Source organism: Orcinus orca, chromosome 15 (assembly GCF_937001465.1).
Source record: "Orcinus orca chromosome 15, mOrcOrc1.1, whole genome shotgun sequence".
Classification (NCBI taxonomy): Eukaryota; Metazoa; Chordata; class Mammalia; order Artiodactyla; family Delphinidae; genus Orcinus; species Orcinus orca.
Genome location: NC_064573.1, coordinates 66128252 through 66199260, shown reverse-complemented (window position 1 = coordinate 66199260; position 71009 = coordinate 66128252). Strand labels below are relative to the sequence as shown.

The 71009-nt window shown below is 45.0% G+C and overlaps 4 protein-coding genes across 21 annotated transcripts in view; 3 read left to right on the top strand and 1 right to left on the bottom strand.

Moving 5' to 3' along the window:
- OSBP2 (oxysterol binding protein 2) overlaps positions 1-3097 on the top strand; it is a 155641-nt gene extending 152544 nt beyond the window's left edge. For 3 of the 7 annotated variants that reach the window (XM_033412779.2, XM_049698565.1, XM_049698566.1), the window contains 2 exons: positions 1142-1368; positions 1631-3097. In XM_033412779.2, coding sequence (XP_033268670.1) covers positions 1142-1368; positions 1631-1776 — 373 coding nt within the window. In that variant the 3' untranslated portion in view covers positions 1777-3097. Of the gene's footprint in view, positions 1-1141 lie in introns of all 7 variants that reach the window. The other 4 variants (XR_007471889.1, XR_007471890.1, XM_012538216.3 and 1 more) reach the window with 4 other exon arrangements.
- A 14826-nt stretch (positions 3098-17923) lies between these two features.
- On the bottom strand, positions 17924-58326 carry MORC2 (MORC family CW-type zinc finger 2). 12 transcript variants are annotated; one of them, XM_033412769.2, is made up of 28 exons: positions 56777-58326; positions 48102-48155; positions 45855-45889; positions 43220-43390; positions 40108-40176; positions 39506-39596; positions 36230-36338; positions 32486-32645; positions 32270-32381; positions 31696-31821; positions 31077-31156; positions 30382-30464; positions 29753-29838; positions 28474-28614; positions 28225-28379; positions 28003-28131; positions 27395-27500; positions 26968-27100; positions 25762-25836; positions 25296-25676; positions 24612-24743; positions 24131-24185; positions 23585-23726; positions 23255-23482; positions 23070-23163; positions 19474-19662; positions 19289-19381; positions 17924-18194 (listed from the first exon to the last, which is right to left on the bottom strand). In XM_033412769.2, exons 1-28 carry the CDS (start codon positions 56842-56844, stop codon positions 18126-18128), a joined length of 3366 nt encoding a protein of 1121 aa, XP_033268660.1. In that variant the 5' UTR covers positions 56845-58326; the 3' UTR covers positions 17924-18125. The 12 variants fall into 12 exon arrangements, with proteins under 12 accessions (XP_033268660.1, XP_033268661.1, XP_049554520.1 ...); XM_033412770.2 differs by having other exon boundaries at positions 19289-19351; XM_049698563.1 differs by having other exon boundaries at positions 19289-19351; positions 19483-19662.
- On the top strand, positions 55523-55771 carry LOC101276149 (40S ribosomal protein S27-like). Its single transcript, XM_012538207.3, has one exon. It carries the CDS (start codon positions 55523-55525, stop codon positions 55769-55771), a length of 249 nt encoding a protein of 82 aa, XP_012393661.1.
- Positions 57364-68239, top strand: TUG1 (taurine up-regulated 1). The gene is made up of 5 exons (XM_049697694.1): positions 57364-57385; positions 57663-57882; positions 57983-58110; positions 58319-60715; positions 62086-68239. Exons 1-4 carry the CDS (start codon positions 57364-57366, stop codon positions 58777-58779), a joined length of 831 nt encoding a protein of 276 aa, XP_049553651.1. The 3' UTR covers positions 58780-60715; positions 62086-68239.
- The last annotated feature ends 2770 nt before the right edge of the window (positions 68240-71009 follow it).

Genomic DNA, 71009 nt, shown 5'->3' with positions numbered 1-71009 from the left:
CTATAGTAATATCACAAAACAGACATTAAAACAAAAGGTCAAAGAGGGACAAAATGATAAACGTTCAATTTGCCAGGAAGATTTTAAATTTGAATATACCCTGTACCTAATAACAGCCCCAAAATGTATACAGCAAAAGTTGATAGAAATATAAGGAAAAATGGACTAGTTTACAACCAAAGTGGGAGATTTTAACATACTTCTTTTAGTAATGGATAGCAGAAGAAAATGTCTGGAGGACAAGTTTGAACAACAGAACCTTCAGGACAGCTGTAGAACATTGCACTCAACAACTGTGGAAAATGCAATCTCTTTGATTACATGTGGAACGTTTGCAAAAACTGACCATATACTGGGTCATAAAACAAATTTCAAAGAGATGAAATTATACGAAGTATACTGTCTGACTCCAAAGTGAGTGTGCTAGAAACAAAGATGACTAGAAAAATTACCATATATTTATAAACTTAAGAAATGTACTTCCAACTAATCCATAGGACAAAGAAAGTATAATGAAAATTAGAAAGTATAACTGCATGATAATGAAAATAATACATAACAAAAATGGTAGAATGCAGCTAAAGCAGTAATTGGAGTGAAATGTGTAGCCTTGAAATGCACATATTAGAAAAGAAGAGACATGGGAAAATATTGAGCTAAGCATCCATCCCAGGAAGTTAGAAAAGGAGCAGCAAAAGAAATCCCAACAAAGTAGAAGGAAGACTATACAAGCAAAATCAGTAAAGCAGAAAAACCTAAAATAGGATCAACAAAGTTTCATCTTCCACCAATGAAGAAAACGGACAAACCTCTGACATGACTGGGTAGAGAGAAGGTGCACAGCATCAACATTACAGACGCGAAAGAAGACACTGCTGTCACACACATTAAACGAATAATAATGAGGACATTATGAAACACTTCAGGCTGATATATATGAAAAATTGGACAAGGTGGGCAAGTTCCCAGAGAGGTATAATGTGGCAAAACATGCAGGTCGGTGGAGCCTGCAAGGTGCAGGGAGGAAAGGGCGAGGTGGACACAAGGCCAGGTTTGGGGGGTTCAGGGGGTGGACATGCAGGAGGGGAAGCAGAGAGGGGGCCGAGTGTGTCCCGGCAGCTCACCCCATGGGGCCCCGCAGGGACAACGCGGAGAACATGTACTACTTCTCGGAGCTGGCCCTGACCCTCAACGAGCACGAGGAGGGCGTGGCGCCCACCGACAGCCGCTTGCGGCCCGACCAGCGGCTGATGGAGAAGGGACACTGGGATGAGGCCAACACGGAGAAGCAGCGGCTGGAGGAGAAGCAGCGCGTGAATCGGCGCCGGAGGCTGGAGGCCTGCTCGCGGGGCTGCGGTGCAGAGGAAGGTGAGGCCAGTGGGGAGGGGGGCCCCCGGGAGTGAGGCCAGCGGGAGAGGGCATGGGGGTCTCCCAGGAACTGGGAGGAGATGAGGGGACTGGAAGAAGCTGAGGGGGAGAGAGGGGATTCCCTGGGGGCAGGGAGGGGTGCTGGAGAAGGGGGCACCCCAGGAGCAAGGAGGAGGGCCAGCAGGAGAGGGGACAGGGAGTGGTTTTCTGGGGCGCTGGGAGGAGGCAGGCTGCCCGCCCGCCTGCCCACTGTGCCGCCCAGCAGAGAAGGAGGCCGAAGTGTACGTGCCGCTGTGGTTTGAGAAGAGGCTGGACCCGGTGACTGGGGAGACGGCCTGCGTGTACAAGGGTGGCTACTGGGAGGCCAAGGAGAAGCAGGACTGGCACATGTGCCCCAACATCTTCTGAGCACCAACCCCCTCCTGCAAATACAGGCGGCTGCACAGCCTGGTCCACCTTCTATTTAATGCACTCAATTTAGTACTCAACTGACCTCCCCACCTTTTCCTTCTTATGTTTTTTAATAACACTTTTTTGGGGCTCCCACCTTGGAAGGAGGAAGTGCTGACCCGGGTTCTTTCCAGCCCCCAGGTGCCCCGGGTCTCCTGTGACCCTTCATCATGGACTTGAGCCCCATCAGGCCCCCCAGCTCCAGTTTCCACACCTCAGGCAGGCTGGCCCGGGCCCTTGGCTGCTCCAGTCACCAGCCCCCCAGGGAGGAACTGGCCCCCTCCCAGGGAGCCACTTTTGACTTTTTTAGAAAAAAAAAGATCTCCATTTCTTTCCAGCCAAGGTATTTAGTAAATATTTTTAGTACAGCACTTGGTGGACAACTTTCTAAGTGTGCTTTCTTGCCACAGAAGTGTCCTGGCAAGAGCCCCTTCTTTTTAAGACATTGGGAAGCCAGATGGACCCCTTTGAGTCGGGAGCATTTTGTAGCTCAAACAGCAAGGCCATGTGTATGTGAGCTGCCCACCCCCCAGGAGCCCAGGACCCCCCAGAGAAGGGAACCAAGGGCCACCGGGCCCAGGAGAGCACAAGTCAGTTGTCTCTGGAGCCAGAGCCCCACGCATGGTGGGGAAGGGGACACTGAGGGACCGCCATGTGGATTTGAGGGCAACAGCCCCTGCCTAGCCCTGGCCATGCTGGGGCTGCTCCCCAGCCCCACAGAGGCCGGGCCTGCAGGCGCTCCTGCCACAGAACCCAGCCCCAAATCAGCAATAAGAACCAACCCTCGGCTCAGCCTGGGTTGGTATCCTGGGCACCAGAGAACCCAGAGTCCCGTCTCTGGGGTGTCCCATCTCAGCACCCCTGAACTGTTTATTTGCCATATATATATATATATATACATATATATATATATATATATATATATATATATATATATATATGATATATGATATATAAATATATATAAAATAGCTATTTTGCTTAAATTTTTATGATATGTAGAAGTGAAAAAATGATGACGACAGGGTGCTCCTGTCTGAGTTTGGCCCTCCTGTCAGCTGTGCCCTGCCCTCTCCTCAGATTCCCTTCCAGTGGCTTCTGCCAACTGTGGGGGGGGGGGGGGGCCTGGGCCACTGTGGCCACTGTCCCAGCCCCTCAGAACTCCTACTCAACCTTTCACACTTCAATTTGGTCCTGAAAGTTCATCACAGGGTTTTACTTTCTACTCCAGGACTGGTTTTGTTTTTATTAAAAAAAAAAAAAAAAGTGAAAACACCAACGTGTGAAATGCCTTAGGGTGCCCACTGGAGGGCGGGTGGGCAGGCACGCAGGCAGCCCCATGAGGCCTGCGGCAGAGCTGTTCAATGTTCCTTTTCTCAGAACTGTGAGTGAGCACCTTCTGACCAGTAATAAAAAATCTTGGAGTTTTCCACGGCCCCATTCCTGAGTCTGTGACTGGGTGGAGCAGGGCTGACACGGGAGAGCAGGCGACAGCCCGCAGGTGGCATGGGGGAGGGGTGTGGGGCGCTATTCTGCTCAGCGCCAGAAGCAGGCAGTGGGAGGTTGGTCTGGATGGGGAGGGGCGGGGATGGAAGACCTGGTGGGACAGGGTCTGGGCCAGGAAAGCTGCAGAGGGCTGAGGTGGCACCTACTGGAGGGTCACAGTTTGGCCTGAGGCCAGGCCAAGGCCCTCACCACTCTCCACAGGGAACACTGGCCCTGGTGAGGTCTAGGGTTGCTCAGTGACCATGACCTGACCTCAAGCAACTTGGATCACTAGCTCCCGGGACCCGAGCAAGGGTGGCTGGTCTGGCCCAGTGGGTCCTCCTCCCACTGCCAGCACTTCCAGGTGACAGGATGGAGTGGGGCAGGGCACCACAGGGGCATCAGAGCCAGGCTCTAGCCACCTGTCCCAACACCCCAATGCTGTGGGATCCAAGGCTGGTACCGTACAACTCCTTCCAAGGCCTTAACTTTCCCATCTGTGGGGAGGCAGGCACTGGTGAGTCCCTGCCGAGGTGCTGGAGGGACAGCCCTCACTGGAGAGAAGGGTGTGGGGTGAGGCAACCCCAGGATAGCCCTGACCCAGGAGGCAGTGGAGGATCTGCCAGGGGAGGGAATGGAATATAAGAATAGAATTTTCATATATCCAAATATGACAACAGCAAATAGAATCCAGCCACATACAAAAAACTGATACCCCAAATTGGTAAACATATGCCCAAGCTGGTTTTACACAGTAATGCAAGAATGGGTCAAAATCGGGAAGCTTTTAGTTGTAAATCATTCATTGTACCAACTAGTTCAAGAGGGACTTCTTCTGGATGGTAGACTAAATGCCTGGATTATCCTTCTTTGTGGAAAACTAGACATGTTGGATAAAATTTTAAAACACCTTAAATGCATCCATGAGCTGTAATGGATATAAGGAATCCTCAGGCCAAAAATTAAGTGGATGTGGAAACCTGGGGAGATAAGAGCTCTGAAGTCTGCTTCTCACTGGCATTTACTGAGCCCACTGAGCCTAAGTTTTCACTGCCTCAAATGACCTGCCTGATATAGGGCATCCAGTTTGAGATAATCTCCCTCAAGCTGGGCCCCCAAAGGGCTATACCTTCAATATACCTTCAATATAATGGTGAATCAAGAATAATACAAGGAAAATTGCTTGTCTTAAAGGTTAGTCATAAGCAGAGCAGAAAAAAAAAAAAAATCCCCTAAGAATTTGTAATCAGGAGCAGACCCTCACTTGGCTTCACAGACCAAATACATGCTATCAGGATGATCCAATAAAACCTCTAGTAGAGAATACAGCACGGTCCCAAATTGGCAATGTCCCCCGTCACATGAGAGAAACAAATCCTCTCTAGAGGTTCTCCCCTTCATTCCAGACCTTATGGAACCCCAGATGTGAAGATGAAAGGAAAACGAGCAGCTCACAGTATAACATCTCCAAACACACAAGGAAATACAACATACACTGGCATAAGCAATGGCCGACAGAAATAACAGCAGAATCAGACATAACAAAACTACTCAATATAGTAAAATTAACAGACACATATAAAATAAGCATGTTTAATATATTTCTAGGAACAGAAAGGTGGCTTGAAAATGAGTAAAAAGCATTCAAAAATACTAAAGAACTTGCAGAAATTGAAAAAAATCACTAAAAACAATGAATAATTTTATAGCAGATTACACATGAAGAGAGTATTGGTGACATGGAAGTGAGATCTGTGGAAATTATCCAGAAAGCAACACAGACACACAAAGAGGTGAAAAGTGTAAAAATGAAATTAAGAGACATGGAGGATAAAGTGAGAAGATCCCACATGTGTCCAATCAAAATGGAACAGAAGCAATCTTTTAAGAGTTAATGACTAAAAAATTAACTTTTGACAAGAAACACCAATATACAGAGTCAATTCCAACAAATCCGTGTCAGGGTAAATAAAAAGACATCCACAGCTAAATACAACATAGTGAAATTGCAAGACCTTTAAAACAACAAAATTTTAAAAGGAGCCAAACTTGGGTGGGGGATACCTTGAAAGAGCATTGATTAGAGAGTTCACTGTCTTCTGACCACCAAAGAAAGTCAGAAGACAATGAAGTGATATCTCCAAAGTAGAAGAGAAAATGTTAGTATTCCTAGTGAAAATATCTTTCAGGAACCAAAGGAAAATACGACATTAACAAAATGTCTTATTAAAACAATACTGGGACTTCCCTGGTGGTCCAGTGGCTAAGACTCCATGCTCCCAATGCAGTGGGCCTGGGTTTGATCCCTGGGCAGGGAAGTAGATCCCACATGCATGCCGCAACTAAGAGTCCACAGGCTGCAACTAAGAGACCACATGCCGCAACTAAGAGGCCGCCTGCCACAACCAAAAGATCCCACATGCCGCAACGAAGATCCTGCACACAGCAACGAAGATCCCACGTGCCGCAACTAAGACCTGGCACAGCCAAACAAATAAATATTAAAAAAAATTAAATGGCTTATGGAGTTAGACTTTGATAAGTATTGGACTGGTCATTCGGATTTTCCCACATCTTACTGAAAAACCCAAACGAACTTTTTGGCCAACCCAATATTATGTAAAACATATAGAGGAATAGGAATACTAAATTTCAAAAACTGAGGAAAAACACCGTATGTGGGGGAGAAATTTTCAGTCAATCTAAAAGAAAGCAGGAAAGGAGAGGAAAAAGGAATGCAGATAAGCTGGAATAAAAATTTAAAAATAAGAAGATGGAAATAAGTTAACCAATATATCAATAATTACACAAAATTTAAACAAATGCTTTGGGTAAGAACAAAAAATATCAAATAAAAACAAAATCCCACTATATGCTAGTTACAAGAAAACACCTAAAACATAAGTACACAGACAAGACAGACTTTGAGACAAAAAATATTACCAGATGTCAACTTTCAGAAAATAAAAAAAGCAATCACTTCTTGGCCTTTTGGCTATGATCAAGGGTAGAAAATTTAAAAAGCCACTTTATAATGATAAAAAGTAAAATTCATAGAGTTCTAAAACTCACAGGCACCTAGTAATATCTCAAAATAAAGTAAAATGGACACAATCAGAAGGAGAAATAGATAAATCCACAATCATAATGGAAGATTTTAACATCTCTCTCCCAGTAATGAGAGCTCAGACAGACCAAAAGTATCAGCAAGGGTTCAAACAACACAATTAACATCTGGTAACAGGCACATACAGGGAATTACACATAACTGCAAAATACATATTTTTGAAATGCACACAGAACATTTATGAATATTAGCCACATACTTGGGCCAGTTGTCAAGCCTCAGCAAATTTCAAAGGACTGGCATACAGACCACATTCTCAGATCACAATGAAAGTTCAAAATCAATAACGAAAAGATAATTAGAAAAAGCAACCACGTTTGAACATTAAGAAATATGCTTTTAGGGCTTCCCTGGTGGCACAGTGGTTGAGAGTCCGCCTACCAATGCAGGGGACATGGGTTCGTGCCCTGGTGCAGGAGGATCCCACATGCCACGGGGCAGCTGGGCCTCTGAGCCATAGCTGCTGAGCCTGCACGTCCGGAGCCTCTGCTCTGCAGCAGGAGAGGCCACAATGGTGAGAGGCCCGTGTAACGCAAAAAAAAAAAAAGATATATGCTTTTAAAATAACTCATGGATCAAAGAAGAAATCAAAAATCAGAAAATACAATTAAAAATTAAAATATTATATACCTAAACTTATAGGACATAGATAAAGCTGTACTTAGAAGGAAATTTATAGCCTAAAAGCTCATGTTGTAAAAGAATAAAGGCTAAATAATGAGCTAAACATCCAATTTGAGTAGGAAAATGAACATTAGGATAAACCCAAAGGACACATAAGGAAATGAAGATCAGAAATTAATGAAAGAGAAAACAAACATAATAGAAAGGACCAAGAAAGCTGAGGTTGATTCTTGGAAAAACTAAAACTGACAAACTTTAATGATAAGGAAAATGGAAGGAGGAAATGGATGAACCCAAAAAAACAATATTTGGAATGAAAAGAGGACATAGAGATGCTACAGATATTTTAAGGGTATTGTGAATAACTCTGTAACAACATCTTTGAAAACTGAGATAAAATTCTAGAAAAATAAAACTTAAAACTGACTCAAAAATTAGAAAAACCTGAATAGTATTATAACCTTTTAAAAATTCAGTCAGTTAAAAAATCTCCCCACACATATACACACAAAACTCCAGACACAACTGACCAAGGACTAACCAACCTTACAGAAACTATCACAAGAGGGATACTCCCCAACTCATTTCTTGAGGCTAGTATAACCTGGTCACCAAAACCTAACAAGGACAGTATAAGAAAGGAAAATCACAAACTAGTGTCACTCACATGCTGGTACAATTCAAAACAAAATATTAACGAATTAGCAATATAGAAAAATTATAATCACTCCAGAAGTGCAAGGTTTAGCCTATGAAAAACTAACCAATGTAATTCACCATGTTAACAAATTAAAGGAGAACACTGAATGGTCATCTCAATGGATGCAGAAAACACTTGAGAAAAAATTCAACATGCATCAATGATATTTAAAAGGAAAAAAATGCTTAAAAATAGGAATAGAAAGAAACTTCCTTAATCTGATGAATGATATCTACCAAAGGGGAAAAATGCTTTCTCTGTGAGATAGAGAACAAAAGATACCCATTTTTACCCTTTACATTCAACACTGTATTGGCAGTCCTAGCCAATGCAACAAGGCAAGAAAAATATATGAGGTATGAGAACTGGCAAAATTATCATTGCTCCCAGATGATGTATCATAGAAAATCCAAAAGAATCTAAAGATAAAATAGAATCATCAATATATAAAAATCAATTACATTTTTATTTACTAGCAACAAACTGTGAGGAAATAAAGTTTTAAAAACTATTATTTACAGTAGCATCAAAAATCATCAGATACCTAGGATATACCATAGGTACATACATAGTAACAAAGGACATACAAGACTTCTGAAGGGAAAATCACAATACTTTCTTGAAAGACACTAAAGAAAGATCTAAATTAATGGAGAGTTATACCATCTTCATGGTTTGGAAGGCTTATAAAGATATCAATTCTTCTCAAACTGATGACATACAATCAATTCCAATGAAACCCCTATAGCTTTTCTCATGGAGCTTGATAAAATGATTCTAAAATTTATATGGAAATGCAAAGGACAAAGAATAGTCAAGACACTCTTGAAGCAGAAAAAGTGGCAAGACCAGCTCTACTAGATATCAAAACTTATTGTAAAACTATAATAAATAAATCAGTGTGGTATTGGCATAGAGAAACAACAAATGTAACTGAATAAAAATTCAGAAACAGATTCATACATATATGAACATTCGATATACAAGAGAGGTTGCACTGTAGATTAATGAGAAAGGTAAGACTTTTCAATAAGGGGTGTAAGGACAATCAGGAAGGAACTGGAGCTCTACCTCATACCATACACAAACGGCAATTTCAGGTGGATTAAAGGTCTATATGTGAAAGACAAAACTATAAACACTTTAGAAGACAATACAAAACAGTATCGTCATGACCTCAGGATAGGGAAGGATTTCTTAAATAAGTTACAAAAAATGCAAACAGTAAAAGACTGATAAATTAGTCTATATTAAAATTAAGAGGGACTTCCCTGGTGGCACAGTGGATAAGATTCTGTGCTCCGGGGGCCCATGTTTGATCCCTGCTCGGGGAACTAGATCCCACATGCATGCTGAACCTAAGAGTTTGCATGCCACAACTAAGGAGCCAGTGAGCCTCAACTAAGGAGCCCATGTGTCACAACTAAGGAGCCCACATGCTACAGCTAAGGAGCCTACAAGCTGCAACTAATGAACCCACGTGCCACAACTAAGGAGCCCGCCTGCCACAACTAAGGAGCTCACCTGCCACAACTAAGAGACCTCATTCAAGAAGATTTAAAAAAAAAATTAAGAACGTCTCATCAAAAGACTATAAAAAGAGAGTTAAAAAAAAGTATGCCAAAGAGTGGAAGATTTTTGCAACACAGATAACTTACAAGGATCTTGTATCTAGAATATACAAAAATACAAATCAATAAAAAGACAAGAGAGTAGAAAAATGGGAAAAAGTATTGAACAAACACTTTATCAAAGAAGAAATTCAAACAGTCAATAGACATGAAAAGATGCTCAACCACATTAGACATCAGGTTAATGCAAATTAAACCATAATGAGATAACACTACACACCCTTCAGACTGGCAAAAAACAAATCAAGTCTAGAAATATCAAGTGTAGGTGAGGAAGTAGAGGAATGAAGCACTTAGTGCCAATGGGCATGTAAATTGATACAACTGCTTCTGAAAAGAATTTGGCATTATCTAGTAAAGTTGAAATGGGCATGGCCTATGATGCAGCAAGTCTCCAAGGATTATGCATGTAACAGGAGACATAAACATGAATGTCCACAGATGTACTGTAATAGCAAAAAGCTAGAAACAACCCAAATGCCAGTCATAGAGACATGGATTTTTAAAACTGTGGTATGTTCCATTGTAGGTGTAATTTGTTTTTATTACTGTATAATATTCAGCACTACGATACACTAGTGAAGATGAATAAATTACAGCTACACTCAACAACATGAGTAAATTTCTGGAACATAATATTGAAAAGAAAACAAATTGCAGAATAGTAAATAAAATGTTATGTCTGGGACTTCCTGGTGGCAGAGTGGTAACGAATCCGCCTGCCAATGCAGGCGACACGGGTTGGAGCCCTGGTCCGGGAAGATCCCACATGCCACAGAGCAACTAAGCCCGTGCGCCACAACTTCCGAACCTGTGCTCTAGAGCTCGCGAACCACAACTACTGAGCCCCTGCGTGCCACAACTATTGAAGCCTGCGTGCCTAGAGCCTGTGCTCCACAACAAAGACAAGCCATCGCCATGAGAAGCCCACTCACCGCAACTAGAGAAAGCCCGCGTGCAACAACAAAGACGCAACGCAGCCAAAACTAAATAAATAATGTATTTTTTAAAAAAAGTTATGTCCATTTAAGTTCAAAAACAGGGCTTCCCTGGTGGCGCAGTGGTTGAGAGTCCGCCTGCCGATGCAGGGGACACGGGTTCGTGCCCCAGTCCGGAAAGATCCCACATGCCGCGGAGCGGCTGGGCCCGTGAGCCATGGCCACTGAGCCTGCGTGTACGGAGCCTGTGCTCCGCGACGGGAGAGGCCACAGCAGTGAGAGGCCCGTGTGCTGGGGAAAAAAAAAAAACAAGCAAAACAAAGCAATTATTTAGAAATACAAACCAACATGGTAAAAGTATAAGAAGAGCAAAGAAAAGATAAACACAGAATTCAGGTTTGTGGTTACCGCTGAGCAAGGAAGAAAGGGGAAAGGACCCAGGAGGAGCACACAGGGATTATAAAGTAATAATAATGTGTTTTCTTAAACCAGGTGATGGATGTACACTGCATATTTTTCTTACTATATATATATAGTAAGAGGCCTATATATATATATATATATATAAAAGAGGCCTATATATATATACTATATATACTATATACTATATATACTATATAGTATATATATAGTATATATATATAATATATATACTATATATAGTATATAGTATATATACTAGTATATACTATATAGTATAGTATATATATAAGCTATATATATACTATATACTATATATACTATATATATATACTATATATATATAGTAAGAGAGGCCACTGGTGTGGCCTCTCCCGTTGCGGAGCACAGGCTCCGGACGCGCAGGCTCAGCGGCCATGGCTCACGGGCCCAGCCGCTCCAGCTCCGCGGCATGTGGGATCTTCCCGGACCGGGGCACGAACCCGTGTCCCCTGCATCAGCAGGTGGACTCTCAACCACTGCGCCACCAGGGGAGCCCCCTTATAAATATTTTATACAGTATTCTTTTGTAGCTGCTCAATGCCTAATAAGAATAATCGCTAAAACAGTAGCTTAAAGGAGAAAAACCCTATATGATTTTATCAATAGATGCTGAAAGGCATTTGACGATGGGAGATGGGGATGGGGGCCTCACAACCCACATTTCATTCTGTGTAACTGGTGCCCCCTGGTGCTCAACTCAGACAAGACTGGCAGCCACGGCTTCATCCCAGAAGCCCCAAGTTTAAAAAACAAGACAACAGCATCAACAAAAACAGAAAAAACTCTTTCCACACTTTAAAGACCAGTCACCAAAACCAACAGACAATATTCTGCTCAACCCTAACATGTGGATTTCCATCCTCATCAGAAAAAAGACCTGGATAATTAATTACTCAACACTGTTTCAGAGGTTTGGCAATTAAAACTGGCATACTGGCAAATTTGCACATTTTATCTAAAAATACAAGTTTATTTTGAAAACTACCAGAGTTTATAAGATAGAAAATAAATTATATTAAACAATTTGCTTTTCTATATATTAATAATCAGGAATAGAGATGGGGGGAAAATTCCATTCACAATAGTGACAAATAACATAAAACAGGAATAAAATGAGAAAGTTACATAACCCATATGAAGAAATAAAATCTTATTGGAAGATCTAAAAGGAGTCAAACAAATGGAAAACCATTTCGTATCGTCTAGGGAGATTTAAAATCATAAAAATGTCAACTCTCCCATAACTTACATCTAAATTTAATGCAATTATAATTTAAATCCCAATGGAACTTGTTGTGGAGGCGGGCAGGGACGGGAGAGAATTGGATTACGTGATTTTAAATTTCATGAGAGAAGAAATTCTAAGAATAGCCTGGAAAACTATTTTAATAAGAAAAACAGCGAGGGAGATTGATCCATCTAGATGCTAATGACGCCCCCAAAGTAGTTTCAGCTAGGACCTCACCCCTCGCGTCGGAATCGCCTGTCCAGCTGGTAACAGACTGTCTCCCTTGACATATGTAAGGGTCGTCTCAAGCCCAACAGGTCCAAAACCAAATAGAATGAATATAAATAATGACCTAGGTGGTTCGTTTAAGAAACGGAGGTGGCATAAGTGAATTTCCATCTGGAAAAACCAAAACCAAAGTCTGACTCCTGCCTAACCGCAGATACTAAAATATTTCCCACAGGGAGTGGAGGTTGACACAAAAAACTTTAATACAGTGCAACAAAAGGCAAGAGAATGTTTGCAGGTGAGTAGAGGGGGAAGGACTTTCTTAAACATGATAGGAAACCCCAAAACCTTTCAAGAAACACCATAAACCAGGCCAAGGACAGACAAACCAGCAGAAAAGCAAGTTGTGAGCCGAGGTCGTGAAACGCAAGAGGCCTCAGGTCCCGAGAGTCAGCGGGCTGGACCTTCAGGGGAAATTACCTGGAAAGGGTATTTCAAAATGTAAATCATGCAGCTTCGGGCTTCCCTGGTGGCGCAGTGGTTGAGAGTCCGCCTGCCGATGCAGGGGATACGGGTTTGTGCCCCGGTCCGGGAGGATCCTACATGCCGCGGAGCGGCTGGGCCCGTGAGCCATGGCCGCTGAGCCTGCGCTTCTGGAGCCTGTGCTCCGCAACGGGAGACGCCACAGCTGTGAGAGGCCCGCGTACCGCAAAAAAAAACAAAAAACAAAAAAAACCATGCAGCTTCCTTCCCAGGTCCTCTATCTTGCAGACGTAAAAGCACCACACCATCAAGGACATCTATACCAAAAAGTTTTCGGTAGTGACCACAAAAAGTTGGAAAACTACCGGGTAAAAGGTTTCACCTGTGCCCGGGCTTAATACGCAGACTCCAGCGGAAAAAATTCCCCACTTCTCTGCTTGGGGTCTGAGCCGGACACTGGATCCCCTAGGCCTTCCCTCCGCTGGCCCTAGGATGTGGGACCCTCGAGGCCTCCGTCCCCAAGCTGGGCCCCGGGCGGGCCTTGTACAACCGGGTTTGCTCACAACTCCCTACCCTCACGCCGTCTGAGGCTCGGACGCCCGCCCACCCGGGCTCGGGCACGTAGGCAGGCTCGTGACGTTCCCAGGCGCATGCGCTGGGCGCAGAACACGTGCCAGGCCGCTGCACCGCGCAGGCGCCATTGTGCGCCTGCCTTGAGGGTCTGGAGGAGGGTGGGAGGGGTGCTTTCCGCCTCCCGCAACCGTTGGCGACCTGGGAGAAGGCAGGCGCCCGGATGGGACTGAGCGTTGGACACCCCCAGAGCCTCCGGAGAGAGAGGGCCGAGGGCCGGGTCCTGGACGTGTCCTCTGGGCCAGGTGAGAGTTTGCAGCCAGTCCCCGGGCTTGTGCTGTGTTACGGTAGCTGATGATTTAGCGTAAGGAACTCAAAACTCTTCCTTCTGACAATTAGGGGTTCTCGCATCGCAGCGCCCCCAAACCCGGCTAGTGCCAGACTGGCTTAAATGGTGGGGAACTGGGTAGGGGAGTGAGAACCCAGAGCTTAAACAGAGTAAGAAGTGGGGAAGAAAGGACCGTAAATTCAAAGTTGTGGGTTAGAGCTGCCCACAGCTTCCCGAGAACTGCAGTTGCTCGGGCAGGAAGTGGCCCCAGAGAGTCCCGTGGAAGCATCTCAGCAGAGTCCAGAGGGGACAAGAAAGGAGGGATGTGTCTGTCAGACCCTTCCCCTGTCCCTGGTCGAGGTTGGCCTCAGTGGCATGGGCTCCCCTATCTCCAGGCCCTGGCTGGAAGCTGCTGAGAAAGCCCGAGCCCGAAGAAGTCGCAGGGGCAACCTGCTTTGCGGACCGAAGGCGGCTGGGAAGACCCGCCCTCCTCACCTCGGAGGCCAAAAGGCCATAGGGTAACACCCCACGAGGGCCAATGAGTAGGTCGTGGAAGGCCTACAGGCAGCAGGTGGGGCCAGTGAATCTTGTAAGCAAAGATAAGGGGTCAGGGCAGCAAGGGCTTTGGGGCCCTATTCCAACCGTCTATATGGGCCTCTGGATAAATTTCTGGTGGAGAACTACAACTTAGTAAGCCAGAAAACCTCTACTGTCATCCAGCGCTTTTATTTTAGAGGAAGAAAAGGGGACCCAGGATGGGCAGTGATTTGTCTGAAGCCTTGTGAGCTGAAAAAAGGAAATTTATGCAGGATCCACCAGGGGTCCTAGTTGGGCCTGGCACATTCCAAGTTACTGCCATGAAAACTGCCAGACTGAAAAACAGGCTTGGCAACATTTGGGCTCATTCCTGAGTGGGATTGTCCCTCGCCAGGCCCTTCCTCTGTCCAGTCTGTGTCTTGCTCACTATGGAGAGGGTGCCCCCAGCAGTGCTGAGGACAGTTGGAGGCCTCAAACATGGCAGCAGAGAACGCATGTTCTTTTGTAGCTCTGCCTCCCGTGGCCAAGCTGGCTGTCCACCTTCTCAGGAACCAAGAGCAATGTGGCCATTCCAAAGGAAGCCTCAGAGGTTCCATCTCCAGCAAAGGGCAGAATCCTCCAGTGGAATTTTGAGGATGTTTCAGGCATCTAGGCAACTGCCAGCGAGTCCCTTACAGCCTGGCCCAGATGCAGGACAGCCTTACATCGGGGACGAGTAGCCAGTGGAGGCACGGCCCGCTCAGACCAAATCTTGTGTTCTGTGTAAAAGGGAAAGAAGTTTGAGCTCTATCAGTCTTAACACAGATTGGTCTGTAGAGCTGTGGGTACTTGCCCAGTGCTGCTTGAACCACGGGTCTAAAAGACAGTCATGTCTTTCAAGGGCAACTAGACCCAACAAGAGGAACCAAAAAGCAGTGCCACTCACAGGAGGAAGCAGAGAAGTTTCTCTCAGCCTATTAACCTATGCCTTCCTTTGGTAAACAATGTCAAACCCTTGTCCTGACCTAGTAATACAGTATTGATGTGGGGTTTGTAATGCTAAATCCATGGGACACTTAGGGGCTGAGGGGTGATATAAGGTGAACATTTCCCTGAGGACTTGCCCCTTGTTTTTCATCTGATTTACAAAGTCCCTACCCCAAGACTCAGAACTACAGCTGTGTCCCAGAGAGAAACACAACCGGCCAACAAAGATGTTCAATCTCACGTAAATTAATTCAAACCAACTCAAAAATCCATCACTTTTCACCTTTCAGATTAGTAAACAGTTCTGATGGAAGAGACTACAGACGGGCAAGTGGGGGTGGGGGGCAAGGAATATACTGTTGGTGGGAGTTGAAATTGGGAAGTCTTTTCTGGAATGTATCTTAGAATTTTTAATGCATCCACCATCTAACAGCCGTTTCTCTCTTTGGATCTTAACCCTGTATAAACCCAGATCTGAGTTAACGATTAAGTACACATGTATGCCCACACACACTCATCACAGCACTTTTCATAAACATTAAAAACCAAAATCTCTATAAATGGGACCACTAAATGACAGTACATCCAAGACGATGAAATGCTATGTGGTTGTTCAGGAGAATAAAGTAGATCCATGTGAGCGCTTCAGAAACAAGTCCCAAGATATACTAAGTGAGAAACAGGCAGAAACAGACAGTAGATGTGTAGTTGTGTGCTCAGGACGGATACTCCTTCCAGGGAAAGTGAGCATTGGGGGGTGGGGGGGTGGGGAGGAGGGAGCCTTGCTTTTCATGGTCCAGCCTTTCGTACTGTTTGAATTTTTACCATATGCATGTATCACTAGGAGAAAAAAAACAAAACACTAAAGTCCCCATCCCTCCCACTCCTTAAAAACAAGGGTCGCTGCATTCATTCACCTTCTTGCCGCCTTGAACTCAGGACCTTCCTGCCACAGCCCCACCAGACCATCTTCTTCTCCCAAGTTTTAGACAATTTCAAGCAGGTTAGTTATCCAGGACAAGGAAGGGGGAGGAACCCCTGCATCTTATCTTCCCACCCAGAATGGAAGGAGCTCTGCCTGGAAGCAGGCTGCATTCAGCACAGCTGTGGTTGGATTTAAACAGCAAAGTGGGAACGCCCAGAAGTTGAAGCTAAAATGTTTAAGAAATTCAGTATTTCAGTTTCTATGGGTGTCCAGGAGAGTGAAGACATAAGACAAGGTGGTGGAGATGAGGAAGAATCTGAAGACAGTTTAAAGCCACAGTGGTGGAAAGAATGAAGAGGAGGAAGGTGCTGGATTTTACTAAGAGAAGAAAACAGACAGTTCAGGAGTCTCACCAGTGAAAGTTTATAGTATTGCATTTCGATTACAGGTATGTAAATAAAAAACTTGAGTATTACCCTCTAGTAAAAATGCAGAACCAGCTTGCACTTAGATTAAAACAGCAGGTTTGGGGACAAAAATGGACCATATGCTGCCTGTGATGAAAAGAGCGAGCTGGACAGGAGAGGAACCACCAGCTCAAGAAGCCCTAAGACTCTTCGTGAATCTTCAGAGGAAGAGGTCAGGGCCTCTCTGAGTGGTATTTCCCCCAAAGAGCCCTTGCCCAGGGATGTGGTTTGGAGAAGTCCCAAACCCACAAGTCACAGGTGCTTCTGGCCACGTGCACAAGTGGGTAAAGACCTCCGATTCCCATGGGGCCTGCCTCCCTCGCCAGCACTTCCCAGGCTACTGGAGTCTTCACAGGGCAGCACGTGGCCACTGCTGACCAGAGGTGGCTAGATGCTGGAAACACACCGAGAGGTCTGAATTGCAGACCAGTGGCACAAGACCATAGTTCTTGTGCCTTCAGAAAACCCAGTCCCCAAATAAAGGGGGATGAAGAGAGTTGGGAGAAATCAAACCAGAATTTTTCCAATGGCCATTAAAGAGAAAATTCAGCAACTCTTGCCTTTGTCTTTGACCCTGAGAAGTTGAGGGACACAGCTGTATGAGGCTGTGACCAGGCGGGAAGGAAGACATGGTGTGCTTCCTGCAGAGCCACCTCTGGAGTCCCTGTGGCTCAGTGACCCCCTCCTCCCATCTGCCCCAAAGCAGGGACCTTGACTGGGCCTGGTGGGGCCAGACGGGGGACGCAGTAAGAGAAAAAGCAGCGCCAGGCTCTCCAGATGGCCGGGACCATTGAGGAAGGTGTGCTCCCTAGGACCCTGCCACACCCACAGACGAGGCCGCCACCAACCAGCACAGGGGCTCCTTCACACACATCGTCCTTTCGTAAAAGGAATCCTTTGGAATTCAAACATTCAGTGTGTTACCCGGGTCAGCAGTCTGACCAGAGTCGGATCTGTCCACTCAAGTTTTTGAGGCAGGAAACCTCACTGTCCACTGTTAGTTCTCCAGCAGGGAGAATTTAGGTGGTGGATGGGGAAGTTGAACAGGAGGATCTTTCTTCCCCAAGCTGTCTGGACGGTGCCACAGCCAAGACGGACCACTTGGGCCACCACTCACATCCCCAACCTGAAGGAGCAGCCACGAGACAGGGAGCTGCTCAGCGCTGAGCCTCCTCCTGACCATGGCCCTGTGGGGATCCCCTGGATTGGAGATCCTGGGGGAGCACCAGCCTGGGGGGCCCTGCCCCTCCCCCAGTCTTGCCCCTGGAGCCTCCCCAACTTCCAAACAGCACTGGATTCACCACATCTTGAGGAGCCAGGAGCCAAGAGAAGCAGCTCAGACTTGGCATCCTGCTTCTGTTCTCTGCCCAAGAGTCACCAAAAAAAATGTATGGTCTCACAGCAGGCACAGCATCTTGTTTCTTTTAAAAAATAAATATTTATAAACGTAGGGAGGAAGATTCAAAGAATCAGAGTCTCTTTCCCTCCAAAAGCACAAATATCCCATGTGAGTCAAACCAAGGTAAGTCCATCAACCCATAAATGAAACTCCACCCCCAGGAGCTCTGCCTTGAGGGGCAGGGGAGCTGATCTCTGGCTCCAGGCCTCTTAGTCCCCCTTGGTGATCAGGTCCTCGATGTAGGCATCCAGCTCGTCATCTGTGTTAATGTCTATATCCTGGAACAGAGCAGTGCAGGGTCAGCCAGGGGCCACAAGGTGGTGGGGGGCCCGCCTCCCCACCCTTTTTGCAGCCCGTGCCCCTTCCTCTCGCCCCTCCACCCTGGCTGTCAGGCCTTGTCCCTTCTTGATCATCTGCCCACTCCCTCCTCTGTGCACAGATGACGCCCAGATTTCTTGCTCCTACCCTGCCTCTACCCCAAGTTCCCGGCTTGCCTTAGCCATGCTGCAGGCTTCTCAGACTCAAAACATCCAACAGCTCAACGGCACCACCCACCCCGAGTTGCTCCATCTTGGTACAGGCCACCACCGCCTCCCCTCCACCCAGGGGCTCAGACAAACCACAACCATCACCCTTGTTTCCTCCCCTTCCCTCAAGACGTTACAACAAATCTGCCCACTTCTCTCCCTCCTCACTGTCACCATCCAAGGTTCAGGCTGCCAGAATCTCTCACCAAGACAACTGTGGGAACCTCCTCACTGGAGTCCCGGATTCTAACCTCCGCCCCCTCCAGGCCCTCCTACAACCAACCAGAGTAAATGTCTTAGATTGCAAACGTCTTAGTGCCACACCCTCCAGAGACTTCCCACCTGGTACAGGGCCCTGCTTCTTCTATCGCCCACATCTCCCTGCCTTGGGCCTCAGGCCCTGCTCTTCCCTCTCCCCAGAGCTCTCACATCCCACTCCTGTGTGACTGGTTCTGCCCTCAGCTCAAGCACCTCCTCAGAGAGGCTTCCCCTGCACACCCTAGTAAAGCGGCATCCCTGTTTTCTGTCTCTCTCGTATTTACTTCACAGCACTTCCCGCCAACAGTAGTTCTGTCTCCTCCACTTGTTGGGCTATGAGAGCAGGACCCCTATCTTGCCTGTCTGATTCACCAAAGGTCCCCAGGACAGGCACAGAGCAGTTGTCCTCAATGTTTACTGCCTGGATAAAGGGCTGAGACCCTACAGGGCGCTCCCTGCTTCTGGGCTACCTAATCCCATCTGGGCGTCATCTGGAAAATTGAGAATGTTTTTCTGTTTTATGACTTGGAGGGTTCTCAAACCAGGTTGTATATCAGAATGTCTAAACAAGGGCAAAAGTCTGATACCGTGGGTCTGGCTGGGATGAGGCCCAGGCAGCCGCACCACCTCCAGCCCTCCTGGTCAGGATGCTGTGCAGCCAGGGTTGGAACCACAGATTCCTGTGAGTGGGGAGAAGGGAGCAGGAGGTGCCCAAGCCCCCCCGCCCGAGACACCAGGTGGTCCGCTACAATGAGAGGGCTGCCTGGCTCACCTCCTGCACCTTTTGCAGGAGCGCCACGATGTTGGTCCTCAGCTTCTGCAGCTTCTCCTCTGTCTCGCGGAGCTTTCTCTCGGAGGTACGCAGGCTCTCCTCGGAGGCCTTGGCCCGCGAGTCGGCGCGGCTCTGGTAGGAATGGCACAGGTTCTGGAGCCCCACTTCATACTGCTTGAAGTACTCTTTCTGTTGGGAGAGGAGCTGGTGGGTGAGTGCATGAGCTCACGAGGGTCCCCAGTGCCCTTCTAGATGGGCACTGGTGTCCCCAACTGGCTCAGCACAAGGAAGCTCAGTCTGAAGGGATGCCGGACCCAGAAGCAAGTGATCTCTCTAGCTCCAGAGAAGAAAGACCTCGACGTCCACCTCACAGGGCTGCCACGAGGACGAAAACAGGATCACACATGAAGCACGTACCAAAGTGCTCTGGCAGACTGCCAGCCGTGAGTAAATGTGAGGGACGATTCTCACCATTCACCTTTCTAAGTGCACAACAGCACTTTGAGCAAACCACTTCCAAGTCACAACCAACAATGTCAAGATCAAAAGTTCTCTTCCACAAGTATTTTATCAAGCACCTATCAACAACAGATTCCTCCAGGTTTGTGTAGTATGTTTATACAGCATCAGAGCTTTTCACCATCTTCCCTGAGTACCTGAAACTTCCCGGGGGTGGGGCAGTAATGTTAACTAGCACTTTCTCTAGACATGGGGCTTTATCAAACTTTTAGAAAGTAGCAGAACACTTGTTTCAAATGAAAGTTACATGGAATCTCAGTATAAAAAACAATCTGGGTAATAACTCTTTATGTTTAATTTCAAAGTTATAACATTATGATTTACTCATAAATCACCAACGTGAATGATGAGGCCATTCTGATGAACACAAACCCATGACCAGCAGGTCCTGGCTAACAACTGCAGTCTTGCCAACTCTAGCATTTATTTACTTCTGTGAAGATGTATGAACTACCTAGCACTGAACGGCTAAAAACTGCTGTTTTTAAAACGTGTTAGAACTATTTAATTGTTTACAATCTAGAATACTATCCCAGTAAATCAAGATGGCAACAGAAACTTCAAATTCTGCACAAAAAATAATTATCACTTGGCAGCGCAAAAATAAATGTTCAAGCAGGTGCCAAAAGTATTAAAATGTAATACACAATGTCTTAAGCCTAACTATGATTTGTATTCATTTTAATTTTTTTTCCACTTTTAGGCCATTAAAGATTCACAGGCAGTTACGTTACTTTTAAAGTGTGTGTGTATATGTGTGTATATATATATATATATATATATACATTTTTTTTTTAATCTAGTATTTGCAGGACCCCTGACGGTCTGGAACTCCTAGTCCAGCATGATGAGCAAAAGGACGGTCATTTACAAACTGACAAGGATACAATGAACATTAGACTCTTGTTGTGTCCCGAACGTTAAAAAAAATTAAAGTTTGAGTTATTTTAGGCATTTCACTTAGGTGGCTATTAAAATGATGCATTAGTGGTACACCTCCCTTTACAGGCATAAGCCAACAGACTATTTTAGGCTCAGATGCTCCTACTGACTGTGCTTTGGTCTGAGCGGTCAGGGCCACTGCACCCAGGCTTTACTCTGACTTTGGCAACAACTTTAAGCCAAAAGCAACAAACATGCCAGGCCGACCTAGCTGGCCTATCAGCTGTTTGTTCCTGGGATCTGCAGAGGATGCCTGCAGCCTGAACAAGGGTAAGCGCTGAGGTGTAGCAGCTTTCTGTGAAGCCACCATGAGTTCTGCACCTTCTAGCTTCCCCAGGGTGCAGTGCCCCCTCATCTCGCAGGGGAGCAAGACCCTTGTCCTAACAAGTTGTTCTGGGTTCAAATCTGGGCTCTATTAAGACAGACTGTTCACCTCTCTGCCCCTGGGTTTCTTCAGCTCCTAGCCTCATTTCCCTTTTTTAAAGTAGAATGGAGACAAAACTCCATGTTTTCCTCTCTGGCAAACTTTATCAAGCATACAGCTGCCCACGAGGGCCTGCCATCTTAAACATATTAACCCTGCAGTTTCAATTCCAGTTGTCCTCTCCAGAAACTCCTCCCTAGAAAACTTAAGCTATTCCTACAGCAGAAACATCCTATTGATGTGGATGACTCCCAATCCCCATCTCCAGCCCTGCCCTTCCCGCCCCTCCCAAGTGCCAGCCCCAATCTCCAGTGTCCTGTCCACTGGACATCACCAGAAATGAAGTGCTGGTACTTCCAGCCCAAGTCAAATCACAACTCGTCTTCCTCACCCTCACCCTGCTTCTCTCCCAGTTAACAGCTTTGTCATCAACCTCCAATTCCCACAGGCCTGAGAGAGAGGGAAGCACGTGACCTCTGCCTCCTCACCATCACCTGCCTTCAGTCAAAGAAGGACCCCTGACACGGCCCCTTCACCTGTCAGAGCTCCCATCCCCCCTCCCTGACCTATTACCATTAGACCAGCTTCCCTGTCCCTGTGTCTCCCATCCACCCTCCTTCCCAGAACCAGAGTTACCCTCTTAGGGGCAGGGTCAACAGACTACTCACTGCCTGTGACCAAATCAGCCTGCCACCTGTTTTTGTAAACAAAGCATTACTAGACCTCAGCCACATCCATTCCTTTGCATATGGTCTTATGGCAGCTTCCACACTGTAACGGCAGAGCTGAATAGTTGCCACAGAGACCTTACAGCCCATAAAGCTGAAAATATTTGCTAACTGGCCTCTACAGAATAAGCCTCTTGACCCCTGCCCCAGACATGGTTCAAGTCGACAATTCCATCCGCTCAAACCTTTAGCTGGGCCTCCATTTCATACAAAGTTTAAGCCACTGCACCTCAGGGGGGTGCCCCCAATGCCTCCTATCCTGGCTCTGAGGGCCCTTCTCCCTGAGTGCTCACCACAGAGACCACTGCCCTGGCCCCCACCTGCCCTTGCATCCCTGAGCCTTTGTTCACAACAGTCCCTCTGCCTCAAACACTTCCCGTCACTTCTACAAACACTCGCCCAAACCCACATTTTCTTTAGCCCTGGTCACTCTCTCCCCCTCCCAGAGGCTGCCCCAGCCCTCCCACCCACCTTGCAGAGCACTTACTGCTCTCAGCCTCATGTCTAGGTACCTGCTAAAAATTCAGTCTCTACTGACTCTTAAGCCACTTGGAGGCTCCAGCACTGAGGCACTGCATCTGCATTTGCTAAATAAGATCCCACGCTTATCTCCACACACCACGAGCTTCCCTATACCTCGGAGCTTCCCTATACCTCCAAGAGTCACGTTTCCGGCACTTTGAACCTAAGCTCTTTACTGTTTCCTGCCTTGACAGAGGAAAAGGGACATACTCCACACAAGTCACACCGGGCCTGTCCCTAAGCGAGGATTCCACTCCACCCCAGCATCTCACCAGCTGCACACCAGTCTTCCGGCTGAGCAGCTTCTTTTTCCACAATGTAAAGTCCCCTCTTCCCTTCCCTCAGCAGATGAAAGGGAAGCTGGCCAAGCGGGGAAGGGCGCACACAGCTGAGAGCTGACAATCACAACAAGCACCAAGGGGGGCGTGCAGAGTCAAAAACCAAAGGCTGGGCAGACTCACCAGAGGAAACGATATTAGCTCATCTGAATTCATAGCACTCAGCTCCTTCTTAGAGATGGGGAAACTCGGAGGCAGGAAGTACCGTAAACAATTCCTAAGCAAGAAAGAAGGTGGAGACTGGAAATCAGAATGGCACAGAGCTAGTGGAGAACCAGCGCTGACCCCGGAGCAGGACGACAACGCACCGAAGGATCTGGACGAGGAGGTCAATGGTCTCGTGGTTGGTGCTCGGGGCGGTGGTGTCGGGCTCAATGCGAATGCAGTCTGAGGTGGAGGGTTCCGCCATGGCTACAGCCTGCTGAGCCACTGCCGCCTCCTCCTCCTCCTCCCCGCCCTCCTGCTGCGTGTCCGGGCTCTGATACTCCGGGGAAGGGGGCTTCATCAACCGCACATCCTCACTGCCTTTCTCCACCCTAGGGAAGACCCAGTGTTTGTGTCACGTGTCCCAGGCTCCCAGGATGGGCTGCCTGCCCCTGCCCAACTCTGTCAACCCAGCCTCCTAGAAGGGGCATTACCAGCGGTCTCTTGGTGTCGTGTCCGTGGGCACATAGTCAAACTTCACCTTCCACCGCACCACGTTCTTGCCCAACTCCACGGCTGTGACACGGCCTGTGTACCACTCCCTGTTCACACGCACCTCCACGTGCAGCCCTTTATCTGAGAGTGCAGATGGAGTTAGAAAACTAGACTAGAGCCCCCGACCCAGCCAGGGCCACCTTGAGAAAGGTCATCCCAGGTTCACAGGGACAAGAACCCCTAGGAGCTTGACGCCACTATGCCAGGGACATGGAGCCCAGCCACTCTGGTCTCCTTCCCCAACTGTCATGAGAGTGCTGCAGAGCAGCATGGTAACTGCCAGCGGTGAACACCAAGGAACTGATACTAAAAATAAACACGAGGGCGTGCTAGCCTCAGCATTCTTCTCAGAATTAGACTTGAAACCACTGTTGCTTGAGAGCCTGGAGCCAGGAAAGCCTCCATGGGCCTTCGGAATACGGTGCTGCTGGCAAGGGGCCCCCTTCCCACTTCCCCACAGGCTCTGGGCACCTCCCTAAACTCACCTTTCTGAGCGCTCTTGAGGTCAGCTGGGTCCTCTTCCCCAGCACTGTCTGAGAGCTGCAAGAACAGAGTCTGTGAGAGGCACCGCCAGTGCCCCTAAAGAACAGACTGTCCACCCAGGGTCATAAGCCATCACCTCATGTCGTCTTGTGCGGCTGTTTAAATCCCCAGGCCTCACTGAGAGCCACTCTCTCAACCATTATCTCAGTACGTACACACCTGCCTCCAAAAACGTCAGTAAACAAGAGAGCAGGCATAGGGGCAGAATGTCACAGACACGGAAGTACATCTGCGTTGGTGTCACCTCAAGCCTGTGAGTAGAGCCACAAGCCAGTCTCACTCAAGATCCTCCCAGGTACCGTGTTTCTAGTCGTCTGTGTGACTGAGTGTCCTTCAGAGATGGACTAGGCTTCTGAAAGGCTCGTGTCACAGACTGCAGGTGGCGGGTGGAGACCCTGGGGAGGGAGAATGCTGAGAACCTACCTCATTCAAGTCCTTTTTTTCCTCCTTCACGGCAAACTTGCCCCGCTTGGACCTCTCTTTCCTCCTCTCAGCCTCTTCCTCGGCTTCTTCCTCATCAGAGACCCCAAGACTCCGCTTCCGACCAGGAGTGGCCTACAGCAAGAGAAGCGGGAACATGAGGGACCCTGGCAGACCCTCAGGTGCTGGAAGATCCCATCTGGCCTAAAGGAGCCATTCAGAAAGGGGTCTGTGGGTCTCAGTCCCCGCCAGGGCTGGGCTCCCAACAGTACTAGGGACACAGCAACCCCCGGCCTCTACGCCCACGAGGACCTTTGCTCAGAGCTGTCACAGGGGAGCCTCTCAGTTCACTCCCCACTGAACCACACCAACCACTGCTGCAGCCCACCAAGGCTGTCACCAGATTGCAACCTCTGCCCACCGCGTGAGAAGCCAGTGAAGGCGACTCAAGTCTGTGGAGGACCAAACCTTGGAGGGGGCACCAAAGAGCTCCCTGGACAGGGAACCAGCAAGCTCTGTGCCCCCCATGAGTGCCTTCAGCTATCAGACTCCTCCTCTGCAGGGGCAGCACGGAAGGCTGATCTCCACTGAGGCTTCTCCACCCCCCACCGCCCCCCATGCAGTCAACGCTGCCCCCTCCATTCCTATACCACTGTGGGCAGGGCTGGAGAAGGAGGAGCATCTCACCAGGGAGAGTTTACTGGGCGGCTCCGGCTTCTTGACCACTGGAGTCTTGATGGCTCGGGGGGCAGGGACCTCCCGAGGGCTCTTCGAGTTGGGCAGCAGAGATGGTGATGGTGGCTGCACGGGAGGGGCGGGCCGGGATGCAGTCTTGACTGGAGTGTTGGCAGGCTTTCGAGGCACCTCAGGAGGCTGGAGCAGCCTGGAAGTACTGGCCTCCTCCCGTGCTGTCGAGGCAGGAGGCTTTGGGACACTGCTGATAATAGGAGCCTTTCGGGGCTGGCTGGCTGGTCTGGGAGCCTGCAGGGAAGGGGGTCTGCTCGGGGCATTCCTGATCACAGCAGGTAAAGGAGGTGACCGAGGACGCTGAGGTCTACGTGCAGGTTCCTGAAAGAGGCCCAGAGAGAGTGACAACATGGATCCCAGCATGAGACACCTGAGGAAAAGCCCTGCCCCTATCCCTGGGCTTTACCTCAGTGGAAGGTCTGGTGGTCACTTCCAAGGGCAATTTCTTCAGGTCAGCTTGGGAGCGGATGGGTGTGGTTTTCTGCAGGGTAAACATGATGAGGAGGTCGTTTGCGTATCTGGTACATTCAAGTAAACTCTTTTTGGAGCCCCACAGTCTGGGACAGTGGGCAAATAAAAAAGAACCCCTGGGCCACAGTCCTACTATTACAAGCCTCCCATTCTCACTGAGAAGACAAAAATTCACAAACACTAAACTACCAGCAAATTACAGGATTCTATATGATTAATCCAGCAATTGAGAGACTGGGGAAAAGTGTCAGTAGACTAAATTCCTATAAAACAAGCCAAAAAGGTTGGAGATCCCTAAAGGCCAAAGCCGGAAAGGACAGGTGGGAATTGGCAGACAGGGAGGCATGCATACAATGAGAGCATCTGCCTGTGCAGAAGTCAGAAAGGGAAAGGCTTTTGTAATAAATACGATAAACGGTTGATACCACACATATATCTAAAAAAACCTGACTAGTCAATTAAGAAAAAAATTTAAAACAACAGTAATATAAGAGAACAATAAGCAGTTCTAAAAGAAACACGAAAAAGTTGTTCAATTTTAGAAATATGAAATTCAAATTTAAGATGTGTATCTTTGCTTATCAAATTTGCAAAAACATTTAAAAATAAATGTACTGCTAGTAAAAAACAAAACATAATACATCTTCTGGAGAATAATTTGGAAACAGTTATTTAAAGAAAACATAGAATTTTAAAAATCCTTTTACTCTTTCAAATTCACTTCTGGAAAACTAGCCCAAGAAAATAGTTATGCACTAATAAAAAAAAGTATGTGTGTGTGATATGACACAAGTAAGTCATGATCTCTATTTCTAATAAAAAATATATGTATTTATGTGTATGTAGAGGTCATAAAAAGTTGGAAGGATGTGCAGTTAATGGTGGTTACCTCTAAGACAGGATACGTACTTTCTGGAGTTTCAAAACATTCTAAATGAATCGGACCTCTTTGTAATATATAAACAAAATTTGTTTTTTAAAAGAATGATCAAGGCATACTGGAGAACCAGTGTGCCTGGAGGTTGGGGTTGGGAAGCTTGGGCAGCACTCATGGGTGACAGAAGGATGAAACTGAGCCTGAGGGAACAGAGGAGACACTGAGGGGTCCTGCCCATGTGCCCACTGCCCATGACCCACACACCTGCAGGGCCTCCAGCTTCTCTTGCTGCTGGCGAATTTTCTCTGTCAGTTGCTTCTGCTTCTCTTCCTGTGTCTTCAGATCCTTTCTGAACGTCCCCAGGGGAACCTTCTGCTTCTGTTCAGAAGCCTCACACCTGTAGAGAGAAAGTGCTAGGAAGGGTGTGGCAAGATAGCTCCAGGTAGGGCAGGGTCCTTCCTCCTCAGCCAACCCATGCTCTCTCTCACCAGAGCAACCTCAGACTTCCCAAATGCACAGAATTAATACTCATTGCAGGATACACTTCTATTATTTCCAGGCACTTATTATACACAGCAAGACAGAGATGTAAGGATATGAGCACTGACCTCAAGAAGCATAGTGGAAGAGTGGAAAAAGCACGGGGGGAGGTGGGGACGCCCACAAACTCCTTGTTAGAAAAAGTGCTCACCGGTCCTGCTCAGGATCAGGGTTCATGGAGCAAACCCAAGTGTCAGGGTAATCTTTTTCCACAGAACTCAGCTGGAAGGGGAGGGTCCGCCACTTCAGACACAAATCTGTGACACAGAACATACCCCCAACAAAACATCAGCCATGCCCACCAACAATAACCAGGCTCCTCCCAGCCAGGCCCAAGGCAGAGATGCCCCCGACTTTCTATGCAAAGATCCTCAGTCTGGCTCCAACTCTGCCTTCCTTACAGAACAGTCACTCTTCTCAGGGACAGTGATTCCAGCAACGATGGAAACTTTATACCACGGACCCTCAGCGGCCCCAACCCCTCTCCCTCCTCCAGCAAAATCCTGACTCAGTCATCACTCACACTTCTACCGATGTGGTACCAAACCTTGTGAGACCCGGCAGGGTAGATGACCTCCTGCCTCATTTAGAAGGAACAGGTGGGCACAGCACAGCCCCAAGACTGAGCTCCCAGGGCCATCACCAAACAGACTCATATCCCTAGTGGGACATACGTCCCTGAATGTCAGTGCATTCAGGAGGCCAGCACGGTGACTATGATGGAAAGGAGTCAGGAGAAGGTGCCGACCCCCAACTCACCACACTGGATGGTGGTTGGGATTTCCATAGCTCTCCGCCGTTTGTAACGCAGCTCACTGGATGGAGGCTGGTTCCAGTTGGCAGAGAGGTAGCCGAACTCATCCCAGAACTTGATGATTCCCCGCTGGGCTGGAAGACAAGCACCCACACATCGCGTGAGGAGTCAGCCCCCTGAGGCAGCGAGAGGATCTCAAGGCTGGAGGTGAAGCGAAAGGGCATTACCAATGGCGATGTCCTTCCAGTACTGCGCCAGGTGCTCCCCCATCGCCCGCAGCAGGTGCCGGTACTCCTTGGCATCAGCAAAGTCCTGCTTGTTGTGTGTAGGCTCCAGGACCAGGTAGGGCACATCTACAACCCCAACGACCCCGCCACATGCCCTGCAGGAGGAGGTAGACAAGGCTCTGTCACCCCACTGACCAAACCTCTCCCGCCAACCATCCTGGGCTGAAGCTCTCCTCAGGCAGCACTCACATGCCCCCTTCCAGCTGTGGGCCCACTTTCTCATACATCTTGATCAGGCGGCTACAGTTGTAGATGAACATGCCGTCCAGGTCCCGGTGTTCGATGTTGACCCCAAAAACAAAGTTCAGTTCCTTGGGTTCTTTAAGCGCTCTGAGAAGACAAAAGATAAATTCAAACAGATCAACCCATTAACACACAAATACCATGGTGTTTAAGATGTATTAAGCTTAAGCTGAAACTTGAGACACTTAAGTTTTGCCTTTGCATTCAATATGCAACCTGTAGACTTGACAAGGATACTCACTGTGCAGTCACTCTAAGCTCCCTAATTAAAAGCATATGACTGTAGGTTTTGGTATCAAACAGGGATGTATTTAGTATGAATGGGATTCTGTGAAGCTGTTGCAAATCTCTGCTAAGATGCTTATTTAGTAGAATAAACACAAGGTCATCTGCATAACCATTCCACTAATGTGACAGTAATTAATTTTAAAAAGACAAAAATTCACAAGAACAATAAACATGTGAGAGAAGAAATGATCATGGGATAAATGTCAACAAAATCGTGGAAACTGAAAAGCAGATAGATGATCAGTGGACAGACTCACGGGGCAGATACCCGAAACCTAGGCCTGTGGTGAGGAGGCCAAGAAGTAAGCAAGGACTCAGGCCCAGAGCCTGCAGAGGCTCCAGACATGGTGGGGGACATGGAGATCATGTAATGAGCCAGGACAAATGCCCAGTCTAGATTAAAAGGAACAAACTCAATCTATAGCATTATTAAGAGTACATATCACCAGGTGGGAGAAGTATAAGGGAGTTTACAGCTGTATTTCTTAAATAGTCTGTATTTTACAAGTTGTATACTACAAGCATTTTATACATCCTTTAAATGAAAAGAAAAAAAAGGAAAAAGGAAAGGAAGAGGGAAAGGATGGGCAAGGTGAGGAGAGAATGGAGGAGAGAGAAAAGGGGAGAAAGGAAGGGAGGGAGTAGGGAGGGAAGGTGAGAGCGCTGCCAGTGAGGACAGGTTGGTGTTCAACTCAAGGTGCTGGCTCTGCCCACCTTGTCCTGGCTCAGGGGAGAACTGAGCTGGGTAACCTCTCCTGTGGTGGGCATGTGACAAACGTCTGGGAATCACAACATTAATGGCTTTCTCAAAGCAATCTGCATGTGACAGAATAGCAACCTTGTGGGGTGGAGAGGGATTCCTCAAGCTCTTTCTTTGTCAATAATCCATACAAAAGCTACATAATTTTAAAAGACCCAAGGCCAGCCGGGCACTCACCGCTGCTTGGCCTCCTTGATCCGCTTCTTGACATCAGCTTCTCTGCGAAGGGTAATGGCCGTGTTCTGGACCTGTCGCAACATCACCTAGAAACACACGCCAGCACCAAGTAAGGAGAGGAAGTGCTATGGGCCACAGCTGGTAATATCATTAACACATCTGAAACTTCTCACTTTAAATCACATGGACGCAAAAACAGACCTAGAAATTTACTTCCTTTCCACAGAAAAGGGCCCTAGCTAGGGACAAACACAAAAGCTGTGCTTCACTTGACCAGACTTGCTGACACGGAGGAGGAAACACCCCCAACTGAAACAACAGTCTGAAGAGGTGTGTGTGTCGCAGGGGAGGGGTGGAGAACTGCTGACCCTTACTGCTGTGTGTGACCTGAGGGAAGTGACCCTCTTCCATTTCTTTCTATAAACTAAGGATACTAACAGTGTCCACCTCACATGGTTGCCAAGATCCTGCCATACAGTGTGTTCAATAGTGACTATGGAAACATCACCACATCCCATTTTGCAGCTCTAGGGCAAGGGGTTCATGACTGGCGGGAGACAGAGCCAGGCGAGCTCTGGGATCCTAAGGGCAGCAACGCTGGAGAAGAGCTGCTGGGTCTGGGGCCTCACCCTGGAGTCCCGTGTCAGGTCTCCGCCCAGGCGCACTTCTAATGTCCGAGCTTTGCTCTCCGCCTCCCTTGCCTTCTCTTCAGCTGAAACCCAGAAGAAGCCATGATAAGAATTCAAAAGGTCAAAACTCTTAGCTATCCCTCCTGGACCCCATAGTGCAGTCCCTGCCGTATGAGACATTCGTACACTGTCACGGAACAGGTGAGCTGGGAGAGCAGCCTCCTTGCTTGGAAAGTCAAGGAGGCCCCAAGGAAAACAGACACCTTTTCCAACTTTACAAATGAATCAGAACAGGTCAAGCACTGCCCAAGGCAACCAGAGTTAAACCCTCAGCAGGAGCTGGAAGTTACCAACAGTCCTCAGCCAACCACTCTCCTTGAGCAGCCAAGAAGCTTTGTCAGCAAGAGAGACCTTGAGATTTTTGCCCTGGAGTCAAGAAAACCAATTTCACAAGTATTTGTGCCAGAGGACAGTGTGGGACTCTTCACTCTGGGCAGGCAAGCTTTAGATAACAGCCTGTAAATGGCTGAAGGAGTAGCCTGGAAAGAAAAACTGCTGAGGGAGAGGTGGGAGAGAAACTGGACCAGTGGTTCAGGAAAGCCCACCCCTGGGTGTTGCATGGAGCTTTTGCCTGGATCCTGCTTTTGCCGCAAGCAACGTCCCCCAGACGACCCTCCTGCCCAGGGGGTCATTACCAATCCGTGCCACGTGCTCAGCTTTCTTCACCTCCTGCTCTGCGCGGGTCTTGAACCGGCTTGACGTGTACTTGTACATCCTGGGGGGGCGGGGGGCGAGTAACCAGAGGGCCTGAGCATCAGAGGTGCAGGGCAGCAACTATCTTGGCCCTCCGATGAGTCAAAGCCAAGCTTATTTTAGCAAAAAGACTCAATTCCCTACTCCACTTGCCCCCTGCCATCCTGCTCCATCTTTGAAAAGCAACCTCACTACTCTCCGAGTGTGTCATTAATCCCACAGTAGAAACCAACCTCAGCAACGAGCAGGGCCTCTGCTTCCCTGTGTACTGTCTAAAGGGCCATTGGCCCTGCAACCAGAGGCTCAGACAGCTCACCGTATCAGGCTGAGCACCCTCCACCTCACAGAAGGCACACTCAACAAACCTCACCAGCCACCTCTGCCCCTCCCTCAGGACCCAGTAGTTTGTCTGCAGTTAATCAAGCAGCTTAAAGACCCAAACGCAGTCAACACTGTCAGAGCCGCTGATCCACCATCACTTCAAAGATGCCCCAGAGACACATGGCCAGGCCCCATTCTTGGCCCAAAGGAAACAGCAGGCCAGGGTGGGCAGGCCCCTACCTGGGCTTGTAGAGGCAGCAGGAAAGCCTCTTGGTCTGCACCTTGTGCCCGTGGATGAAGATCCGCATCCGGGGATCAATGTAGAGCACAGCAGCATAGGCGCGGAAGGAGCGGCGCTCTGGCTTCCTGGAGGCAGCAGAATGGAGGGTGCTGTCACCCTCCCACCACCAGCCCAACCGAAGGCCTGGGTGGACAGCCTCTCTGCAGGCTCTCCACCTTTCCACCTCCCATCTCGGCTTCTCTTGCTGCCCTGAGGGGTGCTTCCTCTGTGTGGGCACCACATCCCACCTCCTCTCACGTCCCTGACACAGACACCTAAACTGGCCCCACCATCCCAGCACGGACCTGGCAATCCCTCTCCCCTCTCTAGGCCTCGGTCTCTTTCTCATTCAAGTTAAGGAGCTGGGGCAAGGATCTGGATTAGCTGAGGACCTGCTGTCCTTCTATTCATCCCTTCTGCCTTGTGGCAGGAAGACATTGAGTTCTCAGCTTTACCAACTCTAAAACTGGGGAATTCAGGGAACAAGCTCACCCCTCTCAACCTCAAGTCACCTCCCTACCCAGCCACACTCACGTGCCCTCCGGAGAAGTCTCTGCCATCTGGATATCTCTTGGATTTGAGATTATGTCCAGCTCTGGCTCTCCGTTATCCATGAGTTTGAGATTGAAGATGATCACCAGCGTTCCTAGGGAATAGAAATCCTGTGGTTCTACCAGGCACCCCCAGCCAATCCCCATACTGCTCCTGGCTCTGGAGCTCCCTGATGCTAGAGGCCGCAGGCCTACTTACCACTGTCCCCAGGAATCTTCAGGAACTGAGTCATCACTTCCTCTTCATTGCGGAAGGGAGAATACTTATAGATGAGTTCCGTCTCGATGGCAAACTTCTCCACGTTGTCTGTAACAGGTTCCCGGGTCCGAGCATTCCAGGTGGGCAATGGGACTATCACCTTTGGAGGAAGCACAAGCAGACGCTTGAAGGAAGCCCCAGAACAGCCTTCCCCCCGCAAATGTGCATCCATCTTTTCCCTCCCCACAGCAGCTCCACACTGCCCCAAGGGGAGGCCCAAGCCCCCCAGCCTGGCACCAGTGGCTCTAGCTTCTGCCCCTTCCCAAGACTCTGCCTCACACTGCTAGGTCCTCTGGGGTATGCTGCCTTATGGCCTGGGGGTCTTTGCATGAGCAGTTCCCTGCTTGGGATATCCCTGGTCATTTTCCCTATCTGGTAATAAGTTATTATTTCCACTAAGCAAAACATATTTGCGATGACCTAGTGAATCTAAAGACACACACAAACATAACTTATAACTCAGCAATTCTACTCCCAGGTATATATCCTAGGAGAAATAAAATCTAAAAACAAAACGCTATAGTATGAGTCCATTTATATAAAATTCATAAATAAGCAAAAAATAAACTATTATTCAAGAATGCATACACAGGTGACAAAATTATAAAGAAAAACAAGGAAATGACTGATCATCACCAAGGCAGTTCCTTAAGAGGTGCGATAAGGAATATGATTGGTGAGGGACACATGGGGACTTCTAGCATCAGTCTACGGTGGTGGCTACGTGGGTATTTGCTTTATAATTACTCTCAACTGTACGTAGGTTATTTTTTTTAATTTTATTGAAGTCTAGTTGATTTACAATGTTGTGTTAATTTCTGCTGTACAGCAAAGTGATTCAGTTATACATATATATATACATAGATTTTAATACACTCTTCCATATGTGTAAAATTTAATCTTACATCTACGTAATCTTCTAGAAAATCCTACCCTTGTCAATTATACCTCAATAAAGCTGGGAGAAAAATCCTACTCATTCTTCAAAAACCCTACTAAAACGCCACTTCCCCGGAGGCATCAACATGCATCTCTCCCCCCCCGCCCCCACCCCTCTCCCAGGTGCCAGGGAGCCCTGTAGCCTGGGATTCCCTCTGCAGAGCAAACCACTCCAGGCACCTCAGAGGTTCAAAATGGCTGGCTGGCCCACCCTGCGGAAAAGAGGATTCTGTATTTTAACAAGCTCTGTGGTGATAAACTGTTAAGAGTTCTGAGGCACTTTACTGGCTTCTAAGAAGCTACAGTATTCAGCCCTGGGGCTGGTCTGGACACATTCCCACCCAGCTAAAAGTGATCTTATTTTGAAATCTTGGCTGAGTTCACACTAGAGTACAATCCAAAACAGTGACCTTCTAGCTCCAAGTAAGGAAAAAATTTCAACCTAGCTTTTTCACCGGGGGAATTGAATTCCATGTGTGTTCTGAGAATTGGTACCTCCTTTACACCTCCCAATCTTCACAGCAGTCCCAGGTGACAACGGCATTACTTTAACCTCTGGGCACTCACCTCATTTGACACCCACCCACCATTGGAATATTCCTCCTTTACTTTCAGGGTCACCACTCACCTGGCTTTCCTCCTACCCCTCTGGCCGCTCCTGCCTCCTTTGCTGCTTTCCCCTTCTCCTTGGCCTTTACATGTGGGTGGGCATGCCTAAGACCCCAGGCCCTCTTCTCCAACACGCTCTTTTAGGTGAGCCCATTCACTACGAAGATTCCTTGGAGTCTAAGCCTCCCCCGAGCTCCAGACCCAGACTTAACTTTGCGTGTCCAGGACAAAACGTACACGCTTTCCCTCCAAACTGCCCCTCTTCCATCCTTCCCCAGCTCCAGACAGCCCACCCCCAAGTGCCACACCAGGACCTCAGCCATCTACAACCCCCCCTTCCCATTTCCCCTTTCCAACTGATTAAACACCAAATCTGCGGTCACTCCTATTTCTCTCACCTCCCTGCTGGAGTCCTGTAGACAGCCAGGGCCTCTGACACCAACACCCCAATCTTTCCAATCCAGGCACCACACAATAACCAAACTGATCTTTTCAGAGGATCTAATACATTGCTTAGATTCCCTTTCCTGGATGCTTTTAATAAAGTCCCACACACTCCCCAAGGCCCAGAGGTCAGGCCCGACCTACCCTCTCTGCTCTCCAGAGGCCACCACCTCTCGTCAGGTGGCCCCTCTGCCCTTCCCACAGCCCCCACCAGCTCTCAGGCCAGGAACAGACCGTTTCTATTGACGCACAGCCCCTGCTCGCACCACCCTCAGTCCACCAGGAAGCAGTCCTGAAAAGCCCAGCCGGGGCCAAATCCTCCTGCCCCACCTTTCCCGGGAGTGCTTGCCAGCTGCAGCACTTCTCTCACTCACCAAAAAGGCAAACAAACCCAGTGGCTCACGAAATAAAGACGGCAGAAAAAGAGCCTTTCGTTCCCAGCATGAACTGATTTGCTATGATTTAGGCTCACATCTAAACAAGGCCAGTACCAATTTACTCACAGCCAACCAACACAGATGAGTTAGACTGACACTGACCGCATTTCACCTGTTTAAGTGACAGGAGTGGATTTCTCTCTGCAGACCCTCTTGGCCCCCTCTCAAGCTCTGGCCTCCATTTCTCACACAGGAAAGGAGTTAAGAGTCCAGTCTGAGGCTAGGCAGGCCAAGGCCTTCCTTGATCCTCCCATGAGCAGGCGCAGACCTCACCAAACCAGCTCTGCAGATATGAGCCACCAGGCCCAAAGAGAATCAGCTGTGCATGTGTTTAACTTACACAGTTAATTACCAAAAGGTTTCAAAATCAGAATATTCTAGAGTCATTAGGCCTTCCTTCCAGCATAACAATAATCAGCTGAGGCTGTGTGTCAGCTGCCACTTACTGAAAAACTTAAATGATTTTCCATGTGTTCACCTGCTTCACTACCTGTCCAGGCCCTGCAGGTATCAGACTTGTTTGTAGCTTCTGATATAAATGGTTAGAGTAACACATTTCCTCAAAAGGAAAATGCACTCACAGCACATTCCACAAAATCACCATCATATGGGAAAGACAGTGCTGTTCCTATTATTATCACCAGCTGTGGTCTCCACCCATAGTCAGGGAAGCCCCAAATACTCCCCCTGATAAAACAGCTCTCCCCAGTGACAACCCCTACCCCAGGACTGAATTCAAGCTGCAGATCTACGAGACCTACAAATCCAACTCTTGGTTCCTGACACTTGAAGGCTTCATTCTCAGAACCGGGACATCTCTTCTCTGAAGCTGTGAGATTTTACTTCCTCTCCCATTAAGACACCTGCCTTGGGCTTCCCTGGTGGCGTGGTGGTTGGGAGTCCGCCTGCCGATGCAGGGGACGTGGGTTCGTGCCCCGGTCTGGGAGGATCCCGCGTGCCGCGGAGCGCCTGGACCCATGGGCCATGGCCGCTGGGCCTGCGCGTCCGGAGCCTGTGCTCTACGGTGGGAGAGGCCACGTCGGTGAGAGGCCCACGTACAGAAAAAAAAAAAAAAAAAAAGACACCTGCCTTAACCCCTCAACCAGTTCATCCAACCAACCAGCTAATCCCCTAACAGGGGATGTGGCTGCAATCCTGCAACGCCAATAAGCCCAGCATGCAAATGACCTATGAAAACAGCCTGGGCAGAACTAGGAAGTAGAATGGTGACTGGGAGAACGAGGATGGGACCTACTTCATCAATGCCTTCCTCCTCGTGAAAGGTACGCGACAGGAAGAGACAGGTCATGGTCTCTTCCTTCTTGGTGAAGAGGATAAAATCCTTCCCAATGCGCATTGAGCCCCTGAAAGGGAAGCAGAAATGGGTTATTCTCCTAGGGATTCAAAAGCTCATCTGAAGAAGGAGCAAATCCCCCCTCTGGACACGATGAGACTGCCTTTGGAGGGCTCCCCTGAAGGCCTCCCTGGGACCCAGAACCCTGAGCTGAGCTCCACAGCCCTCGCTCCCTCTCCTCCCCACCCCCCACCTCCCGACACTCCTCCTCCTGCTCTTCCGTGGGCCTCAGTTTCTCCTCATCACCTTCTCAACCACATTTTCCCAGCATGCAGGGTTCTCTCACCACCAAGCATCAGCCCCAGGGGAGTCTCACCCCAGCTTGTCGCTGCCTGTGCTCTGGTTTCTTCCCAGCCACACAGGGCTGCTGTGGCCTAACTGTGAGCCACCAGGTTTCACTCCAGTAACACCTCCAACACACACATCATCTTCCACACTGAGCACATCCAGGTCTCACCCTGTCCTTCCTTCACTGACACAAACTCCCCTCCCATCCACTCATCAAACGGCAGCACCATCAAGGGAAGAGCCCACTGCCTATGCTCACAAGTCCTCAAAAAACCAGGATGGCCCCAGGGCTCAGCCAAACACAGGGCTAACCAAAGTATCACTGCTGAACACAGTTCCAAGGAGCCCTACAATTGGCTCATGTCCTGTAACCACAACCATCTTGTGTCTTGAATTGTTTTGTCACCTCAACTCATTAAGCCACAGGTCCCTGCTTTAGGAAGCAACTGGTTTCTGAAAAATGTGCCTCCAGGCTGACTTCCACAAGGCAAAAGTCTGAACGGAATCAACTGCTCCTTCCTCTATTTGGCTGAGTTAATCCTTCTGAGGAGCAGGCAAGGACAGGCCTTTCCGGGAAACACTGAACAGGGCAAAAGCGTGAAGCACCAGTGGGAACAGGACCCACTGATCTGTCTTCTGAGCAGCTTCTGGCTTTATGGCTATTACCTCATTAGTCCTCCTAATACCCCAGGGAGGTGACAGCGGTGGGAAGCCTTATTACTCCCTTCTATGTAAATACAAATACAAACTGGGCCAGTGTGCCAAGTATGCAAATGAACACCATGCCCCATTTCCCCGAATGTTCAGGAAAACTCCAGGACACTATCCAGAGATGCCCCGGTGGCTGCCAAGTTGTTTTTCTCCTCCTCCAGTTCCCAAGGTGCTGGCAATGCTCCCTCCCCAGACAATCTCCCAGTCCTCCTCCTGCCTCCCTGAAACTTACCGGTGGCAAAACGAGGCAAATTAGCTTACCTTCTGCCAAAGCTTGCTCTTACCCTAATTTTGCAAATCCTCTCACTTTGTGCCTCTTCCCTGTCTTTGATCCTGACCTTGGAGGGTAAATAGCAACAACCCAGAAACGCCACTTCTCTGCTGGCTTCTCTGCTTCACAGCCCTATTCTCACCACAAATCACTTCCTCCTGAAACTCTTTCAACTTCTACACTGGTTTCAAAATGAATTCACTCTGAACACTAGATGGCTCCTTCTCAATGGCGCCTTCTCAAAAGTCGTTCTACCAGAATATGCTGATGGCAACACTCTCAACTTCGGTATGCTTTCCTTCCTGGTCTTCTAAGCACTTCCAGAATCACATTTCATTTGCTCCTGAAGCTTCCTCAGTAAGGAAGAATGTCAGCATTTAGAAGCCCATTTTCTACAGTAGGAAACAGATACTCAGAGAAGGTGAAATGGCTTGTCTGAAGTCACAGAGCTGATAAAACCAGGAAGGGGTTTTATCTATAATCCAGAAGGGAAGTCAGGGTTTCTTACATCTGACTCTAGGAGAACTCAGTTGTTGGAAACTTAGATCACCACACCAGAATCACCTGGGCCCTACCCCAGGCCCACCAAATCAGGCCCAAAATCTACCATGGAAAAATCAAAGGAGAGATGAAGTAAGAAGGGAGAAACTAGGCTAGGGCTCTCACAGTAATGATAGATTCTTAACCTACTCATATGTGTTATAATCTCAATTTACAAAGGAGGAGGCTGAGGCTCACAGAAGCAATTAAGCGGCTGATGTCAGATTTGAACTTTGGTTTGACTGAAGTGAGATGGACAGCAGCTCCGGCCTTGCAGTCAGAAAGACGTGGTGCATATCTCAGCTCTACACTTGGGCATTTTCACACCTTTGGGCAAGTCACATCACCCCTATAAACCTCAATTTTCTCATCTGAAGATGAGAATCATAGTACATATACCTCACAGGGCTATGGTGAGGATTAAACGAAATCATCCAAGTAAAGTTTTTAGCACAGTGCCCAGCACATGGTAAGTGCTTGTTATTGAGAGACAAGTGGGAGATCCAGGTACCAGGTCCTTGCCATCATGGGAAGCACTCTCTCTCTTCCCCATACATCCAAGCTGGTTGCATGGAGGGACAACTGATGCTGCTGCCCAAACACCACCCTCAAATAAAACAACACATTTCCATAGCAAGACTAGAAACATGACTCAGAATTCCATTTGTAGAAACTCCAATCCCACTAAATCTTATTCCATCCAAAGGTATGTACAACTGGAAGTGAGCATTTCAGAAATAGAAATCTTTCTCTTGGGGCTTCACTCAAAACCAGAACACCACATTCCAAATGCCAAACAAGTGGGAATCAAGGGCTGAGAAAGAAGTCTCAAGGGATGGGGAGACATTAGGTAGGTCCCTGCTACAGGGCCTGGCAGGACATGTGAGTAGCAACCAGGTCCTTTGGTGGTGTTGTGGGGGGGTGTTTTGGGTCTCTAACTCACCCTGGATCCCCAGTGCCTGGCACAAAGTGTGACAGGTGCTCAGGGGACACACGGCACCACGGAGTGACCCCCTCACCATCTCATAAGCAACCCAAGCCCACAAAACAGCCACTTGCATCTTCAACCACAAGGTAAAAATAACAATTTTCAGTAGGAGGAGAGGTGCTGTTCCAGAGCACAGTGCCAAGAGAAACCTACAGCTTCTCCCACCTCAATGATTTTGGATGTTCATACTCTTTGATCTGTGACGTAGGCTGGACATCAGCTGCTAAGTCCCCAAACCACAACTCCTTCCCGACTCTCCTCCTGTTCCAGAATTACAGTGATGGACGGACAAGGACGAGGAACATTTTCATTGAACAGAAGCAGGAGGGCCTTGCTCGATTTTGTTTTGAGTCCTGGGACAGGCTTCTAGTATACTTACGATTTTAACCCATTCCCGTACTGCCCAATCTGGGTGGACTCAGGCGTTCGCTTGGCTGACTTCCCAAACTGGATCACGCTAGCAGCATCACCTGAAGTGGCGGACACAAGACAAAGTGAAAAGTTTGCTTTTCTTTCCCAGACTCTCAAAAATCAAAGGTCTGAGCCTTGTTAAATCCAAGCAGGGCTGTCTGTCTACTGAAAACCTCTGTCCAAGGAAATTCACAACCATGAGGCAAATGGAGGAAACCTCTGACTGGCCTGTCAGTACTGCCATCACTGGGCCCTTGTTCTGTTACCAGAACGTGGTAATAAGGCTGGGGGAGGCCACCACAGTTCCAGCTCCAGGATGTTACACAAGCTGATAAATACAATGTCAAGAGACAGGTAATCTAACGGACTTCAGGCTGCCATTCAGATCCTATCTCCCATGCTAGAATAAAACCCAGCAAATCTGTGAGTGGAATTAAGCCTGAGATGTTGCAAGAGACCTCCCTCTCCCTTCTAGTCACAAGAGTGAGGCAGAAAAACAAGTTAACACAGTAAGCATTTTGTAAAAATGGTTACTTCCTCCCCAAAAGAAGCAATCAGCCCAACACTTACTTGGATCCATTCCTGCTCCATCATCCAAAAAACAAAGCATAAATCCTCCGCGAAGGTCCTCTCGCCTTTCTGTAAAAGAAGGAGCTGCCATTACTGGGCAGTTACCCACCAGAGGGCGGCAACCTGTTTGTGATCGGAAGGTGGATCAATGTGAAGCTTAGTCCAAAAAGGCCTTCTCCTTCTAACAGTCCTAGTGTGAGTTAAATGTCAGGGCCCTTGATGGTAGGAATTTCCATCAAAGGCTCTCCACTGCATTCTAGTCCACGACAAAGCATAAGAGAATGTATAAGGAAGGGACAGAGAATACCTAGTCCAGCATCTAGCCACAGCCAGGGCCACTGAACATGCACGGATTTCATACACACCTCAACCATCCTTCTGCCTCTCTGCACCTGGATTTTTTCCACCTCTGCCTTCTGCTGTGGACACTAAAGTACTCCAACTACTACATGCTGTACCTTATCAACAGTGCTCAAATACAACAGGGCACCTCGTTTGTGGGTTAAGTTCGGGGTAGCCTTCAGATAAAGTGATGGAGCCAGACGTGCTATGGACACAGTGGTAGCAGCTGCTATCTAGAAGGTGAATTACTAAGTCAGTATGTGACTAGCCCCAGGCCAACCATAGTTTCTGGGCCATCAGTATTCATCATCACATCCCCTCCTTGCTATGGGTCCTTCAAATAGCTCCCCATCCCAGAAGTGAGATGGCACAGAGTATAGTGAGAGCTGCCTGGTTTCCAACTGGACCTGCTCGACTGGAGAGAGGAACAGTCCTTCGACAATAAGAGACAGAGCAGCTGTGGCAGGGCGTCCTGACCGACAGGAAGGAAATGTATGAGACTAAGGCTGCCATTCCAGTGGCTAGAAGAACCCCTTCCTTCAGCAGCTGTCTCTACAGCAGCAAGTGGTCACTCAGAGCAGTCTGGGTCCAAGCACATCAGAAACACTGGAGAAGAGATTCCCAAACAGGGAAGGGAACCACACTAGAGTTTCCAAGGTGCCTTTTGACCCCAGTGATGAGGACTAGGCAGGCAAAGGAGGAACGGCACAGGCCTTGGAATCAGGAGAGCATTTGTACTAAAAAGGAAGAAGGTCAGTTTAAGGTACTACAGGGATAAGCCCAAGGCTGCCTTGGAGTCTATTCCCTAATTGAGGACATTTTTGTCTCCCCCAAGCTGCAGTTCACCAACTTCACCCAACTATCTAAGCAGTGGAACCTCAGTTTAAAATGCTCTTTGTCCTCCCCTCAAGTTAAATACTCAAGTAAGTCATAACCACCTCTGTTAAATGGACTAGTTAATGTAATTTAAAGTGCTATTTCAGAAGTACTATAAGCCACAGAGATTTTCAAGTATCATTCGATGTTCAGGAAGCTGAACTTTGCTGAAACATTAATCACAGGTGTTTCCTGAAAGTTCGAGAATAAGGACCTTCTTGGAAGTACTACTGGTAGATAAGAAAATTTTTCCTGTGGCAGTGCCTTTTATCAGTCTGGAGAACCCAAATGAGATCTAGTAAGCAGAAGCAAGGGCAAAAAAGGTGCAAAAATTCCTCAAAGTTTCCTTCTGGAGGAAGCAAAGTGTCATATGGAGACTCAAACTGGGTCAGGAACAGAGCGTGGTAAAGAAAGTGTTCTAAATCTAGCCAAGAGCCATTTGCTGTATGCTTTAGCCATAAAATGTACACGAAGACTCTGCTTTGGGATCTAGAAATTGGTTCAAGCCAAGTGTATCTGAAAAACCTCCAAGGATTGATTACTGGCATTTCTTGAACACTACCTAGGAATTACTTCTAGGTCCTTATGTTTGGTAGAACAGGACTCACGGGCCGTTTTCTTTTTTTTTAATTTTGATGCTTTTTAAAAAAAATTTATTCATGTCTGGCTGCGTTGGGTCTTCGTTGCTGCGCGCGGGCTTTCTCTAGTTGCAGCAAGTGGGGGTTACTCTTCGCTGCCGTGCGCAGGCTTCTCATTGCAGTGGCTTCTCTTATTGTGGAGCATGAGCTCAAGGCGCACGGGCTTCAGTAGTTGTGGCACACAGGCTCGGTAGTTGTGGCTCGCGGGCTCTAGAGCACAGGCTCAGTAGTTGTGGCGCACGGGCTTAGTTGCTCCACACACAGCATGTGGGATCTTCCTGGACCAGAGCTTGAACCCGTGTGCCCTGCATTTGCAGGCGGATTCTTAACCACTGCGCCACCAGGGAAGTCCACACAGGCTGTTTTAACACACAATCATCACTTAACAGTAGGTCTGAGATCCCTTTCTTGCCCAAGGACTTCATTTTAAAGCTTTTTCATATGTTTACGAGAGTAAGAGACCCACCTATGGAGGGTCCTCCTGGCCACACAGTGACCAACAGTAAGTAAGCAGCTAGCAGTGCTCAGGTCCACAGTCACGTGTGGCACTGCCTCAGGGCCAAAAGAGACTAGGTGACACAGCAGTAACTCCTTCAACTTTGTAAGGAGGCAGTATGGCATCTTCACTTGGCTAAAATGCTTATCCCTGTCACTCAGTTATTCAATGTGCCTGGCTCTGTGATGAAGATAATAGCCGAGAATAATGCGGATGTGATCACTGCCTTCAGGGAGCTTACAATTCATAGGATAGCTACTCCCTGTAGCAGATCAGTAAGCAGGAGGGTTTAAGCAGAAGGAGACTGAGAAGAGTGTCAGCTAGAGCAAAGGCAGTGTGCATAAGGATCACCTGAAGAGCCTGTTAAAATACAGATTCGGGGCTCCACCCTGCAAAGTCTAGTAGTGTGGGTCAGAGGTGGTACCTGAGAATTTGCATTTCTAACAAGCTCCCAGGTGATGCCAATACTGTCCACCACTGGTCCACTCTTTGAGAAGCAGAGAGCTAGAGCTAGCAAGAACTAGAAGGCCTCTCTGCTTGAACCTATCTCCCCAGACATCCCAGCAGTTAGAGATGCATTCCTAGCACATTCTATTCACTTTAGTCAGTCAATTGAGTGCTGTCTAAAGCCTCTAAGCAAAGGATTTTTATGAAGATGGGGGAGTTCTGGACAGAAGGGAGTCTAGGCAGCTGGAGGTTGTCTGCTCCCCGTCCCAACATACATCTCAGAAGCAAGACAAGGAGGGCAAAACCAAACTACCTTCTTTGCAGTTGTGCTTCAGGCCCTGGTAGCAGCTATGTACAATCACAGACCCAGTGTGGAAGGCTGCACATCTAAGTTTCCCCCAACATGACCAAGTCTGGCCTCTCCAAGTTAGCCCAACGTTCCTCCATCCAACTCCCATTGGGGAGAACAGGAAACAGAAAGAAGCTGGAAAGGAGATGTGAAATGGAGCTATAAGTCAAAAGTCAGAGGCGATAAAATGATGTTGTCCTCAGCGGAGGCTGTAACAGAACAACACTCAAGTTCCTCGTACTTTGCAATGTGTTTGAGCAGTATTTGTTTCAGCTACATTTGCTCTAATTTTCCATTTACTAACCATTGACCTGGCATCACAAAAGGGATCTTTCTTTGAGGCATGGCAGTCCCTATCCAAGGAAGTCCAGAAGATCAATAAAAATACACTCTACTTCTGACAGGCACGTTATGGTCTGGCCCCACCTAACAGGAATGCTTTGGGTACGGGAGTCTGATTCCTTTCTCACCCTTCTTTAAATTACAATGTGAATGTGTGGTGAATTCAAACTACATCTGATGTTGGGGGAGATTTCCGAGTTCAGTTATCAATCTAGTTTCAGAATGGGAGACAGGAAGATACTTTCCCCAATACAGTAAGAACAAAAACTTTATATTACTAATTCTATTATTCTACTTGTAAAATGAGGTTGCTTTTATTCCTCCTGTTGAATGTGTTAATACGGCACTGAAGTAGAAAAGTGTGAAGTTAGGGGCACCTCAGTCAAGATTCCCAATCTCAAGGTACTTGAGAGTAAATCAAGTCTTTCTCCAAAATGCTATAGTGCTTAGCGCTTCTATCACACCATTTAATCCTTAACTACCTTGACAGTTCCCTCAAGATCAAGTTATTGTTCTCTAATCATCTGTAGAGTGCTGTCTCTCCAATTAGTGACTAAGCTGTCTAATGAGAATTTAGCAAAGGCCCCAATCTCATGCTCTCTTGACTCCTCCCAAAACACAACAGCAGTAACACTGAGCACAGAATGAATGCACACTGGGCCCTTTTCATTTAAAGTGAAATCCAACTGTTTGTTCTGCTGCATTCTAAGGGTAAAGCACTAAATTTCCTTGCTGAAATTCACCCACCAAAGGTAGTTAAGAAGGAGCAGGGATGATCTCTTTTAAAAAGCTTCTTCCAGTAATTCCCTGGAGGTCCAGTGGTTAGGCGCTCTCACTGCTGGGGCCTCGGATTCGATCCCTGATCTGGGGACTAAACTTCCATAGGCTGCGTGGCGCAGCCAAAATAAAAAAAAAGCTTCTTCCAAATAGATTTGGCTATGATGATTTGTCCCTTCAACATCACTTGGAGTGGAGACCCATTCTGTGCTTTGCCATCTGTGCAATGATTAAAACAGCCACCATTTCTTTCAGAGGTAGCGGTTACTACTCCTCACTAAAGCACACTGAGATGTAAGACATACTGTGGCTTGGGAATGATGCCTCCATCTGGCCTGAGGGTTTAGTAACCATCTTCTAACATTCTGCTGCTATGCCCCCTTTTCTTGTTATTTTCTTCTAAAAATAAAAGTAGTCTTATTTTTACCACTTTGGCAGAGCCTTCTGAACAGAAAGCTTTAGAATTTAAGCAGTATAGCTGACTTTTAGCTGTTCTGAATATTTTCTTTGCTCCAAAGAAAGGAATAAGAAATTCATATCTGGGGAGATTCTTTATAATTATATGGCATTGGAAATTCTAAGAATTACTTCCTATTGTGTGATTATCCCCATTTATCAAACAGGTCTGTGAAGAAAAAGAGGGATTATTTGATAACCATATATTCCCATAAAAACACTCAAGTTTTCTCAAAAGCTAGACAATGCTACCCAAATTGGATTTAAAAGCCATCTTCCTCTGTTCCACTTCCAAATTTTTAGCATTCAAACGACCAAAAAATGTGCTGGTGCAAACACTGAACAGGCAAAAAGCAAGCTATTTATCAAATAATAAATAAATAATAATGACTAAGATTTCTTCCACTGTTGTACCCACTCCATAAAAAAAAAAAAAAAAGGATCTTACTGCCAAAGAGCAGAGCCAATTAGGCAAAATAGTAGACGCTGTCAATATCTTTAAATTCGAAGCAAAGCAGCCCTTCTTCCTACATAACTTCTCTGCCTGAGAACATCTCTGCAGACCTCAGTGTCAACCTGGTTACACAACTGTTTTATACAACTGACACCAGCAACTCTCCAAGTTGGGACTTGTCCTCACCAAGGCTGCAGAGGGAGAAGATGGCCTTCAACAAGATCTCTCTTTGGCTGCAGGAACCACAAACCTGGTCACCTGCTAACTCCAATCAGGACAATCAGTGGTACTTGGTCATTTCACTCCCCATCACCCCCATAAATCTCCTAGCGGATTTATTTAAATAGATCTATAGATCTGGGCACCCTGTGTTAGTTCCTTTACACCAATATTCTTGATTTCTATTACATGCCTGACGAGGGCTGCCCTGTTTCTCCCTAAGACCTGTAGTAATCAGGCTGTCTACCCACGCTCCAAAAACCAGTTTTTTCCCACTCATTTCTTCTTAGGCACAGCAATAAATGCTTTCGGGAACTGGGCATTAGAAGAAAGGACTGATGTCTGTCTTACCTGCATAAATATCGATTCTGGTGGCATCAGCATCTCTGCAAAGTTAAAAGAAAAAAAAATCAAGATTCAAATGAGAATATGAAAATACCAACCATCGAGATGCACAATATTTTGAGGGGGATACGTACTATTTTGAATCTATCTTCAGGAAGTCATAAAGAAATTCTATATACATTAAAGATATACTTTTACATTTGGTAACACAATTTTCCTTACTTGTCTATGAAACACTTCTGGAGCTCCAAATTATTTAAAATAATCACAGGATACACAGGACCTAGACACACTTTTTTAATAAAAATTTCACAGTGAAACATCTAAAAAGAACATTTTTTAGATGTTTAAAAACATCTAAAAAATGTTTTATCCTTTTTTAGAGAATAAAAAAGAACATTTCTTTTACACACTAGGAAATGACTCCAATCACTCATTTGATTGCAATCATAAACAATGTTCCAATAACTTGTCCATTTTTTCTTCTCACCAAGATTTGAGAAAAAAGAAAACAACAACTTGCCACAAAGCCTAAGAAAAATCAGGTCTCATGGTATACACACTATAGTCAGCAGACTGATTCATAAGCCCATAATCTGATCCTCCCTAAACTTGAAAGGAAGTTGGGACAGTCCATTAGACTCCAGCCATCAGCTGAAATAAAAGTTCAGTTATCAATGAAGTCTTCCATAAAGGCTTGAAAGTAATCTAGTCCAGTTCTGCCAACTGTAGACAAGGAAAGTGAGGCACAGAGTTTCATTGGTTTTAAATGTGAAAAATCCACTCAAATCCATACAACTCTACATGTGCCTATTCTCAAAGACATAAAAACATTTTCAAAAATAAAAAAGATTGGCAAAATGTGTGCATGAGCAGGAACATACACTCCCAGACAATCTCCAGTTCACCGTATGATATACAAAAAAGCAGTCTGACAAAACACATTACAGTCTCACTAAACTAACAAGTGGGAAATTCAAACACAGTTCCATTAAGCTACAACATTTTTAAATTGAATATAAAAATTGTAAGTCAACCAGGATTGAAATAATTGAAAACACTGAAAATGGGAGCTTTCTAGTTAAACAACTTGTTAACCAGCACACTTCCATAAGCAGTCCAGTGAATAATAACAATAAAAGTAATAATAGTATAGGTTTATAGCATGGACATAGGTAGACATAATTATCATTATGTCATTAACTGGAGATCTGTTTAGAAAGTACTCCTGTCAACTCTTATCCTCTTCTTCCTTCATTAGTCATCAACACTTGGTCAATAAACGCCATGTCTGAATTTTATGTTTGCATTCAGAAACAAGACTGAGATAATATTTTAGTGATATAATTATAAAAAGACTTCTGATTTGGACTTTGCTATTTATCTCTGAACCAACCCAAACTTTTCAGTCTTGCTCAGTAACATTTATAGGCTTCTATCACTAAGAATTCAGTATAACACAGTGCTAAAGAATGATTTCTTCTAAGCACAATTGCTAACAATGGAAGATGCTTTGATCAACCTGAGTCATCTGACAATAAAATACAGTCACTCCTCCGTATCTGCAGGGGATTGGTTCCAGGACCACCCAGGAATACCAAAATCTGCAGATGCTCAACTCCCTTATATAAAATAGTATAGTACTTGCATATAACCTATGCACATCCTCACGTCTACTTAAAATCATCTCTAGCTACTTATGATAACTAATACAATGTAAATGCTATGTAAATAGTTGCCAGCATGCAACAAATTCAAGTTTTGCTTTTTTGGAACTTTCTGGAACTTTCAAATACTTTCGATCATGGTTCATTGAATCACAGATGCAGAACTTGCAGATACAGAGGGCTGATTATACATTTTGGGAAGACACAGAACTCTGACATAATTTTAAAGACATTAGATAGTGTACTGTCCTGGTAGCACAAATTAAAACAGAGCTTGTCTATCCTAGTAATTAGCTAACTAAATTTTTATCTTAATTCCCTGTTTTTCACTACAATTATCTTGCTCTAATACACAAGGGAAGGTAGCTTTGGAGGTCATAAATTCACTGTTTTTAGGCTGGAGCACAGCAATGAATGAATTAAGGTATCAATTAATGTGCTATTAAAAATACTTTTTGGGTAAGAGGCTTCTTAGGAATGAGTCGCATTTGCAACAGAATTGCCCTTCTCCCAAGTCTTCAGAGAGCAAAGGTCACACGACCCAAAAAGTTTTCACGCAGAGACTGTATGCTTGAAGACTACATACCTTGCATTATCAACTAGTTCAGCAAGAGCACCAAACAAGAATTCATGAGTGGTTCTGAAATGATAAATATTGAGAGTCAGGAAAAGAATTATGGAATTAAACTATGATTCCTAATAAAAAGTCAAGGTTATAAAATAAAGTTTTTGGGGAAAAAAACCCTAAAATTGTCATTTGCATCATCAATTTACATTACTGAAGTTTAAATTTCCCCACAATTCAAGTCTTTCCAGAGCTCACTAGTAGTCCTCAAGTGTTAACCTGTCAAGTCCTGCTATCTACTCAAAAATGTTTATTCTTACTATTTTGAGTAGAGGAACCCACTCTAAAACATTCAAAGATTCCTATGTATACTACTTCTAAAACAGTGTTTTTCACTATTCGTATTCTACCCTGAAAAATGCCTATATTTCATTTTTCATTGCCTTAACCAGCTGTCAGTTTCTGCATATCTCTTAAGAATTCTCAAAGGACAAATTGCTAGCATTCAGCTTTACCAATACCTTTGTGTGATTTACTGGTGAAAACCCACTCAGTTTTGTGCAATTTATAAGCAAAAATACTCCATTTGAAAGTGGGGAGAAAGAAAATAATCCATTTCTTGACATTCCCTGATTTTGGCCAAAAACAAAACTTTCTCCACATTAAAGAAAGGAATCCAAGACACTCTTAAACAATTCCTCCTTATCCTAAGAGGATAAGGGCTTGGTGTGGCCTCCTAGGGCCCTTGTTCAAGTTAGCCCTTTCAAGGAGGGTAGCCAATGGTCATCTCCTCCTCTAGGAGGCTGCTCAAAATGTGAGTGGGATAAGTTCACAATTACCATGTTATTCAGAACTCAATAAAGATGATGTTTATGTGTAAGATGTCTCCTTACATTTCTTCCTCCATTTATACCTTCTTTAATTTGTGCTGTTTCCCATAATAGTCCTCGTTAGATATAAAAGTAGATGTGTCTACCTAGAACCACCTAGAAACTCTGACATATTTCTTCTTTGGCCACACCTTGTGGCATGTGGGACCCTAGTTCCTTGACCAGGGATGGAACCTGTGCCCCCTGCAGTGGAAGTACGGAGACTTAACAACTGGACCTCCAGGGGAGTCCTGAAACTCTGACTTTTGATTAAAGAAAATATAAAAGCATTAACCCACATATTACCATCATCAATTTTTCAAAAATAACCATGTTATTCCAGTTGATTTTTTTGTATGTAAAGTTTCAGCCAATAGATAAAGTGAAAATTTCTAAAAATTGAGAATGAAATATATCAATACTAAATAAGCAGTGTCTAGGATCTATGAGCACTTACTATATTGTTCAAAACAAATTGTAAAACGCTTGTTTATAAAATAAATACCCAAATTTCAAGTGTCCAGGAACACTGGTTTTTCCTCAAATAAATCTTCAAATTTTTACAAATGCAAATTTTTAATTAAAACTACCAGTTCTTGGAATTTTAGGAAGAACTTTTCCCCATGAGATCAGTGAATATATCTGCTGCTGATCCAAAGGCAGTACCATGATGTATTAACAAAATGTAGAAATTTTATCTCCAAGTCCCCTAACAGAGCTCAAATTCTTCTGACTAAAATCCAATTCTTAATTATTTTACATGAAAAAACCCCCCCACAATTTTGCAAGGAAAAACACCTGCAAGAAACATCCATATCTTTATTTATTTTAAAAATGTGTCTCCATGGGCTTCTCTGGTGGCACAGTGGTTAAGAATCCACCTGTCAGAACACTCTATGACATAAATCACAGCAAGATCCTTTTTGACCCACTTCCTACAGAAATGGAAATAAAAACAAAAATAAACAAATGGGACCTAATGAAACTCAAAAGCTTTTGCACAGCAAAGGAAACCATAAGCAAGACAAAAAGACAACCCTCAGAATGGGAGAAAATATTTGCAAATGGAGCAACTGACAAAGGATTAATCTCCAAAATTTACAAGCAGCTCATGCAGCTCAGTATCAAAAAAACAAACAACCCAATCCAAAACTGGGCAGAAGACCTACATAGACATTTCTCCAAAGAAGATATACAGATTGCCAACAAACACATGAAAGGATGCTCAACATCATTAATCATTAGAGAAATGCAAATCAAAATTACAATGAGGTATCACCTCACACCAGTGAGAATGGCCATCAACCAAAAATCTACAAACAATAAATGCTGGAGAGGGTGTGGAGAAAAGGGAACCCTCTTGCACTGTTGGTGGGAATGTAAATTGATACAGCCACTATGGAGAACAGTATGGAGGTTCCTTAAAAACTAAAAATAGCACTACCATACAACCCAGCAATCCCACTACTGGGCATATACCCTGAGAAAACCATAATTCAAAAGGAGTCATGTACCACAATGTTCACTGCAGCTCTATCTACAACAGCCAGGACATGGAAGCAACCTAAGTGTCCATCGACAGATGAATGGATAAAGAAGATGTGGCACATATATATGGTGGAATATTACTCAGCCATAAAAAGAAATGAAACTGAGTTATTTGTAGTGAGGTGGATGCACCTGAAGTCTGTCATACAGAGTGAAGTCAGTTAGAAAGAGAAAAACAAATACCGTATGCTAACACATATATATGGAATCTAAAAAAAAAAAAAAAAAAAAAAAAGGTCATGGAGAACCTAGGGGCAGGACAGGAATAAAGACACAGACCTACTAGAGAATGGACTTGAGAACACGGGGAGGGGGAAGGGTAAGCTGGGACAAACTGAGGGAGTGGCATAGACATATATGCACTACCAAATGTAAAACCAATAGCTGGTGGGAAGCAGCTGCATAGCACAGGAAGATCAGCTCAGTGCTTTGTGACCACCTAGAGGGGTGGGATAGGGAGGGTGGGAGGGAGGGAGACGCAAGAGGGAAGAGATATGGGGATATATGTATATGTATAGCTGATTCACTCTGTTATACAGCAGAAACTAACACACCACTGTAAAGCAATTATACTCCAATAAAGATGCTAAAAAATAAATAAATTTTAAAATAATTTTTAAAATATTAAAAAAAAAACAGAATCCACCTGCCAATGCAGGGGACACGGGTTCAAGCCCTGGTCCAGGAAGATGCCACATGTCACGGAGCAAATAAGCCCATGCGCCACAACTACTGAGCCTGCACTCTAGAGCCCACAAGCCACAACTACTGAAACCCACGTGCCTAGAATCCTTGCTCCACAACAAGAGAAGCCACTGCAATGAGAAACCCGCACACCACAACCAGGAGTAACCACAGCTCGCCACAACTAGAGAAAGCCTGTAGGCAGCAATGAAGACCCAACGCAGCCAAAAATAATTAATTTAAATAAATAAATAAAAGACAAACTCATTAAAAAAAAATTTGTCTCTAAAATCATCACCTTAAATTCTTCAAATTATCAATTGAAGAAACAAAAAAATATTCTGATTACTTCAACTAATTAAATAGGGAAAATAAGCTGGAAAATTAAAGTGATTTGATGATGGTAATATAAGTTAAAAGTAAATCTTTGTTTTCAAGCTTTCAACCAATCATTTTCCTGTCTGACTAAGCAATGACTAAGAAACTTATAAAGTGAATTAGTTTTCTATACTCTAAATTTTTTTAATTTTTTTTTTTTTTTTTTTTGCGGTACGCGGGCCTCTCACTGTTGTGGCCTCTCCCGCTGCGGAGCACAGGCTCCAGACGCGCAGGCTCAGCGGCCATGGCTCACGGGCCCAGCCTCTCTGCCGCATGTGGGATCTTCCCGGACCAGGGCACGAACCCGTGTCCCCTGCATTGGCAGGTGGACTCAACCACAGCGCCACCAGGGAAGCCCCCTAAATTTTCTTTTTAATTTTGAAGGCTAAAATGTAAAGTAACAAATTCTACTGCAATATTTCTCATTTCAAAAAGAATTTGTACTTGAAGTCAAGGAATATCAGAAATATAGCTCCTGGAAAAAAAACAAGAGTACAATCTTAGTAAGAATGAGACTACAATTTGTATGTAGAAATCTTTGGGATTATCTGGCCTTTGGTAGTGACAATGGTGAATATCAATAATCTGGAAAACTAATTCTGATACCTTTGCCATCAGGGCAAAGAAATCAAAAACAGAAACAGCAATTGCTTCTCACCAATACATATTTCTGATTGTTTCACATGAAAATTAAAGACATTTAGAATTCAATAATATCTCAAAAGGGCAAGCACAAAGAGCACTTCTGGCTAAGTTTTTACTGCTTTCTACACAATGCTTAGAAAAGTGTCTTGTACATTTAGAATCTAAAGAAAACATTCCAAATGTCTTCGTTGTTCCGCACAGTATCAATGCTGTTCCACAATACATATTTCAGATAAGTTAACAGATACTTTAAAATGTAGCTAAGGGGTGCTTTTGTGATGTGTGCTGACACATCATAAAAGGAGCCTTTTGTGACAACTGTTGGTAAGGTCAGAGACAAAACTCGGATTCTTCTCCAAACCTCCAAGTGAATAACTGATCCTACTAACAAATGCTAAAGCCAAAGTTCTAAGTATCTCTTAAATTCATAAGAACCAAAAACGTACCAACTGTGTAAGCTCTCCCCTTTTTTTCAAATAACATTCAAAGAGGTGTACTCATTGCTAGCTGGCAGTTGAGATAGAGATATCTGTATAAGTATCAAAGGAAATTATTTTCTTCACAGACCTAAAGATTCTTTGCATGTGATCCAAGAAAGATCAACCATCTGGAAAAAGACAAAGATTTTTAACAACCTCTTTCACTTTCAACTGATTGTGGCTTTTATACCATTTGTGCTACGATCAAAATAACTTTGCAGCTCAGCATTTCCAGTGACAAATTCAAGTGTAAATCTACTCATTATGTAAGGAAAATGGTCTATTTATATTCAGCCTGAATTTAAAGCCATAGATTATCCATAACCCCATCACACAGTGATAGCTTCTGCTGAATTCTTGGATATACTGTTAAGAGTTAATTGCCTTAACTGCTAGAAAATAAAGATAAAAATTCTAGAGCAACCATTTTACATTCGAATGGCTTTAACATAGTCAGAGTGTGAACCCACATTTCAACAGGATTATAAATTATAAGATATATGGTCTCTAGAGATGAAAGGTTCCTTTACATTCACTTCACATACCAAGAAAACAACCCAAAAATATATGGCCAAGATAATAAGTTATTAAATGTGCAGACACGAAGAGACATAGAAAACAGGCATCTTATACTTAAGCACCCTGCTCTATCAGAGCACTTAGCAATACTGCATACAGAGTGATTTAAGATACGCCCCTTATGCCAAAGGAACATCACTACCATCGCTACATCTGGTATCTGGCCCTTGACTACTCATGAACATTTTAGTAGCAGTCACAAAATCCATCACCAAAGAGCAGTAACAGCATAAAACTACATTTAGTAGTTCATTGACTGAATTTAATTCTAACTTCAATCATTTCATGAGCAACATGCAATATTAAAGCAAATTAGCCTAAGACCTTCCTGTTAGAATTTCCCAGGCCTGCTTCAAACCTTAATGCTGATATAATCAAGAGAATAACCATCAACAGTTACTGTAGACCTAACACAAAAAAAATTTTTAAATTTAAGGCAGGGGTTTATCATCTCCAACAGATGCTCCAGAATTTACTAAAAATTAATCTGCCTAATGACTACCACCAAACAGCAAGTAGCTACCACACTGACCAACTTTTGGTTTATATGAGGTAATATTATAAATAAAACAAATAACTGTCACCATTTATTCAATATTTACTGTGAACCATATGGGAACTAATTACCTTATAAACATTATTTTACATAATTCTCATAAACATTGTCAGATTAGCCCCATTTTGTACATGAAGAAACTGAGGCTCAGATAAGTTGACCTACCCAAGGGCACAGCCAGGAAGCAGTCAAACATAAGTTTGGCTGGCTCCCAAGCCCATGCTCTTTTTACTGCACCACACTGATTTCTATCCTGGACTCTGCTAAATGGGAGATAAAGGGTCACTTTTTTCACAATTCAATATGGCAATATTGTAGATGTCAGACACCCTAAAATGGTCTTGTTTTTTTTTTTAATTAGAATAAAGCAGAAGGCAAGTCCTCCCTTCTCCAAAGGTAACACTGCATCATTTAACCCAGAGGAGATATATCTACCGTCATTACGATTAACAAGTCACATTTTATGAAAATTAAAAATCTGTTTCCTCTAGAAATGAACTTCCAGTCAAGTCACAATAAAGAAAGGTCCTGAAATTGGCTACAAACCAAAAACTTATCTAGGTGTTCGGGGGTTCATATTTTCTTCTGGCAGGACTGGACACATTCAGAAGTAAACAACTTCTAAGGTGTGATCCAGGTAATAAATTCCAGAGCTTCCAAAATGATACATCCAACCCTCAAAATGCTTATGCAAGCAAGTGGTTCCAATTCAACACGATAAGTCAAATTCCCAGAAAATTCTCCAATTTCAAACAAGTGACTCAACTGAGGTTCAATTCTTTGCCTTTGCTCTGTTCTATTAACAAACTATAAAATAGCAAAAGAAATACAGAGAAATATCCCAGAATCCTCAAATAAAAGGTTCGAGATAAACTAAAATTGAAGACTTTTAAAGTGGTAAGTAAACCCTCTGCTGTATAGACAAGGAAACAAAGTAAAACTGACTACAGTAGGAGGTCTTGCCTAATGGTTAAAAGCACTAACCATGTGGCCAGATAAATCTTACTGCCTTCAATCTTGGTGCCTTACATCTGCCACTTAGCAGCTGTGTAACCTTTCGCATGTAACTTAATCTCTTTGAGCCTCAGTCTCCTCAAATGCAAAATAGGAATAACCCTTATTCCAGTAGGGCTGCTATAAAGATTACTTTAGACCATGTTTAAAAGTGACTGGCATGAAGCAATTAACTGTTGTTACTATCATTTTATTATCAAATAAACTCTTTGGGGAAGCTGGAACAAGAACCTAGTTTCTGAACTCTCGTTATGGTCTTCCAAGAATATCAGTGTTTTGGCCCCTCATTCCAAAATTCACAACTGAATTTAACAAACACAAGCATCTGTGAACATCTAAGTGGCCTTCCACTACTTGTTCTTAACGTGGCAGTTCAAATACACAAAAGGATACTAAAGGATACTGCCCTTGGCTATACTATGAGCTAGATGGGTATAACCTTTGATCAGAGACCTTATCTAGCTGGATTTCAGATTCATTATCCACAGCTTGAGAATTCACCTAGGTGACTCTGCAATACCTACTTAAACACTCTAGTTCAGTAAGAATCTTCCTAAACAAAACAAAACCAGGTTCTCATTTGGCAACTCGCTTCACTACTCAGAAAATTTTGATTTCCTCTATAGGAAAAACAGCAAACAAAAAAATTACAGACGTCCTTTCCAACAGTGATGGCCTCCCCACAAGATCATGCCTCTCACAAAGGATCTCCTTCATCCCTCTCCAGAAAAGAGGAAACACAAGACAAAGCACCTGGTGCAGAGCCTCAATTCCTATTTCATGGACGTGAAATGCCCAGGATGCTATAAAATCACCACCATCTTTAGCCATGCACAAACAGTAGTTTTGTGTGTTGGCGACTCTACTGTCCTCTGTCAGCCTACAGGAGGAAAAGCAAGGCTTACGGAAGAATGCTCCTTCAGACGGAAGCGGCACTAAAAGCCCCCAGAATCAAGATGAATGGAAAACCATCCCAATAAACATATTTTGGATTAAAAAAAAAAAATTACAGACGTTATCACAAATATGTGGTTCTTTCCCGTAAAAGGCTAAGTTATTGTACTATTACTAGATAACTGAAGTCTATGTTCTCAACCCTGAAGGTGGTTCTTCTGAACTCTGGGCCATTCATTTAGCTGCTCGCCACCTCTCCAGGTACCAAAATGAGAAAATACTTACCTTCATCTCAAAAGTGCCAAATGAATGTACTAAAGGACTAAATAGTTATACCCCCACTGCATCACTTCCAAAAGAGTGGGCATAAGGATTAACCCTAAAACATTCCAGACCAATGTGGAGTGATGGTAATCTCCTCACAAACTCAAGAACTATGAACACAGTATGTGTCCAATGATTTGCATACATTTTGGGGAAAGGCTATTTAAATCACGGGTTTAACCAAGTGATCACTTCCTGCTTAGCATAAAAAACTACAGTGGATGAGGATGAATTTCCCAGAAAAATAAAACCAACTGTTTTCTGGGGAAAAAAATTCTTCTCACAAGTTGCCATTTAAACGTCTTCATTCCTTTTTTTTTTCTTTTTTCCTTCTTAGAAAGAAAAGACTTGTTAGAAGCCAACTGTTTTGGCTGTTGTCACCAAAGAGAAGAAGGAGTTGATACTAGAATAGTCCAACTTTTGGCGATCCAAAGAACAGTACTTGTTGGATTCCTATCAAACACTTGAATGAAACAACTCAATATACTGACTTCAAGGAGCTAGCTTGCATTTGATCAAATAAATTTTGATCCAATAAAGGAAGATCATATTCTTCTGGATTAGCAACAAACATTTCACTGATCTCAGTTCTTCCATAGAGTTCAAGACTCATCCAGTGACACATCCCAAAAAGTAAAAATGCAAAATTTTCTGGGAAAAGGATTTCCATATTAATATCAAGCAACGAGTTATCAGTGATCTCAGTGGCACCTATAGGATACTTACGAATTTGTGTGTAGATAGTCAAACGTTAGCTGAGCTCGATTCAGACTGCTGTAATTTGTGAAAGCCATGAGTGCAATGAGGTCTCCAGTTCTTTACCCACTAACTGGGAACTATAAGCTTACAATGGAACAGATTTTTCAGGATTCCTTCCAGTAAAGGTTTGGTAAATCTGTGCTCCTTAGTTAAACAAGGTTACCTAGTATTTAACCAAGATTATTCAAAAAGATGTCTAAAACAAAAATCGATTTCTCCTTTACATTTTTTTTAATCTTCTCAATGACTATGATGTAATATCTTGGAACTACGTCATAAACGTGTAGTCTTAAGGAGCTTCAGCGTTAATTTGCGACAGTTCACGGAGTGGAATGTGGTTGGTCCTTGAGTAGATTATACTGGAGTTGGTGTTTCAATTACTGCTCCATCTTCATGTTCTTCGAGCCTTTTTGTTGTTGTTCCTCTAAATTTCCTGTGAGGAAATTTACCAATCCGGAAATTTAGCAACTTCAGTCATAAAACTGGACAACCACCCATGTCTTCGCCATCAATGATCCCAGGATCCTTAAATTAGCCCCAGACTGGTGACCACGATGTTGATGAAGTGCATATGGCGTTAGTTCCGGCTTCACCACCTCCTAACTGAAAGATCTCCTAAGCGCTGAAGACCGATTTCTGTTTTCAAAGCCCGGACCAAACCTAGCTTGCTGTGTGCCCCAATTTCGTCAGGGTAGTGGGTCAAATTACCTCACAATGACCCACTAAGTAGCCACAGAATTGACCCGCCCAAATTAACTCAGGCGGGCCGCGCCCCTCCCCCACTTCCCTCAGACACCGGCCTCAGCCTCTAAGGCCCTGACTGGGCCTCGGTCCCGTGGTCTCCTCCTCACAGAGGAGTTAGTCCCAGCTTTCAAGGCCCGGATCGAGGACAGTGGCGAGCGCACCACCCGACCGGGCGTTGCCCGGCGCTCACAGCTGCCTTTGTCCCTCCCCACGGAATTGGAACCCAACAACCGCAGCGCGCTCTTGGAACCATGTGCTGCCGCCGCCTCCGCCTCCGCCGCTGCCGCCGCCGCGAAACCAGCCGCCCGCGCGCCGCTTTGGATGAGATGGTGATTGGACTCAGCACCACGAACTTCGGCGTTTAGGGCTGCTCCGCCGCCGCTGCCGCTGCCGCCTCTGCCACCTCAGCCACCGCTTTGTCTCCGCCAGTGCACACAACCCGGGCCGCCTCGCGCACTCCCCGACGCCCCAAGCCCCCGAGGCCTCCGCGGCGCACTCGGCCAATCACAGAGCCGCCCCTCCTCCCGCCCCCGCCCTGATGCGAAGCCTCCTGATTGGTGGGTAGCGTGTCTCCACGTGACCGGATTTTGTTAGCCGGGCACTCCCCTGTCACGTGAGTGCGCGCGCCTCTCTTCCTGCTTTCTTGACCCTCTCCGCCATTTAAAGAAACAGTACCGGGGGCGGGCCGAGCGACGCAGCCGGGACGGCAGCTGCGGCGCGGACCGGAGGAGCCATCTTGTCTCGTCGCCGGGGAGTCAGGCCCCTAACTCGAAGAAGCCCTGGCGCGCCCTCCCCCCCTTCCCGGTCTGGTAGGGCGAAGGAGCGGGCGCGCGGTCGATCGAGCGATCGGTTGGCGGCTCTTTCTCCTGCTCTGGCATCCAGCTCTTGGGGCGCAGGCCCGGCCGCCGCGGCGCGCGCCCGGTGGCCGTTGGCGCTCGCGCCGCGTCTTTCTTCTTGTACGCAGAACTCGGGCGGCGGCCTATGCGTTTGCGATTCGACGAGGAGTCGTCCGGGTGGTCGGCGGTGGCGGGCAGCTGCTCCGCCCCGCTCCCGGGGAGGCGGCGGGATTTGGCGCGGCCGGGGAAGCTGGGGTGGCCGGGGCCGGCCTGGAGGCCTGGCGCCACCCTTCGGGGCCTGCAAGGACCCAGTTGGGCGGGCAGGAGGGGGCCGGGGGATGGTTGGTGGTGGGCTTCCTACTTTGCCTTTTTCTCCTTATGCCGCCTTAGTGAGGGGCGGGAGCTCTGGCGGCAGCTCCGGGGTGGAGAGACAAGCTCCGGAGTCGGAAGAGCTGGGTTTGCTTCCGGGCCTAGCCACCAGCTGGCCGAGTGACCTTAGGCAAGTCACTTGGTAATTTGTCTGCGCCTCAGTTTCCTCCTCTATCAACGTTTGTGGGGTTGAAAGCGCTTTGTAAACTATAAAGCGTCGGTGAATGTAAGGGATGATTATTGTTCGTAATGGTTGGCTTTTTTGTTTGTTTGTTTTGAGTTGTAAGAAAACTTAGCAATTGTCCAATCCTTGGATATTGAACCTGGGAACCTTGGATTGGAGTTGGATATTCCCAAATTCCCTGAAATCGTGTGCAAAAATTAGTGGGAATATGCATTTTAGGGGAATGAGGATCCATCGGCGGCAAGTTTTCAGAGGGGGCTGTGACCCAGAAGAGTTAAGAACCACAATTCACTTGCCACAAGGAGGAAACTGAGGCCTAGATGTCATTCGGGACCCGTCACAACCAATTTGAAGCCCCTGTTGAATCCCTGGGATATGTGAGCTGTTCTATGCATAGTGGGTATTCGGGGTTACAACACTCCACTGCTTGGCTTCTATTCTGAGTCTTTTCACCATGGGTTGCCTGAAAGGTGGCTGACGCATATGGTACAGTGGCACCCAATATAAAGCAGCTAAAAGTAGGAGTGGATGTGTTCTCTAGTATCAAGAAGCCTGTTTAATCTTTGGCCCAACTTTTTATTTTCTGGTGCCTGACTACCTTTCTGTTTCATTGACCATTTTCCATGACCATGGCTGCCATCCGTTACTTGCTCCTATTTTATATTCTTAGTTTGTGTGGTTGGTAGTGAGCAGGCTTATTTTTAAATGGTGCTGCCAAGTCCAGCTAATTAATGGTGCAGGTGGATTTTTAGCAAGCTGGCTGACTGGAACAAACTGAACCAGGCATGGAATTCCTGAAGATGTTTGGGGGTTTGTCTTTATTAATTGAAGGTTAACATTATCTGAAAAGTTTTGTTAGAACGTCTGCTGAACCTCAAAATCAGTAGATTGCAAGTGTTTCAAACCTACCTTCCCCCCGCCCCCCCCCGCTTCCGGCCTGCTTTGTATTCTCTTTGCTTGCAAGTGTGTTACTAAGATGGCCAAAATGCCAGTTTTTGCTTCTTTGTTAATTGTCAGCTGCTTTTATCAAATTCCAGGCCATTATCCAGCAAACACTATAGAAATGTTTGAACACTTGGATTTCAAACATTTTCAATTTGTGGAGTGGTGCTTACCAGTGGTACAGTTCTAAGCAAGCAAACACAAACCCACTTAAGTGTTTTGTTTGTTAGGTGTTAGCCGGTTCTGCTATTTAATACAAACATCTGGGGAAAAAATCAATTGACTATTACCTTTACCTAGAGGGCAGAGACAAAGGATCTCAATTCCAGAGGAGTGACTGTTTTGGAGAAAGATGTGTTGGTCTTTTAGCTCTTTTGTAATTAAATCTGGATGTACCTCAAAAGAATCTTAAGACTGTGGTGATAAGATGCTTTCCTCAGGAGAAAGGAGGAAAAAAACAACTGGAACTCAAAGCTTGAAATTCTGTGACAAAACATGAGCTGTCCAGGATAGGAGGTTGAAAGTGTTTCACTACAGCGTTCTGCTCTCGCTGGAACAGATGTCCTTCGGTGTAGTCACGGCGTGGACTCCAGATTTCCAGATTTTCAAGAACTGGATCTGGGACCTGGAAGAGATTATCAAGATGTGACAGGAACTTGGGAGCTGGATTTTTTTATTTTTGAATTTGGGGACTGTTTTCCTCGCTTAGAGAAAAGAGACAATGACTGAGCAAACACTGCCACCAGCGCTATTACTGGGAATTCGGAGACCTGAATTTTCGCCACACTCTCAGTGCAAACTCTGGCGATGCTCCACCCACAGTGAACTACGGTACTTGCCATTTTCCAAAATGCCTTATTCTTTACCATCTCTGCACTTTTGTTTGTGCTCTCTTCTCTACCCTGGAATGCCTTCCTCTGCTTCTTCACCTGTCAAAACTGCCATTTATTCAATATCCAACTCAGATGCTCTTTCCTTTATGAATTTCCTAACTTTAGGCAGAAATGATCTTTTTTAAGTTTTATAATGTGCTGTTATATATCTTTTATCTATATTTGTATACAAGTAGCTTATAAAGTCCTTTCTTGCATGCATTAGCTCTCTCCAGATAGCAAGCCCCGTGAAAGCAAGGGCTTTGTCTTGGGAATCTTTGCCCAGACATTACCACATATGATGAAGCATTAGTAAAAAGAAGGAATTTAGAGAACAGGCGATCTCAGAATAAGCACTCAATAAATGTTTGCTTAGTTGCTGTGTGATAACCTAATTACTCCTGATTAGGGAAAAAGTCACTAGTTTTGGGCCATGTCTCTTCCTTTATTTCATACTTTATTATTTTTTAATTCTAACTTTAAAAAGACTTAGGGAGGGGCTTCCCTGGTGGCACGGTGGTTGGGAGTCCGCCTGCCAATGCAGGGGACATGGGTTCGTGCCCCAGTCCAGGAAGATCCCACATGCCACGGAGCAGCTGGGCCTGTGAGCCATGGCCGCTGAGCCTGCATGTCCAGAGCCTGTGCTTCACAATGGGAGAGGCCACAACAGTGAGAGGCCTGCGTACCGCAAAAAAAAAAAAAAAGACTTAGGGAGCCCTCAAATATAAAGAGAAACTGCTCTGCTGCATAGGGTATTACAGAGGGGTGCAAGTGCCAGGGCCTTATTCCCTGCGTACCTTATTCTCTTGCACTCAAGATGGAATCTTATGAAAATGTAATTAAGGATAGCTTTTACGAATACAAGACCATAAGACAATTTGTGAAAGGCATTGGAAAAGAAGAACAACAGTATCTCCTTTGCTTTGCTTTGGTGTTGGTATATAAAATTAAATCCAGTTCTCATACCACCTTTGGAGCCACTTCTTTCTCCACCAACCACTGCCCAGCAACCTGAATACAATCAAATTACTACCCCAAAGTATGAGACTTGGGGCAGTTCCTATTTGCTGCTTCCCAAGACAGTTTGTCCTCAAGAGTCAGGAAACAGTCTTTACCAGAGAACTCTTTCTGTTCTTATCATCACTGATCGTTAATCATAAGGCTTTTTTCCCCCATTTATCATCTGTCAGCTTCTAAGCCATGCTTGTCAAGAATTAGTATCCGTCAAGCAGCTGATGTGCTGACAGCAGCCCCACCCCAGTGTTAGAGTCCTTTCTTTGTAATTCCAAGCATTTGTTATCTTATATGTTTTGTCCCTCTCCCCTCCAGTCCTGTGCCTCCTGGTTGCCGAGTGTTCACCTGGACCGTCTGACCACCTTTGTGCTATTCCATCAGCCTACAGATCTGGTACCTGGATTTTTGCCCATGGTGATTCTACCACCTTACTACTGAAGAAGACATCATTCCAGTGGACCACCGTGACCCAGGAGGCATCCAGCAAATCATCATGATGTGGCCTTCACCTCCACTCCTGTCCTGTTCTACCGAGATTCAACACAGCCCTTTGTAGTGAAGTCAAACTCCTCAAGCCAAATAGCTGAAGCTATTTTATCACAACAAAGGCTGTTTGTTCCATGAGTGTGCATTTCGTTTCTTCAGTTAAAGCCTTCAGAGACACATAATAAATTTGGACCAGGGGATTTTTAGTTATCAGCACTGTCTGAAGAATGGCAACATCTTTTTGAGAACCACATTGGACCATGCCCCACTATCTTAAATGATTGAAATTCAGGAAGTATCTAATCTGGACCCCATTCTTTTTCCATGTCAAATCTGTAGTAACCTACTGAATGAGCAAGCAGATATTCTGACCCATTGGGATTAAAACAAAGGCACAGTGAACTCACAGCATCTTCTTTGGGATTACTCAGGAACCAGAACTTTTCACACAAATGTAAGAAATTCTACCAAGGAATCCCTTTACCTAACAGCATCTCACAAAGCTCCAATCAGATTCCAGAAAAGGCCTCTTGATACATCCAGGTAGAACCTATATGGTAATCCCTTATGTTTATATAGCACTTTACAGTTTCAAAGCACTTTTACATGCATTAATCTCAATTATCAAATAACACAAATTATAATCCCTTTTTGCAAATGAGGAAATGGAAATTTAAAAGGTTATCCAAGGTGACACAGCTACAAAGTGGTAGAGGCCAGGCCTTCTGACTCCTAGTCCAGTTCTCTCCTTGGAATTAACTTAGCCTCTGTTTTACCCAGTGTTAAAATAACTGGAGAGTGGGAACCCCAGAAAAGTTTCCAACTTCCTGATCTGGTGCCCTCAATCAGTCAGGATGTCATACATGTAATCTTGTGATAGCTGTACCTAGACCAGAATTCCAATGCAGCATCTCTGACGTTTAGGAGTAGACTGTTTCCATGGTGGTAGACTGTCCAGTCAACAAAGAAAATGTTTATTTGACAGCAAGATTACCCATTATGAAACACAGAGGTGCTTTTAGATCTTTCATCCATCTTCATGGTCTTCCCAAAGATGGCCTAGTTGATTGGAGATCCCTGTTCATATCATGTCTTTTTTTTTTTTTTTTAATTCTTACTAATATTCCTGGACACCAAGATCTACCTGTGGTCCTCTATCCCCAAACTAATATTTACATAGAATGAGCCATCAATTTTTTTAGAACAGTACTGTTCATATATATGTGTGTGTGTATGTATATATTTGATATACACATATAATATATATCATAGAGCTTCTGTAGTCCAGTAAGGTGGTAAAATACTGTAAATGTGTCCCCTTCCCTGATTCATAATGCAGTGTAGTGTATTAAAGGATCTCAGAAGGCTTGCTGTAAAGAGCCTCATTTAGCTGTTTGGTCCAGTGTGTCCTAAGTTTAATCAAGCACAGAAAGTTATTTTTGCAGCATTCCTTTTAGTGGAATGGGAAAACTGCTCTAAAGCAGTATAGCCAGTGCTTCCTGATTGCCAACAGATTACCCTGGAGACCCAGGAATAAACAGCATCTTTGAAACCCCCCCCTTTTTATGCCTTGTCAATAACTACTTGAATTAGTATGTCTTCCTCATCTGAGAGCCCCACATCTTGACAGTTACCTTTATTTTCTGTCAAAGAAACCTCTAGAAGATTTGTGGGGATACATGGGATGGGGATGAGGGAGTTAATTCTGCCACAAAATTAGATGAATTCCATGACATTTAGCAATATACTTTTCTGTCCTTAGAATTGTGCTGTAAATCTAGTTTAAGGGAATTGCATCTCAGGTGGGTGAGGAGACTGGGAAGGGAAGGGAGGAGGAGAATAGAGAAAAGGGGGAGGAGGGGTGAGAAGGAGATATTTTCTTAGGATTTGAGTGTGGCCCACTGAGATCTTATTAATACTTGAAGAGAAGTCATCCAGCCAGGGAATTTTTGAAATAATATTAACAAAGAAATGAATGCATTTTGCAGCTGTATGCTGACTGCAAAACCCCCAGCACTATTGTCACTTAAAACCAATAGCCTTGTTCTCTGATAGTCACTTACAAGCCCAATTTCAGGCAATCTGAATTTGTAGCAGACTTGAATGTTAACTTCATTTTGTAATGTGGCCCACATTAGGGAAAGAATAAATAGGAAAACACCTTGGCTTACCACAGGCTTTGCTCACACAGTTTCTGGTTTCTGTGACCTATTTTTTGTATTTCAGCATTTTGTGAACAACTTATTCTTAGATCATTGGTTTTCCAAAGGCTTTGTGGCCATGAAGCCCTTTGAATGAAAACTTTATGGAAGCCCAGAGTAAAAGTGAAGCTGCTCTGGAGGAAGCAGAAGTGGGGGGCCTGAAACCTGCCACAAGCATCTTACTTTACCACCATGGTGACACCTAAGGAGACTTCTTTACAACAACTAGAATTCTTCAGAACACAGTTTGAAAACCACTGCCCTAGACAACAGTATGTTCAACCTGAATGGCATTCTGTTCTGTACCTCTACCCAACACCATCCATGTTCAGTTGATGCTGAACATTCTTAGGAATACTACCGTGGGCAAACTCAGAAAAGTACAAGAAGATGGGCATATCTTTGCCCCCCAGAGTAGTCATATGGGCCGAAAGTGGTATCAAATGGACCTAGAGTAATAGCCTTCTACCTACAGATGGACTAGTGATTCCTGGATTTGATATAGCCAGAGAGCAATTCATACATACTCTACACTGACAAACCCCCTTACCCAGCTTCTTTCACAAACACCAGATGCTCTAGTGGTACTTGAAATACATGACCTTGAAGTCTTGATCCTCCTTGGGATACATGAATCGCCAGGTATTGAAGCTGATGCTGAAGTTGATGTCTCATTGAGGCCATATTAGAGCAACTGTACATTGGACCGCCCATCCTCAGCCATGGTACTCTACTTCATGTGCAAGGGATAACTATAAACTGAAAGCAGAATTCAAAGACTGGCAACATTACCTAAAAGGGTACCTGGTTATTATTCATCTTCTCAGACTATGTCACTATCACTCAGCCAGTGGCAGTTACACTACTTCTTGGTTTTTATTCAGTTTAACTGCTCTTTCCAGGATAAATGAGCTAATAACCTTTGAAAAATCGCTAAAACAATTCCTCAGTCACTGGCATATCTGCCTAGCCTCCAAAATTAAGAATACTCAGCTCTAACTACATGTAATACCTGATCCACAAGGGACAATCTCTGAACATCCTTTCTCATCTGTGTGATTTAAAATGTGACCATTTCGAAAATTTTCTTCCAGCCAAGAGAGATTTTAAGATGGGTGTTTTGATGTCTGGTACCATCAGCTGTTGATGTTAATGATGTGTGGAGGTAGGCCTTTTGACCAGGTCATGATAGCTTACTTGGTGGGCATCTCAAATTGCATATCATCTACCTTTTGCTGGAAATGTAGACTGACTTGAAATCTCCAAAGCCTGCAGCTAAAGATTTTATCAATAGACTCAAGAGCTTCCTGCTGCTTCTTCCTAATGTCACAAGACCACAGTCCCCTGTCCTTGTGGATGTTTTCATGGAATTTCATCTGTCTCAGTACTATTGTTTTACACTGAATCAGAGTGGCTGACTTCATTCCTTGTCATGAAATACTCTCAGGTATTAAGACAACTTACCTGTTCAGGAGGGATTTGATTCATGAACTCCTCCCAACCAGATCATGTAGAACAAGTAGACTTTGATTTGTGCCATGAGAAAAGTCTCACTTCTTCAGAGTCAACTTAAGGGCCCGCTGTCCTCAGCTACTTTAACGAATGCACTGGTTAAATGTTGGAAATGTTTCTTTATATCTTTTGTCTCTTATCCTCTAGACTAATTGTGATTATGAGTCAGTCTACAAATCATCAAACAAGGCCTAAGTCTGGTTACTCTATACTGCTCACCCTCAACAAATAAAATCTGATGACTGGCCTGCTTGTATATACAACTGTTATCTGTAAAGAAGAAATTATCTACAAGCTTAGATTTTCTATTGCCTTCAAAATGTCAGCTCGATTTTCTTTTTCTCCTGTACTTGACCGAAAAAGACATTGATCTACACTGGCAGTCATTCCCTTTAATCCTGTCAAAATGAGGGACTAAAGGTAAAGATGATCATCTGTTCAAGAGTCTGGTGTACACTGTGTATAAGAATTGATGGTGGAAAAAGCGTAAAACTCAAACCTAGTATCTTACTATCTCCATGCCTCAGATCTCATCTTTCAGCAGTACCATTCAACCAGTCTGAGGCCTTGACTTGTTGATAAGATGATTCTCAGAGATGGGCTGAGTTACAGAAGATGGAGACTTGATTACCAAAGAAAGGGCCAACCTTGATGAACCTGGCTCTCCCAACCCTATCACTCCCAGATGTAGCATAGACTCCTAAACAGAACCTCAAGTCTGGATTAAGGAGATAGCCTTCTCCTGAGCTGAAAGTTCTTGGGCAGATGAGCAGGAAAATGAAAGTTGCTGTACCTGACTGGCCCTTTAAGATCAGAAAATTGTATCCAGAATAAATGCTGTGGATTAACCCTGGAATACTCAGGGTTAAAACTAATGTACAGAGTTTTGATATTAAACTGCCTGTTCTTCTAGATCATAGCCTGGCTATTGATATGGCTGGCCCTGCTGAAAGTACCTTACTTGCCTATTTACCTGACACAGCCCTTGCCTGCTTTTTTGACATATTGCTGCAATCAGACTGGCTGTCCTTGAGAAGACTATAGCTGATCTCGGTCTACCTTATACCCAGTTCCACCAAGAGGTTTTGAACAGAAGCAGCCTGCACCTCACCCACCAGGACTTAATGTTCACAACAGGAAGGACCATGCTGTATACTCTTTGACCAGCAGCTTTTTTTTTTTTTAACTGCAGAGTCAGCCTCTATGCCTATATATATTAGCTCATTTTCAGCACTTGGGACCCTTTCTACCAGATCTGAAAGAGCAGAGCAGATTGAAGTCACTGTCCATTGCTCTGTTCTACGGTAATACAGAGATGAATCTGATTTGCCAGTACTCACAGAAATGTACCAGTTCAACCTGGCAAAAGACTTAAAGGAACATAAGAACACTTTTCCACTGAGCTTAAAATTTACCACTGACTTGATGAGCGTCACAGAACTATTTGCCAGTGGGAGGCTGGTTGTCCTGCTTCATGTCAGCAAGACAGTTGGGCTCTCAAACTCACGACCACTGAGTTTACTTACATTGAAACTCTATTGTATCATCCAGTGTGCTATTGGACATGATTATTCCATTCAAATGGATTACAAGCCTCCTGAGTAGAAGACAAACTTACTCCTCATGATTTTTAGAAGACAAACTTACTCCTCATGATTTTTTCCAGAATACATTTATTGTCAAGGAAGGAACAATGCCAGCTGTTACCATACAATTTTATGAGCAGAGATTAAACTTTTTCAGTATCTGGTCTTACTATTGACATCAGTTGTTTTTGATTGACCAGCATCAATTCCATCCCTTTGCAACAACTCCCTGATGTTTCTTGGAACCTCCTCTCCTTTTCAGTCCATGTGGTTCAATCTGACCTAATCTTAGGTTTCATGGATGGACATGTAATTCAGACCTGATCAATCAGCACAGTCCATCTCCTTGGCCATAGTGATTGGTTCAGGAATGGTCGTTTGATTCAAGCTGGTCCAGTGATACCCAACCCTAAGAGTTTAGTGAACTGTGGAGGAGAAGCTCAGAAGCTCTACTGAGGTTGCTTAGCTCTGTAGGATGAAAAGCTCAGACCAACAGGGCCCACCATATCAAATGAGCCAGTCAAAGAATGAAGCCAGTACAGAGGAAAGCAGAGCCAAATGTTGGAGAGACTTGAGTCCTGATGACAATGTTTGTGCCCCTGGATCCAACCGTGCCTGAAGCAAGTATATCCCCTGGACTTTTCAGTTATGTGAACCAATAAATGCCCTTCTTTGCTTAAGTTACTTTGAGTTGGGTTTCTATTACTTGAAATTGAGTCCTAATATTACTACTATCTACCAATAGCAAAACTTGACAGATCCAAATGCTAAACTACAGGTCAAGGCCACACTGAAATTATTTTCCAATCCAGAATATAAAATGGAACAGGAACTGACAATGTTTAGGTTATTACAGAAGCATAAAAATTAATTACATGGTAGAAAAATATACAAAAAAAAACTATCAGCAAAGAATTGATTACATAATACATGGTTCAGCCATATAAGAAAATCTACATGTCTGTTAAAATAAATAAAATACATTTATTGTGTATGGGCATGGAAAAATGGCCATGATTTACTAAGTGAAACAAACCATTGCTAGAAAAATGTGTACTATGAACTCATTTTAAAATTTATGTGTTTATGTTCATAATGCATAGAAAAATCTATTAATGGCTTTCTTTAAACAGTGTAGATTACATGAGACTTTATACATTTCTGTATTTGAATATTTTACACTACTCACATTAAACTTTATTTTAAACTTTATTTTAAAATAAAGAGTTTTAAAAATTAAATTTAGTGCTTACTGTTTGACCTTGGCAAGTTACTCAACACTGAGCCTGTTTTGTTAAATAATTTTAAAGACCTGCCTTTATATTTGTGAATATTTAGATAAATATATTCATCCAGTACTCAAACTGATAGACTGTTGCATCTTTCAGAGCTCAGTAATTTTTCCTTAATTTTTAATGTCTGAACATATTTGGTTTATGAACTTTATAGTTTCAGTGTTCATGAAAGATTTTTCCAGTTCTCAACCAACATTAATCTCTTTAAGACCTCTACTGCAGGTTCACACTAGGCAGAGAGAAGGAAAAAGTCTCATTTTCTTTGAAATCTTTGAGTATTCTGATCTCGCTGCAGTCAAGGTCAATAGTGGCCTTTTATTGTTAAGTCCATTACATAAACATCATATCTGAACTTTCAGCAGCACAAACAACTGCCACCAGCATCTTGGCATACTCTTCAAGTGTAATTTTCTTCCTACCTTCCTGGCTGTTGCTCCATTGTAGGTTTAGTTCTTCTCATTTAAATATTGGCATAGCAGACATCCATTGATTTCTGTCTCCCCCCCAAAATCATTTCCCCATTTTTTTAGTGATAGATCTCCACTTTTCCTTTGGAATGCTACTCCTTCCCATTCTGTGGGAATACCATAAATGACAGTATTCTTGCATCATGCTCCCTGGCTGACAGGTTGGATTGTGTGATCCAAGCTTGTACAGTCTAAATTCCCCTCCCACCAGGACTTTGAGTCTTGAGAGAGGTGACACAAAATTATAGGAGCTGAGTCCTTCTGATGGTAGTGTCCCAAGGAAACCATATAAGAGTTCATGCAATGACATCCCCAAAGGTGCCCTAGTTTCTGTTGTCAAGGCCTAGTTATCCAGATTTTCCTTTGTTTCTCAGACCACCATATATCTTCGTTGTGTTCCCTTTTTATTTGTCAGCCAAAGTGGGTTTCTCTTGCTTGCAACCAAATGACTGGTTTCTGTTGCTTTAACAGTTAAATAGTAGGCGTCAAACCCTCAAGAACATGGGGGATCTGGAATTGATTACTGCACTGAGACTGAAAGGCAGCAGGAACACTTCCTCTGTGTGGGGGTAGGAGGACAATGAGCAATTTGCAATGGCAAAACAGCTAGTAAAGATGCTCCGCCTTGTCATTTGGAATCATGTACCTATTGAGGCAACATTTGGATAACCAGTTAGCTGTTGACAATAGGACAATTTGAAGTGGATAAGGAAGGCCAAGACCATTGAGTTAGGAATGTATAATTGTAAATTATTGCAATAGAACTTGGAGATTGATTCCACAAGTTGCAGAATTATGATGCTGATTGAATTTGCTGCATTGGTAAGATCTTTTGTGAAAATTAAGGCAATCAGAAAAGAGACTGACTTATGGAGCACTGATATCTGGGAAGATTCAAAAGACTTGGAAAATTTCAACCCCCAAATACTTTAGGAATAAAAGTTTAGGTGTTCCCATTAGTCAAATACCTTTGGCTAAAGAAGACATACAGTGTATAGTGAAGGAGAAAGAGATAAGCACAGTCGGCTCTCCATAACCACAGGTTCTGCACCTGGATTCAACCAGCGTGGATCAAAATCCATAGCTGAATCTGGGGATGTGGAACTCACAGATACAGGGGGCCAACTGTAGTATGCCATTTTATATAAGGGACTTAAGCATCCTCAGATTTCGGTATCCACTGGGGTCCTAAAACCAGTCCCCCATGCATACCAAGGGACAACTACCAGCTCCAGCCCTGTGACTTGTGGAAATGAGATCTATATAGCCTCTACCCATATCTCCTAGCTTACCTTTTTATCCCTCTCCTTTCTCTCCATTTCAGTACTTTACCTCTCATATTTCCTGGCTGAAGTTTGAGCATGATCCAAGTTAGCCCAGTCAGACTTCCCCTCCATTGGAACTGAGCTATTCTGCTGGCAGTGTCCCCAGACTAATATATATGGGTGTGTTGGTAAATCCAACAGTAAATCCATAAGTTGTAGATTGTCAAGACAGGGGGTTAAGATCTAGAGAAGAATGACTATCACCCAGAAATCTAGACTTCACACTGGAAATTATTTTAGGTTATCTCCCCTGGGGAGAAGATGAATTCATTTTCTACAGTATGTTGAATGGAGTCATTTATAAAATTGGTCTTAAAGAATGCATGTACTGGGCAGCCAAGGGATAGAACAGCAGACAGCTGCATTT

Excerpts from the sequence above, each read along its gene's own strand:
- TUG1 (XM_049697694.1), top strand. The coding sequence starts at position 57,364 with ATGTTGATGAAGTGCATATGGC. Across the intron at positions 57,386-57,662 it reads GTTGATGAAGTGCATATGGC|AGGAGTTAGTCCCAGCTTTC; the intron begins GTTAGTTCCGGC and ends TCCTCCTCACAG. Across the intron at positions 58,111-58,318 it reads GATGCGAAGCCTCCTGATTG|AACTCGAAGAAGCCCTGGCG; the intron begins GTGGGTAGCGTG and ends AGTCAGGCCCCT.
- LOC101276149 (XM_012538207.3), top strand. The coding sequence starts at position 55,523 with ATGCCTCTCACAAAGGATCTCCTTCATCCCTCTCCAGAAAAGAGGAAA.
- MORC2 (XM_033412769.2), bottom strand. The coding sequence starts at position 56,844 with ATGGCTTTCACAAATTACAGCAGTCTGAATCGAGCTCAGCTAACGTTT. Across the intron at positions 25,677-25,761 it reads CCACCAGACCTTCCACTGAG|GAACCTGCACGTAGACCTCA; the intron begins GTAAAGCCCAGG and ends GGCCTCTTTCAG. Across the intron at positions 23,164-23,254 it reads CTCCTCGTCCAGATCCTTCG|GAATTGTTTACGGTACTTCC; the intron begins GTGCGTTGTCGT and ends TTTCTTGCTTAG.